At 42.2% G+C, this 65,886-nt stretch overlaps 4 protein-coding genes across 9 annotated transcripts; 2 read left to right on the top strand and 2 right to left on the bottom strand.

Moving 5' to 3' along the window:
• Positions 1-8,176: 8,176 nt before the first annotated feature.
• ccdc125 (coiled-coil domain containing 125) lies at positions 8,177-15,901 on the bottom strand. Its single transcript, XM_055161450.1, has 6 exons — positions 15,591-15,901; positions 15,343-15,404; positions 14,773-14,859; positions 10,557-10,634; positions 10,364-10,449; positions 8,177-8,252 (listed from the first exon to the last, which is right to left on the bottom strand). Exons 1-6 carry the CDS (start codon positions 15,823-15,825, stop codon positions 8,177-8,179), a joined length of 624 nt encoding a protein of 207 aa, XP_055017425.1. The 5' UTR covers positions 15,826-15,901.
• A 760-nt stretch (positions 15,902-16,661) lies between these two features.
• rad17 (RAD17 checkpoint clamp loader component) lies at positions 16,662-33,164 on the bottom strand. Of its 4 annotated transcripts, none has more exons than XM_020938309.2 (17): positions 32,987-33,164; positions 31,019-31,061; positions 29,973-30,188; positions 29,490-29,564; positions 28,769-28,901; positions 27,764-27,906; positions 25,702-25,754; positions 25,440-25,565; positions 25,221-25,290; positions 25,009-25,120; positions 24,052-24,246; positions 22,428-22,534; positions 20,393-20,539; positions 20,001-20,144; positions 19,787-19,907; positions 19,056-19,113; positions 16,662-17,478 (listed from the first exon to the last, which is right to left on the bottom strand). In XM_020938309.2, exons 2-17 carry the CDS (start codon positions 31,058-31,060, stop codon positions 17,283-17,285), a joined length of 1,938 nt encoding a protein of 645 aa, XP_020793968.1. In that variant the 5' UTR covers position 31,061; positions 32,987-33,164; the 3' UTR covers positions 16,662-17,282. The 4 variants fall into 4 exon arrangements, with proteins under 4 accessions (XP_020793968.1, XP_020793969.1, XP_020793970.1 ...); XM_020938310.2 differs by having other exon boundaries at positions 19,068-19,113; XM_020938311.2 differs by having other exon boundaries at positions 20,001-20,129.
• A 766-nt stretch (positions 33,165-33,930) lies between these two features.
• ak6 (adenylate kinase 6) lies at positions 33,931-45,877 on the top strand. 3 transcript variants are annotated; one of them, XM_020938369.2, is made up of 7 exons: positions 33,931-34,000; positions 34,130-34,222; positions 34,514-34,564; positions 37,861-37,953; positions 39,468-39,526; positions 41,148-41,293; positions 44,473-45,877. In XM_020938369.2, exons 2-7 carry the CDS (start codon positions 34,186-34,188, stop codon positions 44,660-44,662), a joined length of 576 nt encoding a protein of 191 aa, XP_020794028.1. In that variant the 5' UTR covers positions 33,931-34,000; positions 34,130-34,185; the 3' UTR covers positions 44,663-45,877. The 3 variants fall into 3 exon arrangements, with proteins under 3 accessions (XP_020794028.1, XP_055017736.1, XP_020794029.1); XM_055161761.1 differs by having other exon boundaries at positions 34,514-34,597; XM_020938370.2 differs by lacking the exon at positions 34,514-34,564.
• Positions 45,878-57,834: 11,957 nt separating this feature from the next.
• On the top strand, positions 57,835-59,109 carry LOC110172515 (C-C motif chemokine 19-like). The gene is made up of 3 exons (XM_020938401.2): positions 57,835-58,114; positions 58,269-58,386; positions 58,905-59,109. The coding sequence occupies exons 1-3, from the start codon at positions 58,060-58,062 to the stop codon at positions 59,005-59,007; spliced, it is 276 nt and encodes a 91-aa protein (XP_020794060.1). The 5' UTR covers positions 57,835-58,059; the 3' UTR covers positions 59,008-59,109.
• Positions 59,110-65,886: the final 6,777 nt, after the last annotated feature.

The following is a 65,886-nucleotide window of genomic DNA, read 5'->3' as shown; positions in this document are numbered from 1 at the left end:
GAGAAATTAAAATATTGTTGAGAAGGGAGAGAATGACTGGGCTGAAGGCTTTGGCAGTGGTGTTATTAGCCTGATTTCCAGTGTCCTGGTTCAGTATTCATGGGATAGCATTTATCAGGAGGCAGCGTTTCCGTGCTGAGGAACAGCGTTCAGTGAAACAGTCTCCAGACCATGTGGTGGTCGTGGGGACGGTCTCCAGATGGGTGGTGGTCGTGGGGACAGTGTCCAGATGGGGTGGTGGTCGTGGGGACAGGCTCCAGACGGGGTAGTGGTCGTGGGGACAGTGTCCAGACGGGGTAGTGTTCGTGGGGACAGTGTCCAGACAGGTGGTGGTCGTGGGGACAGTGTCCAGACGGGGTAGTGGTCATTGGGACAGTGTCCAGACGGGGTGGTGGTCGTGGGGACAGTGTCCAGATGGGGTGGTGGTCGTGGGGACAGTGTCCAGACGGGGTGGTGGTCGTTGGGACAGTGTCCAGACGGGGTGGTGGTCGTGGGGACAGTGTCCAGACGGGGTGGTGGTCGTGGGGACAGGCTCTAGATGGGGTGGTGGTCAGGGTGGATGAGCCTTGTCCTCTGGCGGGGGGCCGGGGTCAGGGTCCTGCACAGAGAGAACATGCATTAGAATGTAGTTCTGGAAACACATTTCATTTTGACTTAACCTTTTGGTTGGACATTAACTGCTAACATATTTAGATCAGCATGTTATGTTTAACCTTTTCTAAAATGCCATATTTGCCGAAAACACTCTATTAAACTGTTATTAATTCATCAGTTTTATTTTACTTAAACTGAAGTGGACTGAGGGAGAATGGCGTCACCCACAGTGTTTAGCTCAAAATGAAACTCATCGAGATCGGCACTTACAGTTGCTGCTCTGGAGCAAATTTCCAGATTTGAAAATCTGAGCACATGTATCATAGCAACCAAAGAGCCAATCAGTAGCGAGGCTGTTGAAGGTAACACCCCTTCCTGCCTGCACTGCTAGTTTAACAGGGAGCGGGCGCTTAGCAACACTGTCAATCAAACCTATTGCTAAGGCTAGAGGGAGTGTCCTTGGGGACAGAAGGTGACTGTTATTAATATTCATATCTTGATTTAGGAACAAAATCGTGAAATAAAAACATAATTTAGAACAGGCTGACAAGCCTGTCACCAACAGTTGCAGAAACAGGGAGATGCTTTTTCTATAAAAAATTAATTGGAGCCAGATTTGATGGAACCAGAAGCACACCCATGTTCACTTTCTATTTGGAACGGTTTGTTTGTTTTTGACTCTCTGGAGATGAAAGTCCGCTCACAATAAGCTCACGGCCAGTTGAACCACAGACACAGAGCGAGTGAAACACAGATGGACCCTGTGAATCCTGTGAGAGAGATTGTCTGACAGTCCCAAGATGCCGGCGGTGGCGGTCAGGTGCAGGTGAGGCCAGCCCTGCTCACTTGGGTGGAATCATTTGATGGACTGACTCTCTCCAGCTCCTATTGATTTATTAATCATTCTCCCAATGAACTAACAGTTAGCGACCTTTCCCCGCTCCCCGCGCTCGCCCGGTCGATGCCCAAATGGAACATCACGGCCACACACCCCATTTGTCAGCGTTTTGTCATGCATGCTCCTCTGCTCTGATTGGTTGATTGCGCATGCACCCGCTCTCTCATTGGTCAATAGATTGACCCTGCTTTGGTAGTGTGTAAACAAAGAGAGACTGGCCTAAATGGCATTGTTAACCCTAGTTAGCACACAAGACCTACTTAGAGATGAGGGCTGAGGACAGCGGGAGGGAGGACATCCAGCCAACAGACAAAACACGTCCACCGTAGTGTAGTAACTAGGACTGTCAAAAGTATCAACACTAGACACTCACTTGAGCAGGTATCAATACTAAAATGTCCCACTGACAGGACAGAAATTAACCTTTCCTGAATGACTTTAGAATGATCTGAAGTGTCAGAGCACATAGACTAGTATACACACATGGACCAACATGAACCTACTGCACCACTGACGATCACACACATATAAGACATATGGTAATAGAAAAGAAAGTTCTATGATTTAATGTTGAAAATCACATTCTATTGTCTAAAGAGTGTTTATTATCATCGTGCAGTCAGAATTGGTATTGAGTCTATTCCTCAGTATCGAAATATTAGTATATTTGTGCCAACAGAGTGTACATGTGTCTAAACAGGACACACAGCTCTGAAGGATGTTTGTGTGCGTGTGTGTGCGTGTGTGTGCGTGTGTGTGTGTGTGTGTGTGCGTGTGTGTCCTTCAAACCTGTCATTAATTAGTGCACTGTGGAACGGCCAAAAAGATAAAGTAAACATGCATCAGCTGATCGATCAGAAGAGAGAAGAGACAGAAAGAGAAGAGGAGGGGAGAAGGGGAGGAGGGGAGAGCCAAAAGAGGGAGAGAGAGACAGAGAGGAGAGGGAGGATGGGGGGTAGGGAAAAGAGAGTGAAGAGAGAGAAAATGTGAAAAAGGGAAAAACAGAGAGAAACAGACAGGCAAAGAGAAAGAAAGTGTAGAAAGTGAGAGAAAAAGTGCAGAGAGAGAAAGTGGAGAGAATGAGAAAGTGTATGTGTGTGTGTGGGGGGGCAGAGACAGACAGGCAGAGAGAGAGAGAAAGTGGGGAGAGAGAGTGCAGAGCGAGGGAACAGAGGCAGTGTGTCAGTCACAGCTCTAATGGCAGTGGCACATAATGCACTCAGAGCAGGTCTGGCTAATGGGCCGGAGCAGAGAGCTGTCAGAGCACAGCGGTGCGGCGGGCTAATGCACATGCCCCCCCTCCTCCTCCTGCTCTATACCCCTCTATCACCCCCCCCCCACCCCCCACCCCACTCACTCACTCATGCATGCACACACACACACACACACACACACACAAACACACACACACTGCAGCCAAAATAGAAAGCTCTTTCTTTTCAAATGAATCACAGCCACGCACACAGCCGCTTCAATCAATGGAGCTGCACTGAGTCAATATTATCTGCACACACAAAGTGAGAGAGCCCCGGGCTTGGAACGCCCCAAATACAGGGCTCGGGGGCCATGATGGGGGGGGGGGCAGACATCAGCTCTTAACAACAAACATGGACTATTTAAAAGCAGTGTGTAAGTGTTCATTAACAAGAAGTGATTGAATGGAGAATTTGGACTCCAGTTTGTGGCATTTCCATTCAAATGGAAATCGAAAAGTACACCGTACAGTGTTATCTATAACACCATCTAACACCAGAACACTATACTACTACACTATAACACAATAACACTACAGGTGTCATTCTGCACATAAAGATTTTAAGTTTTTGAACACAAATTATAATGCATTGGCTGTATGTATCTGTTGCTTCCTGTAGATAATAGTCACACTGCTGAAAGGAATTTAACTTATTTAAGTTAAATTTAAGTTATTAGGGAATCCACGTTTTCACCAAGTCACTGTCCTATACAGAATATCTGAGAAAAATTTATATTTGTAATATGTGCAAATTAAAAATGAGATATTAGGCTGCATTGAATTAAAATTGAAAATTTAATAGCCAAAATGAATCGTCATGTGTCCTCATGAGGTCTTATTCTGTATAAAGGCTTAGCTACTGTGATCTGTTGAGAACATTCTGTGGTGTGCTGCTGGTTAAATGGGATGTTTCTTTCAATAAACACTAGTAGATTTTACCAGCATAATCATCACAGCTCCCGAAAAATGTTGGCCTAAATCTGATCATCTGGTGGCCATTGTACTGTTACATAATAAGAAACATCAGACTGTGCATGGACAGGAGCAGGGCCCACCAAACAGTGTGTGTCTGCGTGTGTGTACGTGTGTGTACGTGTGTGTACGTGTGTGTACGTGTGTGTACGTGTGTGTACGTGTGTGTACGTGTGTGTGTCTGCATGAGTGTGCGTGTGTGTGTCTGCATGTGTGTGCGTGTGTGTGTCTGCATGTGTGTGCGTGTGTGTGTCTGCATGTGTCTGCATGTGTGTGCGTGTGTGTGTGTGCGTGTGTGTGTCTGCATGTGTGTGCGTGTGTGGGGAGTGTTTGCTGGTGTTGCGCAGCTAACTGGAGCTAATGAGGCATAGACACATGAAGCTCGGCCCTCCACACTGGACACTATTGACCACATCTACAAGCCTGATGGAGACTGCAGCCCAAGGACACTCAGCAGCACATCCACATGCACCTCACAGGGTCTGCTGGGGCTGGACATGTTCCTCACCTCACAGGGACACGTCCCTTCCCTGTTTTAACATGGTAGAAAGCTCAAAAAAAGTTTATTTTGCATAATATGCCCTCTTTACACCATTGTCTGGCCCCAACTCATGTCTAACTCTCACAAGACTGATAGGTTGTGAGTTAGACTCCTGATATGAGTGTGTGTGTCCTCCCTGTGTTACTGTGGCAGAGGGGTTATCCTCTCTCCTGGTTGTGGGTTAGACTCCAGACTCCGCGCAGGGTTTGTGGGAGCAGTGTGTGCTACCTTGGCATAGCAGCTGGTCCACATTGATTTGAGCTTGGGTTTCCTTGGTAACAGAAGCAGAGGCGCCCCGGAGTCAGGAGACAGACGCTGATCCATTTACAAGACCCAGGGGCCACACAACAGCACTGTCACTCTAGGAAATGCACAATAACAGCCACTAGAGGTCACTGTGCATATAAATCAGGAGCTAGAATGACAGTATATATTTGACAGTATGTCAAATATTTCATGAACAAATGTGAACCAAATCTCAGTAATGTATAGATAAAAGTTCAAACATTATGAGACATTCTGGGCCAACTATGACCTGTAAATAGTGTTACTACATCAAAGTATACTGTCCAACCAGAGTATCAGCTGAACCGATATTTGATCCGACACAAATTTTTTGTATCCACGTCGATATTTTATACCAGTATAGAATCTCTAAAAGTACAGCCCAATTCCAGCTTTTCTTTTTCTATTATTGATGTGCACAAAATTAACAAATAACTGCAATTTCCAAGTGTCCTGTATGCTTGTATCACACTTCCACACGTCCCAGAGCGGAGACGACAGAGCTCTGGTGCCCACTGCTGGGCAAACACAACACTACACTCCTGACACGGGTCTAACCCCGAAGTCACACCAGGAGCTACAGCAGCACATAATGTGCATGTAAATTTAAAAGTTTCAATTCACAACAGAGACAATCCTGCTACGCCAGCCTGCACATCTTCTTGCATTTTTCAGACATCGCATTTTGTACGTGCTTTTTGTTCTTAACATGCGCATGTACAAATGTGTTTTGTTTTTTGTTTTTTTTTAATGTTAAGGTGTATTAAGTTAGAATGTGTGTATTGTGCAGAACTGCAACGCATTTAAGCTGGTTATGGCTGATTTTATTGTAAAAGAGAGAGAGACAACCCCGAGCCCATCGAGCAGGGTGTCCAAAAAGTGCGATGGTGATACGGCTGCACTTCCCTCCATGTGGCACGGAGCTCTGCACCCGTCCTTACACCCTCAGTCACTCAACAGTCTACACGGGTGGACCTCCAAGCCCATCCCGACAGTGAGTCCTGGTTCAGGTCTGGTTTAGTCCTGGTTTAGTCCTGGTTCAGGTCTGGTTCAATCCTGGTTCAGTCCTGGTTCAGTCCGTGGCGTGTTTCTTCTACTCATTAAACAATGCCTGTGAAGTGATGACAGTCAAGTCGTGGTTGAGTCATTGTAGAATTGATGTCTGACATTGTAAATTACGTTATATTTCTCCACTTCGAGGATTAACTTTTTGTCGTCCATTATTGACGTTTCCTTGGATGCAGTGCGTGTTGTTTACGTCATTGTCTTGACTTTCGTTAACTTATTTTGAAAGGGCATCAGAAGTTTATTTTGACACCACATGTTTATTTCCTGTCTTTCCCCTGCTGAAAACCTTGGAGACGCTCCGTTGACGCTGCAAACTTAGAATTCCAACCTATCTTGAGCAGCGCTCACATGAGGGGCCTAAGGAAGATACATCCTACATCCACTGTTTCTAATGGGGCCTTTGAATGATAGGAATATTACACACTATGTTCTAAAACTGTTATTTAAGATCTTTAAATTAGATTTGATAGTTTTCCACAATCCTCATATACTGTAGTGTATCTTACTGTCCCTTACTGTCCTTTCACATGCCCTGCGCTTGCATTGAATCATTAAGGACTGGGTATGCTCTAAAAATAGGCATATTCTATCTTTTGAATGAATCAAGCCCCACAATCTGAAGCGTCCACAAATTAATGTTTCACCTTTGTAAAAATACTAACAAACCTCAGCCAAACCACACCCACTGAATCATGCTTTGAGCTTTTCCCATCTAAGAGCCACTCCAATAACCAGTGTCCATGCTAAAAGTCCCTAGTGTCTGCGTACACTGGTGTATGAATGTGTGTGTGTGAATGGGTGAATGGTTCCTTGTTGTAAAGCACTTTGAGTGCCTTGAAGGTAGAAAAAGTGCTATATAAAAATGTGACCATTTACCATATTCCACTTTCAAGTAAGACATGAGGTTCTCTCTGACTGACCTGGCGTCCGCTGTGGTCTTCCTCCCTCCCCTCAGGAGCTTTCGGCACTGGGTAAATGCTCTGAGGACTGACCCCGGACAGAAGCTCCACACACTGCTGACTGAGAGCTGCACACACCACACACGCAACACACATTAGATGGGCCAGTGTCCAGGTGTGAGGGAGATGAAGCAGTGTGATAAGGTGGGAGGCTTTGTATTCATTCCATTGCTGGGAATGACATCTTTATATGCATTGTTTTATTTTTGTATTCTATGTTTGTATGTCTCATGCTCCCTGTAAAATAAACAACTAAATAAACTAAACTAAACTAACTATACACACTCACTTCATGCAGAGTAGTGAAAGATGAGGAGGGTGAGGCAGGTGAGGCAGGTGAGGCAGGTGAGGCAGGTGAGGCAGGTGAGGCAGGTGAGGCAGGTGGAGCAGGTGAGGCAGGTAGAGCAGGTGAGGGGTGAGGCAGGTGGAGCAGGTGAGGGGTGAGGCAGGTGGAGCAGGTGAGGCAGGTGAGGTGAGGCAGGTGAGGCAGGTGGAGCAGGTGAGGCAGGTGGGCAGGTGGAGAGCAGGTGAGGGGTGAGGCAGGTGGAGCAGGTGTGAGGGGGGTGAGGCAGGTGGAGGCAGGTGAGGGGGGGGCAGGTGAGGGGTGAGGCAGGTGGAGCAGGTGGGCAGGTGGAGCAGGTGAGGGGTGAGGCAGGTGGGGCAGGGGGAGCAGGTGAGGGTTGAGGCAGGTGGAGCAGGTGAGGCAGGCAGGTGAGGGGTTGAGGCAGGTGAGAGCAGGTGAGGGGTGAGGCAGGTGTGGGTGAGGAGCAGGTGAGGGTGAGGCAGGGGGAGCAGGTGTGGGTTGAGGCAGGGGGAGCAGGTGAGGGTTGAGGCAGGGGGGTGAGGCAGGTGAGGGTTGAGGCAGGTGAGGCAGGTGAGGGTTGAGGCAGGTGGAGGCAGGTGAGGGTGAGGGTTGAGGCAGGGGGAGCAGGTGAGGGTTGAGGCAGGGGGAGCAGGTGAGGGTTGAGGCAGGGGGAGGTGCAGGTGAGGTGAGGGTTGAGGCAGGGGGAGCAGGTGAGGGTTGAGGCAGGTGGGAGCAGGTGAGGGTTGAGGCAGGGAGCAGGTGAGGCAGGTGAGGGGTGAGGCAGGTGAGGGTGAGGCAGGTGGAGGTGAGGCAGGGGAGCAGGTGAGGGTTGAGGCAGGTGGAGGCAGGTGAGGGTTGAGGCAGGTGAGGGTTGAGGCAGGGGGAGCAGGTGAGGGTTGAGGCAGGTGAGTGAGGCAGGGGGAGCAGGTGAGGGTTGAGGCAGGTGAGGGTTGAGGCAGGTGAGGGCAGGTTGAGGCAGGGAGGGAGGCAGGTGAGGGTTGAGGCAGGTGGGAGGCAGGTGAGGGTTGAGGCAGGTGGGCAGGTGAGGGTTGAGGCAGGTGGAGGGGTGAGGCAGGTGAGGGTGAGGGTGAGGCAGGGGGTGAGGGTGAGGGTGGAGCAGGTGAGGGTGAGGGGTTGAGGCAGGTGAGCAGGTGAGGAGGCAGGGGGAGGCAGGTGAGGGGTTGAGGCAGGTGGGAGGCAGGTGAGGGGTGAGGCAGGGGGTGAGGAGGCAGGTGGAGGGTGAGGGTGAGGCAGGTGGAGCAGGTGAGGCAGGTGAGGGTTGAGGCAGGTCAGGTGCAGGTTAGCTGAGGAGCTGCTTCTTCTCCAGCTCAGTCTGCTTCAGGGCTTCACTCAGACTGTTCCTCTCACTCAGCATCCTGTCACACACGGAGCAGCAGTCAGACACACACAACAGGGAGGGGGGGGACTTTGGGACAGATTTGGTTTTGTTTTAGCATAAACTATGAAGCAGAGGCCTCTTTGTATTAGGTGGGTGGAAAGCATAGACTGTATATACAGTACACTGCTCAAAAAATTAAAGGACCACTTTGAAAAGACATCAAATCAAAGTCAAAAACACTGATGTTGTATATCTATACAAATATGGAAAGGGCAATGGCTTAGGAATAAAAGGATCCTCTTTTAATGGTAATGGAAATTGGGATAAAATCCTTGAACCCACTGTCAGATCCTACAGTCGTGCAGTAGGTCCTGGGTTCCTCCTGATGCACGACAATGTCTGGCCACATGAGGTAAGAGTCAGAACCTGGAGGATGAAGGGATTGATACAACTGAATGGTGCTCACAATCATCTGACTTAAACCCGACAGAACACCTCTGGGACATTGTTTGGGTCCATCATACGCCACCAAGTTGCTCCTCAGATTCTACAGGAGCTCAGTGATGCCTTTACACAGATCTGGGAGGACATCCCACAAGACTCCATCTGTCATCTCATTAGGAGCGAGCCACAATCTTATCAGACATGCACAGAAGCACGGGCCACACAAGATACTGAGAAGCATTTTGATTTGCAAAAATTACATTTTGGCAAAAGGGACTAGTCTGCACATCATTATTTCACTTGAGTTTCAGGGTGTCTATAAAATGAAACCCTCTTGTAGGCTGAACATTTAATTTCCATTAAAAGAGGTGGCACCATTTTTTACATTGAGATCTGATGTCTTTTCAAAATGTTCCTGTAATTTATCGGAGCAGTATACGAATGGACATATCTGACACTATTTTGTCATTTTGTCCATAAAAGCAAAATCATATTCATAATATAGATCCTGGCTCCAAATTTGCTCATGTAAGTGCTAGCATCACTGAGCTTCCTTTGAGTGGCCCTAAACGCTATGGGTGACGTCTTTATACAGACTATGATGGAGAGTCAATGATGACTCTACCCAGGAGTGTAGTAGCAGTAACACCTGACCCAACAACAGTGTTCCACAGGTTCACTCTTCACATTATGAACAATGTGCAAAATCTTAAACATTTAACTTTATCTCCTAATAGTGCACTTAATGGCAAAACCATAATGTCCTTCTATTACAATTATTCTACAAAAATGTACAGTATATACTCCTGACAAATATCCTGCGTCATAATCCGGAGATGGATCCCTGGGCCCACTGCTCCTGACAGGGTGCCCAGGTGTAATGGCTAAAGGCTGGCTCAAATGCAGATTACACATTTTCTCATTGATTGTTTTTATTCAAAATATACCTCTCTTTTATCTGTTAATATAAGTAACTTCAAAAGTGCCCAGGGTCACCAAATATAGAGCAAGTTCACAACAGTAACACAATATAGATAAGTGTAATGCTACACTGTGGACCATTTCAGGCAAAGCAAATTTCCATGGGGACAAACAGTTTTAAATCATTCTTACCTTTGAGTTGATGACAAACATTATGCACACCAGTTAAACGTTTTAGAACACCCTCATTTTTCCAGTTATTTATTGCAATTCAAGTGATGCAAGTCCAATGAAGAGCTTGAAATGGTACAAAGGTAAGAACTGATCAGACAGAGGTTAAAAAATATAAAAAAAACAAAACACAAGTCTAAGCTCTGCCAAAACTACCTCAGGAAAAAAGATGGTGAGCTTGAAAACCTGGAGTGTGGAGTGTGTGAGTGTGAAGCACTGGTTTGGGATGAAATGGACAGAAGAGTGAAGCAACTGACCAACTTCTGCAACAGACTTGGGAAGAACTTTCTGAAGAATATTTCTATTGTAAAAAGAATGTCACGTGTGTGTTCAGCTGTTATATCTGCCAAAGGTGGAAACACTGGTGAATCAAAAGTTAAGAATTAGTTTTGGTCAACAGTAAACAGTAAAACCTGGAAAAAGTGTGGTTTTCTAAAACTTTTGACCATTAGTGCACATGAAATGAATTGTGCCTGCAGTGTCTAGTTCCTTTAATCCTATTCTGTTTTGGACTTTCTCCTCCCTAACAATTTCTTGTTTTTGTACACTCACCTGTAGAAGTTCTTCTCAAAGGCCTGCTCTGAATTGCGCAGGCGCAGCTGGCTCAGGCTCAGCTCCCACTGCAATGTGTTCACCTCCTGCACATTAGAGGGCAGCACTGGCAGAGGGCTCACTAGTGACAGACGGTACCTTCTCCAGAGCAGCACTCAAAGGGCTCACTGGCATGTGTGGTGTCAAATGTTACCTTCTCCAGAGCTTTGGCACGCTCCTCACTCTTCTGCAGCAGGTTCTTGGTGTGACTGGTGGCCCTCTCCAGGATGGCCTGAGACAGAACAGAAATAAATCATTCAGCACACATGTCATACACATGCACACTGTCCTCATTCCCATAGTGGGTGCATCGAGGAGGGAAGCAGTTGAGATGAGGCTAAAAACAATAGCTTTAAACCAAGATGCCTCCTGTGAAAGTGGAGTAGCTGTAGAATTATGAAGCACTTTCTGAGCTGTTCAAATAGTCCCATATGATCATGAATATACCAGTGTCTAACTCTCAAAATACAGACCATCTCAAAGAAAATGAGAATATCATGAAAACTATTTTTTGACACGTATTTCAGAAAGTCAGACCCATAGATTATATAGACTCGTAACACACAGAGTGAAGCTTTCAAGCCTGTATTTTTTGACATTTTGATGGTTATGGCTTACAGATAATGAAAACCCCAAATTCTGTGTTTCAGAATATTGTGAAAAAGTTCAATACTGGAAAGTCATGGTGTCAGACCCTAATCAGCTAATTTGCTCAAAACACCTCCAAAGGTTTCCTGACATTTTAAATGGACTTTTGGTCTCTCAGTCTGGGTCAGCGGGCTTCACAATCAAGGGGAAAGCTGCTACTGCTCACTGACACCATCCACAAGGAGAAAACCACAAAAGGTCATTGCTGAAGAAGGTGGTTGTTCACACAGAGTTGTATCCAAGCATATTCAGAGAAACTTAAAAGCCAAAGGAATGACCGCAAGCTTGAGAGGATTCACTCAAGATTCATTAGGAGTGGACTAAAGCTGGAGTCAGTGCTTCAAGAACCACTACGCACAGATGAAGCCCCTATGGAACATGAGAGGATTTGAGAAGACTCTTACCTGGGCTGTGGAGAAAAAGAACTGGACTATTGCTCAGTGGTCCCAGAGTCTGGAGGAAGAGTGGGGAGGCACAGAATCTACATTGCTTGAAGTCCAATGTGAAGTTTCCAGAGTCAGTGATGATTTCTGTTGATCCACTGTGTATTCTGAAGTCCATAGTCAATGCAGCCATCTACCAGGACATTTTAGAGCACTTCCTTGCTTCCTTTTCCTGACACGCTTTATAGAGGCACTGATTTCATTTTCTAGCAGGACTTGGTACCTGGTCACACAGCCAAAGGTACCAAAAGATGAGTCAGTGACTATGGTGTTACTCAGCTTGACTGGCTGAAGATGAAGAGACAGCAGACTCAGCAATGCAGATGACCTGAAGGCCGCTATCAAAGCAACTTGGGCTTCCATAACACATGAGCAGTGCCACAGGGCGGGTGCCTCCATGGCACGACACATCGATGCAGTAATTAATGCCAAAGGAGGCCCAACCAAGTACAGAGTGCATAGAAATGAACAGGCTTTTCACAAGCCTGACATTTCTGTTTAAAATATCTTTTTTATTGTAATTGTAATATGTAAATTTCCTGAGACACAGAATTTTGCATTTTCATTATCTGTAAGCCATAATTACCAAAATGTCAAGAAATAGTGTTGAAAGCTTCACTCTATGTGTCATGAGTCTGTTTAATATATGGCTTTAACTTTCTGAAAAAATATTTAACTCTTTCATTATTTTTTTAAAATGGTCTTTGGTGTTACAGTCGTGGACAAAATAGTCGGTCCCCTCTGGCAATGAAAGAAAAATCGACAATCATCACTGAAATAACTTGAAACTGAGAAAAGCAATAATAAATAAAAAAATTACTGAAAATTGTCCAGTGAAAATCAAACATTGCTTTTCACCTGTGGTTCAACAGAATTATTAGAAAAAAAACAAAATTATGAAACTGGCCTGGACAAAAATTATGATAATCTTAACGTAATATTTTGTTGCACAAGTTTTGAGGCAAACTCTGAAAACAAATGATTTCTGTAACTGTCAATGAGACTTCTGCTCTGGTCAACTGGTATTTTGACCCATTTCTCATGAACAAACTGCTCTAGTTGTCTCAGGTTTGAAGGGTTCCTTCTCCAGACGCATGTTTCAGCTCATTTCACAGATGTTCAGTAGAACTGAGATCTGGGCTCACAGAAGAACACTCCAGAACAGTCCAATGTTTTGTTCTTAGACATTCTTTTGTGTTTTTAGCTGTGTGTTTAGGGTCATTTTCCTGTTGGAAATTTATTTCAAGTTTCCTCTTGCGGCAAAGTCCAGGGAGGCTGGCTACAGTCCTCTGGACCTTAAACTTCAGAAGAACATGTGTAACTGCTTGGAGGAACATCAAGCTGCTTGGAGATGGTCTTATTGTCTTTATATTTAACCTGCTTGTCTATTATTTTCTTTCTGGTCTCCTGACACAGTTCTCTTCTTCTCTTTCTCTGGTCCATGTTCAGTGTTGTGTCCATCATGTCTCCAAACAGCACAATGACACATGTCTCCCTTTAAACAGACAGACTGACTGAGGACAAGTTTGAAGAACATGTGATGCAGATTAGAGACACACCGAAGTTTAACATGTCCCTATTGTTCAGTTACTTACAATCTTTTCTAGGGGAACCATCATTTTTGTCCAGGCCATTTCATTAGTTTTTTTTAATAATTCTGTTGAACAGAATTGAATTTCAGTGAAAATTGTTGATTTTTCTTTCATTACCAGAGTAGTATCAACAATTTTTGTCCACGACTGTATAAATATATTCAGCACCAATAGTTTTTCTGTGCTACCATTCTCTGTGTGGCCATGAGTCAGTCTCAGATTGTCCTGTAATGTGTGTAATCCCTCAGTCCAGGAAGGATCCAGAACAAAAGAAAAATTTTATTCTATCAACTGGAAAAAAAGTTGTTTTTTTTGTGAAAACATTTGGCAGCTCATCCAAGCATTTTGTTTTGTTTATTTTTTCAGTACTGCCTGGACAACTGGAGGATTACACAGCCTTCTTCAGTTCTGGTCAGATTGCTGGTGGACACTGCCTTATATCTGTATGGACGGAGGCGCTAACTACACTGACACTAACACACCTACTTGTTTACAGTTTGTTTGTCATCCAGGTCTATTGAACTGAACAAATGCTGTGCCTGTCATATTAGCATTACCATATGGAGTGATACATAAGAGATAGATGATACCTAAGCCCTCCAGTCCTGTTGAGCTGTCTTTCAGACAAACATGTACCTAGTTATTACATATCACAGATAAACACATTTTATTATTATTTTTTGTGAAAAGTTCATTTGTGATCTTTATTTCAGCTTAAGATATGTCTGTGAGCCTTGCTATGGATTTTACAAGTGAAATATCAATACTGGCAAATGTTGGTTATCAGCCACAGCAACAGGCCAAATATCGAATCAAAAAATATAGGCCCAACCTTAATTACAATTTAGTGTTGGCAGTAATCATGTTAATAGTAATTTCAAATCCTTTATTTTGGAAAAAGGATCCAAATCTGTCCAGAACATCTAGGCCAGGGGTGTCAAACTCAAATTCACAGAGGCCAAAATTCAAAACTGGGACTAAGTTGTGGGCCAAAATAAATATTTATTGAAAAATTTCAACAACATCTGCATGTTTTCTCTTCTTTCAAGATCTGTAATGTTAAATCTTTTTTTATTAAAATAAATGTTTAATAATAGTTTTGCTTAAACATTGAATCTCAGCATAATATAAAATAATAACATTTTAAATAAATAATGTCTCTACAGTCTATCTGTAGCCAGCAGCAGCTCTAATACAGATTTGATATGATCTCACGGGCCAAATATAATTATATAGTGGGCCAAATTTGGACCCCGGGCTTGTGTTTGACATGTCTGATCCGGGCTGTTGGTTGCTCTGAAGTTCAGAAAATGGGTATTTGATATTAAGGGAAATAGCACTGCTATATCCACCTGCTAATGCTTTGTTATCATGAGGTTATAATACTCCCTGCATCAGAAGCATAGCCAGACATGAATGGACAGAGCCAGTGTGTTGAGTGTTCATGTCTCTGGCTCCTGTACTGATGGGAAATAAACCGTGCTAGACATGAGATTCTCCTTACATTTTAATTCTTCTACTAAATTCTACAGTAGGTTAATCCTTCATGTAGGTACTGCTGACCAAGATCCTGGCTCATGATGGATCTCTGGGCCCACTGCACCCTGTCGGGTGCGAAGAGGTAATGGCTGAAGGATGGCTTAAATGCAAAGGACTGATTTTCCCATTGGGACTATATATAGAGTACCTGTCCCTGGAGGACTTTGAGAGCGGCGTACTTTCCCTCCAGGTATCTGTGAGCCACCTCCAGCTCAGTCTGCAGCAGCTCGATGGTCTACACAGGGACACGGACTGTCAGCACCAAATGATGGGAGTATCAACAAAGAGCAAGACTTACTATATTTATCTGTCTGTCTTTTTGTATCTCAACTCAAAGCATTTGTTATGTTCTAGTTGGAATGGTTGAAGTCTAGAAAGGCCCGAGCAAACCTGATCCTCAGACACGGGCCTTTCTGTGTGGAGTTTGCATGTTTGTTCCTGTGTCTGGATGGGTTTCCTCTTGGCACTATCAACCAAAAACATGCTACAAAGGTCTCCAGGAAGAAAAGCTATTGGAGGTTATTTAAATTAAATTAAATACAATCAGTTGATTAAAATACTGTCCCACTAAGTGTAACTGTATACTTTTAACTGTATGTTTTACTTAAGTTTTGTTGTAAAGCAACCTTGAGTGTCCAGAAAGGTGCCTGATGTTAATAATAATGATGATGATTATTATTTAGTTGTTTTTTTTTTGTATCAAAGAGACCACTCTCACCTCCATTGCCTTCCGAAGTCCATCTCTGAGCTCCTCTTTGGACAGCTCGTCAATGCAGCCCGCTGAGGACAAAAAGCAGTCTTTACAAAGTTTGAATTCAGTTCCATTTCTTTATTATTCCAATTAATCAAGTCATTTTTCTTCCTTAACTGTATATTTTAAAATAATGAACATGAAGATGTACTGGAATAAAGAGAGTAGCTCAGTACAGGACAACAGCATAATAAAGAATTTCATAAACCACATACACCTGGAAATGCTGTGCAACTGTGAGTAGCTCCATGGAACCTTTGGACTCCAGCCAACCTCAGACGCCCTGTGGTTCCCCTCCTGTGAGCTGAGTCCGGAGCAGCTGGGGCTCCTCTGGATCATAGACTCAGTCCTGGGTTTGGTTCTTGTGCCATTCCCCAGGTCCCCGTCTGCCATGTCTTCGTCTACACCACCAGAACCTGCAGGAGCCCCTGCACCTCCAGCTCTTTGCATCTGATCCCACTGGCAGAGAACCACAACACCACAGCGATGAGGAGCAGGGAAGAATTCCTGAAGACAAACAAAAAGACATTACACAAACAGCAAATAGCACACACTTTTTCTGAAGCTAGAATTCTTAACTGCTTAAAGCCATAGTACGCGTTTCTTCATTATCTCAGTGTTTTTCATTACACTGAAACACTCGCGTATTTATTCATGCGTATTTATTCATGCGTATTTAGCGTGAGCGGGCTTAAGTGCCGCGCTCAAACCAAACAGCTGCTACTGTGGCCGAATGCGCACAGCACTGCCATAGTCCCAGTTCCATGAAAAGCAGCTTCTGTTTCCTCTTGGTGAACAGGGGACGGTGTAGTAAAGTCGTGACTCACCTTTGTGACACTCTGAGGTCAGTGATCTCCAGCGGCCCCACAGCTGTTAAGACCGAAAGGACGCGCTCTGGGCTGCGGAGCCCCAACCTCAACTCCGCCTCCTCTTCTTCCTCCGCCTCCTCCTCCTCCTCCTCCTCACCGCCTCCGCGCTCTCGGCACCTGTCCTGGTTGATTCTTTCCAAAGGTTCCTAGCCCCGGGCCTTGCTCCTCTTGCTGCTGCGGACAGGGCGCCCTGATTGGATGGTTCTCGCGGAAAGTAAAACGAACCTAACGTGAGCTAATGTGTTGATGACGTAAGGTTAGAATAACGTGGTTAAAATGCTCTTCAGCTTTTTTTAATTCTTAAATTGTATTACTCGAGTATGAGCAACAAGAAGCTGTGCAAAATAGTATACAGCATAATCCCGCATGATGGAGGAAAAGGAGGCAAACAAAGACAAGCTCGAAAAATCAAAGAACTCAAACAAAAACAATAATATATTTTAATAATGACAAAAGGACAGAAGCTTCACTCAGCTGACAACAGGCAGCTCCAACAGGGCAAATATTGACACAAGGTGTGTGGAGGAACAAAAAACCTGCCCACGTCACATAACATCCATAGAGCCTCCTCCAACAATACACAAAAACACACCGGCCTCACATTATACAGCAGATTAAGAATGTGTCCAAATAAATAGCCAACCACAAACTGAGTGGAGAGAACTAAAGTAGACCAGCGATACCCAAAGTGTGGTCCATGGCTTCATATGGTGGTAGTTAAGTTTATTTTCATTAGTTAAATTTGTATTCATGTTTATGGCTACTTCAAATGGAGAACCTGTACTAAGAAGCTACTTTGGATATCACCAGGGTCAGGGTTAACCCCAAAGTCTTTTATAGTTTCAGGTTTTAATTTTAATGAGTTTATTGATGTTTTAGTGCTACATCAAGGTTTGGTTTAGTCTTTATTCATCTAAGCTTCGGTCTGATTTGTCCTCCTTTAGACCTGGTTTAGTCTGGTGGTACACTGAAAGCCTGACCATGAGGCGGTAGGTGAACCATCTCATGTGTAGTCCCGTGGGTGTCGGGGTGTGTGGGTCAGTCACTGTCGTACTCCTCGATGAGCAGCTCCTCTGGCTGCAGCAGGGCCTGTACTGTGCCAGGCTGGGTCTGGCTGTCCGGTAGGCTCTCCTGGCTGCCTGTAAGGTCTTCTTCACTCTTCCCCGCCTCTTCTCCTTCACTATCCTCTGGGAGCTGGCCCAGTTCTTTATCAGCTACAGTCTCCAGTTTTATCCTGAATAATGGGGAAATACAAGTTTGCAATCAACTGCCATAAAACCATTTGTATTATTAAAGTTTATTTAACATAAACTTTATTTAGACCACCATAACATATTTAGATCACCATGTAACCTTTTATTGTTTCAAAAATGCTATATTCCATAACTTGTTTTATTAGTTTCGGTTTCATTTTGACACTATGCGCTTCTCTCTTTGCTCCCCACACAGTCACCCCTGCAGAGCACTATAATACAATTGGCGTTCATTTCAATGAAACTACTGCATCTCATCAACTTTGTGAATTTGCAGTGTATATTTATGGAAAATGTCCATGGCGGTGCATTAGTGACGTAGGCTTGTGGGCTGAGCATTGAACAGAAACTTTCTGCTAAACGTAAGGAAGGTTTGAATAAAAAAACATGCCTGAAAACCTCTTCAGGCATGTTATTGATGAGATAAAGCTATAACATTGTAGAAAACTCAAAAAAGTTAATTTTGTGTGATACCACCACTTTAAATTGTGGGCGTAAACAGCGTGATGAAATATGATGTTTTGTGAAATCCAGTTTAAGCAGATAATTGTGGGAAAGACAGTAAGATTCCATAACCTATCGTCCTGCAATGTTGAATTGAGATGAGACCTGGAAAAGAGACTTCTCAAACTATTTCTTTGCCTGAATGTTCCACAGTATGGCATTAAACTTGTCCATCTCCATAAGACAAGGAAGTGACGACAACAGGCCAAGTTACAAGTCAGATTTGTGGAGCGGAGATAGCATGATATATTGCCAGATATATAACAATAAACAATAATACAATTATACAATGACATAACTCATTTATGTCACTGACTCAACAATGACGCAGGATGAGTGATATTTTAAGTAGACAGCATCATTAAAAGGCATGAGCCTCAACAATCAAATAGCCAAATTAACTGATAATAATTACCCCTACAAGTTACTTATTCAACTCTCTAAAACTCAAATCCTATCATATTACAACTAAAATCCCAAAACCTACCACTAGTGCAAAGAAAATGTACAGATGATAAATATGTTGTTGGACGTATCTTAACGGTCCCTTGTCTGCAGACTCTACACATATGATTGCTTTTTTTTAATCAGCTATGTTAAAGTGAAGGTAAAAACTGAAGGAGCTTCTATGTTTTTACTGTGTTAATCTGATAAATTGTGATATTTTATGAATAAAGTCATTCTTGGCATGTCTGAAAATCAATGTTCTTGTAACTTGTTTCTTCATTTTTTCAAATTTAAATATAAAAAAAATAGTATAAATGCAAGATGGATAAGCTTAATGACAAACTGTAGAACATCCTAAGTGAGGACATCTGTTTAGTATTTTTTTACTTTTTCAGTATGAGCCACATACATAGTCCCCCATGTGCAGTGCTTTTTTTGACATGCAGTTAATCTGTGTATGTAACCATAAGATGGAGATGTGGTGGAGATGTGGTGGAGATGTGGTGGAGATGTGGTGGAGATGTGGTGGAGATGTGGGTGGAGATGTGGGGGGAGATGTGGGGGGAGATGTGGGGGAGGATGTGGGGGAGATGTGCGGTGGGAGAACCTGTTGGGCCACCTCCTCAGAGACAGCTGCCCCACGTCCTGGATCAGGTCAATCTGAGCTGCAACACAATCACAGGTCATACATATACTGTCATGCTGGAATCTCAACACCTTCTGAGGTGAAACAGCATGTTTTCATTTTAATCTAAAAAGTGACATACTGTTGTTTAACCAGTTAAAGTTAAAAGATGTCAAATTGGGCTTCTGGAGAGGGGATAACTATACACACTAACTATATATATATATAAAAATACTGCAAAATAATAGGGATGAGACGAGACAGAGTTGCCACAAGATGAGATGAGTTACGAGACTGGGTCCACGAGAGCGGGACAGGAGTTTGACATTATAATAGAGAATTTATTAGTTCAGTTCATAATGTTGGTCTCAAATTTTGATTGACAGATATATTTGTTTTTTGTATTATGGTTAAAGGTTATTAAATTTCATAAATGTGACCGATCTGTATTCCTAGATATCAGGTAAACATGTTCAAATCAAATACAACTTTTACTGATAGCAACTGTAATGCAGATGTTTGATTTAAAGGTTTAATTTGTATTTTATGATTATCCAATCAGAAAGCCTAATGAGTCTCTCTCATTTGCAACTCAGTTATGGAATTCTGGAGGTTCTGCGCTTTCCCATGAGGCATGGCATGTTCATATACTGAGATAATTATGACCTTGTAATTTACTGCCTTTAATATAAGTGCCAGTGACAGATCGGTACCTTGGTTCCTCATGGGGCTGGAGAGCTTGGCCAGGTACGGCAGTAGCTCGGTCTGGAGGGCCACTGGAGTAAGGCAGAAGCTCTTGAAAAGGGTCTGGGCAGCCCGGCAGTTCCCCCGATACTGCACAATCACCGCGGCGGCAACAACAACAACAACAACAGGGAGTCAGACACTACAGAAGCCTCATCTCCTCACACAGCTCCTAGACCTTACGTTCTTCAGGACGTGTAGCCAGTGAGGTTTGTGCAGAGGCCTGAAGCCCACTGTGGCCTGCTGGGAGTTGCAGTGGAGGAGCCCCCTGGTGGCCACTGAGGAGCTGTAGTCAGACAGGACACTGCGGGTCTGAAACAAAAATACCTATAATATATTTTAAAAAACAGCCCACACTTCAGAAGCAAGCAACTGTTTAGACATTTTGGGAATTATTTTTAAATAAACAAATCTAGCAGAAAAAAATTTACTTCTAAGGGAGCATTCTAACAGGTGTCCAACAATGTTGCCAGTCGAAGCCAAAGCTAATCATGGCAATGTACAGTACAATTCCTATCCATTTAAGCTGGTCTTTTTAGCCCCAAACAGATTATATTGTGTATTGTTAGGCGTACCGTCCAGTTGGCTGAGAGCAGGTCAGCGTCTGATAGGTACTCGCTGGCCCTCTCCACACTTTCCATCTCACAGAAGAAATCCAAGTAGTTCTGGTGCAAGTATAGACTGAATATGTCTGAGGACATGTGAGAGCGTTCCACCACCATCTGCACATAGACACATGGGACAACAAACACCAAATCATTTCTTTATATTGCAGTTCACTGCACATACTGTATACTTCATTTTTAGATCAGTTCAAACTATTCAAACGTCTCTGCATTATTGTGTAGCGGCCCGGGCCTGTGCTGCTGGACTGGCAGACTGAGGTGGTGGTCCCTCTGTATAAGAAAGGGGACCGGAGGGTGTGTTCCAACTACAGGGGAATTACACTCCTCAGCCTCCCCGGTAAGGTCTATTACAGAGACTGAAGAGAAGAATTCGACCAACAGTCAACCTTCAGATTCAGGAGAAGCAGTGTGGTTTTTGCCCCGATCGTAGAACACTGGACCAGCTCTACACTCTCCATCAGGTCCTCGAGGGTCCATGGGAAGTTTGCCCAACCAGTCTACAAGAGCTTTGTGGATCTAGAGAAGGCAATGGACTGTTATTCGTCCCTTGTGGTGTCCTGTGGGGGGTGTGCAAGGGATATGGGGTTTAGGGCCCTTTGCTAAGGGCTGTCCGATCCCTGTACGACTGGAGCAGGAGCTGTGTTTGCATTGCCAGCACTACATCAGACCTGTTCTCAGTGCACGTTGGACTCCACCAGGTCTGTAAACTGCATTTATGGACAGAATTTCTAGGTGTAGTCAGGGGCCAGACAGGGTCTGGTTTGCGCAACACAGGATCTCATCTCTGTTGTTTACAGATAATGCTGTTCTGATTGCTCGGAGACTACAGGTTGAAACTAGATTTAGTTAAATCTGGTGTAATGCTTCTTTTATGAGATTAATGTGTTTACATATGGTCCCTGTTAAAATAAACCAGTAAACTAAACTATGCTCCATTGAACCAGGAGCTGCAGCATTCAGCATGCAGTTTGAGCCTGGTATGAAGCAGCTGGGTTGAAAATCAGCTCCTCTAAATCAGAGGCCATGGTTCTTGAGCGGAAAAAGGAGAGTCCCTGCCTCAAGTAAAGGAGTTCAAGTATCTCAGGGTCTTGTCCACTGGTGGGGGAAGAAGTGAGATTGACAATGTCTGCAGTGATGCAGTATATGACTCCACATACTCTGAGGTAAATGTTTAAATCAGACATTTTTTTTATCACTGCATTTATATAGCACCTTCAAGACACACACCGCGCTTTACAGTTCATTATTCATTCACTCCACTTTCAAGCCACTATTGTAGCCACAGCTGCCCTGGGGCTGCCAATCTGCACCATCGGCACTGGCGATCATCACCAACATTTACACACACTCCACTTTCATGCTAGGCAATGTAGGTGAAGTGTCTTGCCTAAGCAACAACAGTTTTGGTGACTGGAGCCCCACTGTGGCACCTGGAATTCCCAGTGGTCTCCCATCCAAGTACCAGGCCTGGCCCTGATTAGCTTCTGAGATCTTACGAGATCAGGGTTTGACAATCTGGTATGGCAACCATAGTCATTCATTGATATTAACGTTTAGTCACAATTACAAAAATCTTTGTACATGATATAAACATTGTTTGTCAACAAAGCTGAGCCAGTTATGCAATAAGAAGCAGAATGAGATTCAGAGTTACACATAAAACCAGACTGCAACGAACAAACATGCAAACATTTAAAGCTGTTCAGAAGTTCCGAATCGGAACACAAACATCAAGTGAAGTTGAAGGGCATTGATTTGCAGCTTAGTGATGGAGTTTCTTTCATGTTAACAGTTCCAGTAATGACATCCTCTTCCTCTTAGACTATGGACTCTATAGTCCTATATAGTCCATAGTCTAACTATATTAGACTATTATAGACTGTATATTCTAGAGACTATTCCTCTACACTGTGAATCCACCATAAAAACACTGCACTGACTGTGCTGTTTCAGTCAAGGGCTCAGTGTAAAGAGTACCACCCACCTCGGGGTCTTCCAGCAAGGGCTCTCTGTGGTGCTGGGACAGGTGAGGAGGCAGACTGCCCTCCTGCTGTGCTGCCATCACAGCTTTTGAGCCTTCAGGTATACCTCCTGTTACCAGTGACAACACAACACAACAACGTTAGCCATTCTTAACTGGGGGATTTATTTTATGCATTAAAAATAATTTTCAATTTCAATGAAACACACTAGATGGTATTTTGTAGGGCTGTGCACTTATTTACATTGTAATTGTGATAATATCACAAAAATCAAGTTACAAAAATTTAGCAACCTCTAATCACTAATCTGAAATGACAAGAATAAAGCATATTCATCTTTTATTTATTTGACCTTTATTTAACCAGGATAGTCCCACTGAGATCAAGAATCTCTTTCAGGGGAGTACACATACATTGTGTATACAAGTAGGCCTGTCACAACAACACATTTTGAAGTGTGATATATTGCTACAGAAAAACATCTTGATAAACGATAATGCTGAAATTACTTTACATCCCTGACACAATTCACTAAAAGCAGGATAATGCCAGTAAACCTTTTTAATCAAAGTGAATCTTCTTTTTATTTAAATGTGGTCAGCAATGCATAAATGGTACAATTAACATCTATGAGACTTTATAAACCAATGTGACTTATTATTTGACCCACTACAGCTCAAATATCATCATATAGGCTTAAAAAGTAAAAAAGTGCACTCGTCGCTTTCACTGTTGTTTCTGTCTGTTTCAGAGGGTCCACAGTTGCTTGTTTCTATGAAGATGAGATTGCTTGTTCCACAGCATTTAACTTGGCACTCACTGCCACTTGAGCTCTAGAAAGTTAAATGTCTTGGCACCTTTAAAGCCAACTTAAAAATATTTTTATTCCAGCAGTTCGGCAATTGTTGAACTGATCGGTTCATTGTATTTACAGTTAAAACTATTATGTGCATTATTACTTTGTCTTTTCTGTCTTATTATGGGGAGGTCTGTATATCTTTGGAACTGTAAAGCAGTTTGTAACAGTTGTTTTGAAAAGTGCCATAAAAAAAAAAAAAAAAAAAATTATTATTATATTATCTCCAATTAGATAAGCAATTTACAAGTCAGATCTGTGGAGAGGTGACACCACTCACATCAAGAATATTCTTGAATAATGCAAGTTAACTTTAATGAAAATCATCTCCATGGAGACAAAGCTCAAAAGTTAGAATTATACTAATAAACAAAAAAGACTGAGATCTCTCTGTATTATTGATTGATATCATCGTGGTCCCCACACCCTTTACATTACCGTGCAATCAGATTTGTTAATTTCCTCATTGGTCAGCTATCATTTACAAAAAAATTTAAATTTCTCTCACCTCAGATTAACAGAATTTAGCGCTTTGGAAAGTATTGAAAATGTGTGTATTCTGGATCCCAGGCAAGTATTTTTGTACTTTTCTTCTCAACTTTTTTCCCCACAAACTATCACTTCACCTATGTACCCATATGCATATGAATATTTAGCACAGGAACTATCCCATCAAACCAAGTAATAACTAGAAAAACATGTCATGCACATTGAGCATATGACCTGCCTTGAATGTCTCTGTGTGCATTAGTGTTAAATGTGTGGCTCACGTTTGCAGTGCAAGATCTTGCCCAGGGCTCTGAACAGGAAGAGTGAGGCGTCCTTCCCTCCGATGGCCTGCTCCTCTTCTTCTGCTCTTCGCCTGCTCTTTTTAGCGCGGTTTGGTTTGGATCGGCCTCTTCCAGAGGACATCCCAGAGGATTTCTCTTTAAAAGTTTTCAGGAGACTCTTTTCCAAAGATGTGTCTGATGTCAAAACAACAGAAAGCAAATTGTCTGAAATCAATGAGTTTCTAATGTTGAGGTCCAAAAGGCAGTGGGGTTAAATCAGGTTTATAAGATACAAGGAACAATTATTTCACAATCTTACAAGTTTAATAGCATAAATCAAGTTCAAAGAAAAGATGTCTGTTGGTCCTAGATAAGAAAACTAAACTTCATTTTATGGAATAAAATTGATGAAATGTACCCACATGTAAATGTACACACCAGCAAGTCTCTGCAGTCACATACAACCCCATATAAAGTAATGTTGCTCTGGTGTGACTTGGTTTAGAAGAGTCAGGGTTAGAAATGTATTTATTTATTTCAAACAAGGACAGTGCACAGAAGACATTCATCTCAGAGAAAAGATGCTCTGTGCCAGATTTAGCTACAAATTACTATCGATCTGGACCTTTGGGACTGCACCGAATATCAGCTAAGCTAATACTGTGTTGGAGTCTAGAAACTGATAATACTCTATACTGGCCCTGAACATCTCATATTAATTAAATTTGTAATCATTTTTGTGTAGACATTTCTGTAGATATGTAGACATGTGTGAATGAAACAAAAAGCTACTTCAGGTATGTTTTTGAGGAGGTAAGAACATTATAACATGGTTTAAAACTCACAAGAGTCAATTTTGTGTAATATAAAAGACCTTTAAAAAGACTCAAGCAGATCACTGACAAACACAAATGATTGAATCTGGATCTTGATTCAAAATGACGTGCAGAGAGATACCTGGGATACAGGAGAACTGCAGGCTGTTGATGGCACTGCGGATGTCCCCGGAGCAGCCCGTACACAGGCGCTCCAACAGGGCCCGGTCTGGGGAGGTGAGGCGGCCACAGCTCTGCTCAAACACACAGGACACACACACATGAAAACACACACACTGTTGGCACACGTGAGGCTAGACATGCCTGGCACAAGTCCACCCGTCCTCAGCCCACCTTGTCCACCTCCAGCGCTGAAACACGACTCAACACTTTCATCATGGTGGTTGGAGCCACGGGGTTAAAACTAGAACAGACAGAACAGTTAATACCAACAAACTGCTGATAATACAGGTCTTCTGTTATGCAAACATTGTCAAGAGGAACTATGGTGAATATTATGGTCAAGTATTGTAAAGATAAAACCACAAAAGATCCTGAGATGTAGTGCTGCACCTGATATGAGCAATGTGCAGCTCCTCCTGCAGCTCTCGGGGAAACAGGTGTCTGCTGCTGCTGTCTGCACTCACACTGTCTGACACAATGAAGACCAGAGGAACTCGACTGGTCTTCACAAAGCGCCTGGAACACAGTGCACGTCACAGCGAAACGTTCTCTCTGTACATGTACCAACACAGCACACCTCACAGCCACACAGCCCCTCTGTACATGTGCATACACCTCCAGCACAGCACACCTGTATACAAAAGGACCTTACCTCAGGGTGTCATGGAGGCTGCTGGGCTGTCTGTAGAACTGGTTGGGGAAATCCTACAACACATGTCATCACATACTTGAGATTACAGGTGCTGTCATCATGAGGTGGTCAATGTTTCCGGGTTTGACATTGATCGTAAGCACCGTTATTTATTGATTCATGGATATGATCCTATTTTACGTCAAATTAACTCTTGTGAGCTTTAAGCCATGTTACAATGTTCAATCCTGAAAAATATACATGGAGTTGTTTTGTTTTATTCACACATGTTTGAGTAACTTTTTATTATTTCTGTAAGATGCTCCAAAGCTCAAAAATACTCTCTTCTACCTTATGATGTCATGAAGAAATGCTATATTTTTTTTAAGTTATCAATTACCTTTTACCTTTTGTTCAGTAGAGAATAGCAATTCCAGAACTAAAATGATAGAAATCATTTTAATAAAAGGTATGTGGGGTTTATCAACACAGTGGAGCACTTCCTGTATTACCACATGGCATCATAACAGTTTTTCTGTTTGAGAAAAGACTTGAAGCCTAAATATGGAGGGTTTGTATATTATATATACATGCGTGAATGAAACTATGTATCTTCTGATAAGGAAACAATATTTTAACATAAATGAGAAAATAGCCTAATATGGACCCTTTAAAAACACTGGGTTTCATTCAAGATTTTTTTTAGATCATTCAGAAAAGGAGTGACTGGAATGATCTTGTGTGTATCAGTTAAAAACACAAATCAGTACAATTAATCACATGAATTAATAACTGATCATTATTTCTAACAATTACAACAATGAAATTACCAGAATTTTAACATTAATTCTGTAGTTCAGTCACATTTTTGTAAAGTTGCAGCAAGTTGGGGCCTTTTTAAAATGCGTTTTGTCCCACAACAGCTATATTGTATAAACAGCTCTTGAGCTCAAAATAAGTCCACTGTTTACAATCAGGAAGTGTGTGTTAGCAGGCTAGTTAATGCTTTGCTGTGAAGCATGCTTATAAACTCACTGCAGTGCATAATTAGGATGCTCGGAATGCAAGGTAAGTGAGGAATCATTTCAGACCAGCAATCATAGTCCATTCCTAGTTTTCTTCTTAATAGGTCCTACTGTACAAAACTGACTCTTGTGAGCTTTAAGCCCTGTTAGAGTGCTGTTACCTCATCAAAAACATACTCGGAGTTGTGTTTTGGTTCATTCACACATGTTTGAATAACCCTGCTGACATTTCCAAAGCTCAAAATGCTCTGTTCCACTTTATGATATCATGATTATAGATAGTTTAAGTTAGCAGCATCTACCCTTTACCTTTAGTTCAGTAGCATAAAGCAATTTCAGGGCTGAAATGATCCAAATGAGTATAAAGAAGGTGTAAGGGGTTTAAAAACACAGTGGAGCACTTCTTGTATCACCACATGATATCACAAGATTGAGGAGTTTGAGTGTTTTCTGTATGAGAGAAGAACTAAATATGCAAAATCTGTGTGCTAAACATGTGTGAATGAAACAAAACACAACTCAAAATTATAACAAATCAGAAAATAGCATAATACTGACCCTTTAATGGTCATACTGGGAAGCCCAATCATGTCACATCTCAGAAGCTCAGCAGGGCTGGGCCTGGTTAGTACTTGGATGGGATAACCACTGGGAATATCGGGTGCCACCGGGGGGTGCCAGTCATTAAAAAATAACTGTTGCTGTGTCCTAAGGCAAGGCACCTCACCCTCATTGCCTAGTATGAAAATGGTGTGTGTGTGAGTGATGGTGGTGGTTGGAGGGACTGAAGGGGCAGATAGGTAGCCTTGCTTCCATCTGTCTGCCCCAGGGCAGCTGTGGCTACAATAGTATCTTACCACCACTGGGTATGGAGTGAAGGAATAATGATCTGTAAAGCGTCTTTGAGTGTCCAGAAAAGCGCGGTATAAAACTGATGCATCATCCATTAAAATGCATCATTTTACAAGACAATGCGATGCACCTTCAGGTGAGTTTGCATGAGGGTAAATCTGTATGTAATATGTATGTAATAATGATTGTGATGATGACATAAGTACCTCGACCAGGATGACCTTCTTGAGAGAGGCTGCCCCTTCCCCACTCATCTGCAGACAGCTGTATTTGTTGGCCCTGAATAGAAAGTCCTGGAACTGCTGTAACTGAGAGCCCTGGAAGCCCGACAGACCATTCAGTTGCCAGTCTGCATCAGAACATACAAAGGATTATAGTGTGTGTACTCCAAGTCATATATCAACCAACTTCCATTTAGTTTTTCATCTAAGTATTTGATATTTTAAAACAGACCTATTCTGCGTATATTTTAGCCATGTTAAAGTTGTTTCCCTTCTCCTTCACCCTTTCAGAGTTGTATTTAAAGTGATTAGTGCATGTTTGAGTAATCTTTATTCTCCTGTATTCAAGACGTCTTGATCTGATCTACCCCTCTTTTCACTGTCACACCATATGCCCACACTCCATATTTACATTGCTCTCAATTGTATTTTCTTAATTGATGATGCACGTAGGATTTTTCAGTGTGCTGCTTAGTAATTTTCGTACATTATGTTTAAGAAAATTATTGTCATTTAAAATGTTCAAATTATAAGAGAATGATCTATGGGAGTCACTGACTGTATAAACAGGCCTCATGTGAAAGTTCAGAACCTCTACAATACCCTGCCTGAGCTGCAGAGGCTGCATTAGTACTGACTCATGTTTGGTGCAGGTGCTGGGGATTAGATCATTTTGATCAGAGGCATTTGAGGTTTGAACCAACTGGATTTCAGCATTGAACCAAAATGGGAGTCTCATGAGGTTCGTTCCATTTTCTGATCGTTATAATTTTTGTGTTGTTTTTTTTTCTTTGATGATTATCCAAACAACTTGGCCATTATGTGCAGTGTTTTTGAGCTAAGAATAAATCAGCATTACAATTGTTATCACTAAAAACTATATTTGATTTTCACATCTTTATGTGGGGGACACAGTTAGGTCAGGTTTGTGACATTTTAAATCAAAATCTTATATACAGTTCTTTTAAAGACAGACAGTTAAGAGCGCACCCTGCTGGCTGCTGTGCTCCATGTTCACTGGGTTGCTCCACTCCTGGATGCGGGCTCCTAGCTCTCTGGACAGGACCTGCACTGTGGCTGTTTTCCCACAGCCTGATGGACCAGTAACCAGTAGCACACCTCCCTGTGGACAGGACACTGCTATTAGGAGTAGTGAAGGGTGAGAGAAAGCATTTGGTTAAAAAATGAGTTGTTGAGTTGTTGTGGTGTGAGCTAGCCTGGCAGTCAGACTGGTTCCTATGCGTTTCATGCACCTCAAGCTCCACTTTACAGTTAGTGAAGGTCTGCATTTACACCCATATAAAGTGCTTTAATCGCTTTAATCCATATCTAAACTATGGCCTGGGGAGGCAAAGGTGGTCCTAAGACTTCTGGCTTCTAAGTGAACTGTCCCATACTACTTTAAGCAGTATTTCTTACTGCATGTTTCTAACAGTCTACCTTGATGAAACAAATATCCAATATTAGTGTGTCCTATGGTGGGTCTAAGCATGAACAAAGGTCTGGTGGCTCAGTCTGACCTGTTACAACTGAACATATTGACTTTGATCAGTCCTCTGCTTTGTCTGTGTTTAAATTTACAATTCTTGGTGAAAAAGTTTGGATACCCTACTGCTGAATCATTTAGCAATTTTACAAATATTAAAATATGAATGTAAAAATTGCATACATAAGTGAGGAGAGCACAGCGAGCAAAGCCGGACAAACATACCCTGGATGAGCTGAGATGCTCTGTCAGCCATTTCTCCACCTCTTCAATCTTCTTTTTGTGAACAGCCAACTCTGACTACAAGCAAAGGAGTTTATTTTAGGGATTCTTTAAACATTTACAATCAGAAAAAACAAACACACATTTTCAATTTCATTTTTCAAGTTGATTAAGGCCAGAATGTCCGAACCTTTCTCCTCTCAGGAGAGATTTGTAGTGGTGGGGGAAACCAGTGCACACAGAGTGAGAACATGCAAACGTCTATACTATACCTTGTTTTAATGCACACCATTATTTTTATTTGATCATAATTAGTATATTATTATAGTATAGCATATACAGTATTGTATATTATTCTTTGTTTCGTGTTGCACTGTAATGTCAAAGCAAGTTCCTAGGTTGTGAATTTTGTTCAGTGACAATGATAATAAAACTGATTTAAAAAGGTGAAAAAAAATCAACAACAGTGCACAGAAGACAGTAAACCTGTGTGTGGGGAGCATGGCAGTCCACCCAGGGCTCATCTTGGCACAGCACTGCCCCTTTGTCCTTCAGTCCCTTGTCCAGGCATGGAGCTGGGACAGCTCTCCTCCAGTCTGGCCTCTTGCTCTCCGCTCTGGAGCTCAGGGGGTGGAGCTTCTTGGGCTCACACACGGGGTCAGAGGTGAGGTCACAGAAGGAGGGGTCCACCCAGCGTGTCAGCTGTAAACACAAGACTAGAGCATGGAACATGTCTCTTGAGGAACATTATGACTTCTCTACACAGAAAGCTTTAAAAAACGACATAACATGATTTTGTCTGTCAACTACACTACCACACATACTAAAAAGAAACTCAAAATGACTCCTTTACATTTAACTGCTTTAACATTTTTTTTAAAATAGGCTTTTATCACTGATTTTGAACCTGATAAGTCTCAGCTGTGAAGTGAAAATGGTTTCAGACTTTTGACTGGTAGTGCAGTTATAATCTGTGACACCAATGCATTATTATTTTATATTTTGGACAATTTAATCGCAAAGTTAATCTAAAACCACTCAATAATAGAAACAAGTCAGCTGACTTCTGAAACGGCAGCAAAAGTCATTACAACCAAGAGCCACTCTGCTGGACCATGCAGACAGCGACACCTATGGATGCAGATGACAGAGAGCAACGGATGGGAAGCAACGGCGCCTTGAATACAAGAGAACAAAGATGACTAAAAGATGCAAAAATGACTTTAAGTACAACCTCAGAGGGTCAAAGAGAAGGGAAATGATTACAACATGAAAGCTCTGAAAAAAAGATAGTAGTGTAGTGTAGTGTGCAGCTTTTCTGGTGGAGGATCCAGCTGCTGCGTGTCTCCATGGAGATATTATTGTTTTCCTGAAAACATTCCACTGTATCGCATTAAGCTCATCTATCTTTCATGTATTCCCTCCACAGATCTGACTTGTAACTTGGCCTAATAACATGGTCTACTTCTCTTTCCCTCCCCCTCCACCAGAAAAGTGACATAGTGCAGCTTTAAACTGCAGCTGTGACAGACCTTAGTGGGAGCAGTGGTGGATCCTGTGCACTGCCTTTTCATCCTGGAACAAACAGATCAGAGCGGTACTGTCTTTGTTCAAATGCATCCAGACAATACAATACATGCCATTTGAGCAAAGTATTTTTTGGAGATAAACCTACTTCAGGGTTCTTGTGTCATTGGTATATATTTTCAGTATCAAGTTAGGTATGCACCGATCCAGATTTTTCTGTTCCGATATCAATGCTTACACTTTGTATACTATCTGCCGATAGCCGATATATATCAATTGATACTAGGGTTGAGACAGAAAATATGTTTGGGCCTACACTGTCCAGTAAATCATCTTAACTGACTGGATATTGGTTCAGTCAAAATGGGATTGACTGAATTGATATCCAATCAAAATGTTCAATATCGACACAGATATCAGTATCCAATATGAGTATCATATGAGTGCCTCCCTAGTTATTGTTTATCATTTATATTTTCTTCAGCAATACTGTAGATCTTCAAAACATGTTATGGTGACAGGACTAATGTGCAGTACTGTTTTTTATTTTGGACCTGGTTTAGACTTTGTTATTTTAGTCCAGTTCCTATTAGGTCCAGATGAAGACCAAGGAGCTCTGCAGTCTCAGTTTAAAGGTGTGATGTCGCACAGTGGGGCAAATAGGAGTGCAGCTGTTTTGAGTGGCCTACGTTGGACTACACTAGAGATGTACCTGCGGCCCTGGACCACGGCCTAAAATAGTCCCGTTATAAACCTGGCTTATATCCGATGGCTATTTTTTTGTGTTGCGCAGTGTCTTCCATGCACAGCATACTCCTATATTATGTAAATGTACTTCAAGCTTTAAACCATGTTCAGATTTTATTACATTATCATTGGAATGTGTTTTGTTTGATTCACACATGTTTGAGTAACACTTTATTATCAGTCTATCTACATCATGGAGTGGTAGTTTTCAAGTGAACAGCTCTTTTAACCTTTAGTTCAGTACAGACTGGCAAATCCAGGCCTGAAATCATCCCTAACCCAGATGATTTTAGTGAAGGTGTGTGGGGACTTGCACTTGTATTTATTTGTATTTTATTTGTATTTATTTTGACCTCCATTTGGTGTGCTGTTCTTCCTGGAGTCATTGACTTCTGCTGCATGTTTTTTGGCGTTGAGGGAAACCAGAGCACCAGGAGAACATGCAAACCACAAAAAAAGGCCTTAAAGATATCAGGAGGCAGGACCGAGCATAGGAGCAGTGAAATACACCTTCGTGTCCTCAGAATGTTCATAAGTCCAGAATGGAGACAACTGGAGGCAAAGTGAAGTAAACATAACACATGTCCAATAATGACTTCAGATCGAAACGGTAACGTCTTGAAGTCTTCTGCAACAATTGTGAATTTTGAGGGTTTTCATGTCAGTTTTTGCTTTTTTAATTCCACTGAATGGACAAATACCATTTGGGACCTAAAGAGTTTTCATTCCTCACATGTGTCCCTCACATACTGTACTGTTAAAAGCTCAAATACACATCTACATTCTGAGGGATGTTGGAACTGTCCAGTGCTGTCCACACGAGGACACTTCAGGCTCATATTTAGTCTTAGTGTTGGTGTAAGTTTAGTTTAGTCCAGAACTTGACCTGGTTTAGTCCTGGTTTAGACCTGGTTTAGACCTGGTTTAGACCTGGTTTAGACCTGGTTTAGACCTGGTATAGACCTGGTTTAGTCCTGGTATAGACCTGGTTTAGTCCTGGTATAGACCTGGTATAGACCTGGTTTAGTCCTGGTTTAGTCCTGGTATAGACCTGGTTTAGTCCTGGTTTAGTCCTGGTATAGACCTGGTATAGACCTGGTTTAGTCCTGGTTTAGTCCTGGTTTAGTCCTGGTATAGACCTGGTTTAGACCTGGTTTAGTCCTGGTTTAGTCCTGGTATAGTTTGGCAAACCTTCTAAACTAAAGTGGCTCCATAAAACGCCTTACCTCGCAGTCCACTCTTTTCTTCAAATTCCCAGGTAGGGATGTGGGCTTATAACAGCAGTGACTCGGTTAGTTACACCATGGACATTTTTAGATGAATTTTTTGCTCTACAAATGTGAAAAATGTTGTGGCGCAGCGTCAAAATCGAACTACAACTTTTAAACAGCCTCCTCTCTTCTTTACGGCAACAACCCACACATTTTACGGTCATAACCCACGCTTTACGGCTGCTCAGGCAGCTTCTCCACACGACTGTGGCAGAGCACGTCTTTGCATAGCTCAATAGCGCCACTATCCGGAAGCAACTGAAACCAGTTTATAAGCGACACTTAAAAGATTTTTCAGTACTTTTGGGATTAATAATTGCTATGGCAACAGTGGTAAAAATACTGTTATCACTCAGGGGATTGCTCAAAGGGTCCGTGCATGTCTGCTACGAACAGCATAAAAAGGTTTAGATAGTTTCCCTTCAGAATTATATCCAAAATATTATAGTATAATAATATTATTTATTCCATTCCATTTTCTTCTGCTTAATCCAAGGCCAGGTCGCAGAGATAGTCTAACTCTAACTTTCCAGAACAGATGCCCGAGTCACCTCACCTGGCTCTCATCAGCGTGGACGAGCAGCAGCTCTACTCCGAGCTCTTCCTGTGTGACAGAGCTCCTCACTCTTTGCCACCCTGTGGAGAAAACTAAATTTCAGCTGCTCGTATCCAAAATTTTCTTTTTTCAATCATTACCCGAAGCTGCTGAAAGATGACTGTAGAACTCTTCTGTATTTATTTATTTTTATTTATCACATTCATTAAAGTAGGCTATCTGATTTCAGCACAGCCTACCCTCTTTGGCCTATTTGCATGATGATGTATTGAATATGTGTTAAAAATAAAGAAATAAATAAAAGAGCCTCCATAGATAAAGTGCATTCTAGTCTTTACCAATAGGGGGCGGTGAAATCACGCTGCCCTGGTTTGTTTTGGTTAGCAGTTAGCTGTTAGCACACGTGCTCCGGGGTAAGTGGAGTGATCTAGTGTCTCTGCAGACTGATCTCTGTGTGCAGGGGTGTGTGTGCAGGGGTCTGTGTGTGTGTCTGTCCGGTGCGTGCTCGGACACTCTGGACAAACGTGTCTTTTGTTTTACAGTTCCACTTTGATTCTTCACACGTGTTAGCTGAGTGTTAGCACGAGCACAGGAACAGATGATCATGAGGAAGAAACCCAACATACTCCTGACAGGTGAGGCTCTCAACAACTACTCATCATATCTGACTTTAAAGATATTTGTTATTGTGAAGCTGTTGAGTCTGAACCCGGATTAAACAAGTGTTAAACAAGTAAACCAGGTCCGAAAAGAAACCTCGAGCCATTCAGGTCTAAACCAGGACTAAACCAGGTCTAAACCAGGACTATGCCAGGTCTATGCCAGGTCTATGCCAGGTCTATGCTAAGACTATGCTAAGACTAAATACATACACAATACAATAACAATGAAAAGTACTTTAAACTGCACATCATTGTCTATTACAGTGGTTCTCAAGCTGTGGAGTGCACACTGCAGGGAGAGGACACGTGTATGGGGTTTGTTTTGCCTCATTAGGGTGATCTACTATGGCAAGCCAAACTGTTCACATTTACACCTTTAACACCTTATTTGTTGCGTCAAATCATTATACATTATGATAATGATCTCCTCCCACTGTTTTTCCCAGTCAGTGAATTTAAAGTGCTTTCAACCAATCACTGACCAAGACAAAGAGTCCAGAACAGTCCAAGCCCCAGCAAGCTGAGTTTGTGTGTTTCATATTTTTTTCCTATGACAATTGTATACAGACAATTAAATAATCAGTTGCTTAATGAGCAACATACTGAAAAGATAAATACGTTGAGGTGCATGACAACGTTTTAAATTTGATAGATTACAATTTACACAGTGTAAGGTTTATTTTTTAAGAGTAAAGATTGTGTATAGGGACATCGGTGTTGGACTGTTCTGGACTCTTTGTCTTGGTCAGTGATTGGCTGAAAGCACTTTAAATTCATTGACTGGGAAAACAGTGGGAGGAGATCACCATTGAGACATTATGTTTGGGTGCATCAGACGCCTCCAGGTTGCTCCTCAGACTCTACAGGAGCTCAGTGATGCCCTTACGCAGATCTGGGAGGACATCCCACAAGACTCCATCCGTCGTCTCATTAGGAGCGAGACACAACGTTGTCAAACATGCACAGAAGCACATGGGTTCACACAAGTTCTTGAGAAGCAGTTTGAGTTGCAGAAATGAAATATAAGCAAAATGAACCTGCAAAATGAGCCTGCAGATCATTATTTCACTTTGAGTTTCAGGGTGAAATGAAGCCCTCTGTAGGCTGAACATTTTATTTCCATTGCCCTGTTTATATTTGCATAGATATCCAGCATTTTTTTTTTTTCACATTGAGGTTTGATGTGTTTTCAAAGTGTTGCTTTACTATTTTTGGAGCAGTGACTGTAAATTATAATAAAGCTTTGTTGCAGCCTTCAGCGGTCTAATATCATAGTAAATCATACTCAAAGCAATGCCATTAAACAGATTATTGTAATAATAATAAGAAGGTAAATGAATATAGACAAGACATACTTGAAATAAAACTCAACCCTCCAGTGCCATGAAATAAACTAAAATGCCAAATGTGGAGTTGTGAATGAAAAAACCCTCTATCCAACCCTCCTTATGTACAGTACTTATAGTAGTGTGACCCTTATATGGAGTAAGAAAGCTGTCAAAAATATTTGTGCGCATAAAATAGAAATCCGTGCGTATTTGGGAAATCCGTGCATATTTGGCTGTAGTTGCACATAAAATAAATATTTGTAAACTCTCAAATGAAAATTTACGATTACGCTTTCATCAGTACGAATACGAATTCACAGACGGACCTTTACTGTCAAAAATACGTCATCACTTCACAGACATTATGCATCGAGCAGAAGAAACATCGATCAAGATCAAGACTGCGCATGCTCAAGTGTGTACTAGAGGGTAAAAAGAGTAATAGCACAAGAAGCTACAACAGCGACCGACAAGTGGGTTAATTAAAATCTATTGTAAAAATGTCTTGAATTCGGGAACCGAACGCTGCTGTATAATATTGTGTAGAAACACCTCCTTTGAACGGGAAATTGCACCTATATGTTAGATAACATAGTGGTAGCCAATTGGCTAACATCCGACGTAACGTTATCCCAGGGCTAATTAACAAATATCAGGTTCTCTGTAGGTTTAGATTAAAACATTCACGGCTCCAGCCACAGCGAGCATCAGCCAGTCTTCACTTCAGCTGCATTTCAGACATTGGGTTATACATGAGTTATAATGGGTCATAATTAGCAAATCCATCCACGTCACGGTGACGTTATACTTACCGGTAAATAATGTATATATACCAAGGTGTTGCCTGTAAACACGAACATTAATTGATGCTGGAAGCTGCATTAAACTGTAATGTGTAACATTTCATTGGCTGTGATGTCTGTAACCAGGACAGTTTGGTAATGTTTGGTGTAAACTGGGACATTTCAGCGTCCTGAGGAACTTTTGGTGGCATTTCATGCGAGAAATGCAGCTGATGCTCGCTGTTGCTGGAGCCGTGAATGTTTTAATCTAAACCAGGCATGTCCAAACTATGGCCCGGGGGCCAAATGCGGCCCTCAGACAAATTTTTCTTGGCCCTCAGACTTCCCGGTGAATTGGCCCAAATTACCTTGCATCAATGAAAAATGGACTTTTTACTGCAAGTTTTTTGAAAATCTACCTTGATAAAGCCAATCTTTAATATTTAGTGTGTAGTTTTAAGGATCTTAGCATGAATAAAGACTGATGGTTCATTCTAACGTGTTTAAACATGCACATAATACAGTTATTCGCTGTACTGCGCTCCAGTCTACGGCCCTCGATCGGCCCTCTGCTTCATTTGGGTTTCGATATGTGGCCCTTGATGAAAAAAGTTTGGACACCCCTGATCTAAACATACAGAGAACCTGATATTTGCTAATTAGCCCTGCTACAAACTTGAGCATGCGCAGTCTTGATCTTGATCGATGTTTCTTCTGCTCGATGGATAATGTCTGTGAAGTAATGACGTATTTTTGACAGTAAAGTTCCGTCTGTGAATTCGTATTCGTACTGATGAAAGCGTAATCGTAAATTTTCATTTCGTGATTGTAATTCATGACGTCGTAATTTTTCAATTCGTATTCTGATGGATAAAATACACACAATATATTTTATGTACGACTGGACTCATTTGAGAGTTTACAAATATTTATTTTATGCGCAACTACAGCCAAATATGCACGGATTTCCCAAATACGCACGGATTTCTATTTTATGCGCACAAATATTTTTGACAGCTTTCTTACTCCATACCCTTATACCATATTTTCCAGAATATTGTATATGTCCGGCTACTGAAGTTTGAGACGTTTCTTCTCGTCATTTACGCATACGGGCAAGACGTATCCCCCTCACTAATGTTCATTTAGTATCATAACTTACTTTATCGCTGTGTGAAAAATATTTGAGTGCACTGACAATATCGCTAGCTATTGTAGCACAAACAGCAGCGCTTTCTGCATTCAGGCTGCACGTATCCGCTGTGTTGCCAAACCATCGACCATAAATATGAATGGACAATGCGCCAAACAAAGAATCCGTCCATATATTCGCCGCAACGTTTTATTAGCCACAGGGTTCAAAGTGTGAGAAAAAATTAGCAGTTTATATTTCGGGAGTTACTCCTCAGCAGATTGTTCATCATATACACTGTGTACTCATTGTACTGTGTCTCTTATACTCATCTGCAGGTACTTCATCACATATACTGTGTACTTGCAGGTACTCCAGGAGTGGGGAAGACGACCCTGGGGAAGGAGCTGGCTCAAAGGACAGGCCTCACATATGTCAACATCGGCGAGCTGGCACAGGAAGGTTATCTCGGTTCCATCTTCTTTTCAGTTGAAGGGTTTCTAGTCAGTTTACTGGTCTGTGTGGGTTGTAACATTACTTCTAAAGAAAGATACTTGGTTTGATCCAGTACTTTTAAATGTAATGCTTGTCCTGAGATGATTTGTAGTTGTTCCATTCCATTCCATTTTCTTCCACTTTATCTGGGGCCGGGTCGTGAAGGCAGCAGTCTAAGCAGGGACTTCCCTTTCCACACACACTTCCTCCAGCTCTTTTGGGGGGACCCCGAGGCATTCCCAGGCCCCCAGGCCAGCCGAGAGACATAGTCCCTCCAGCATGTCCTGCCGGGGCCTCCTCCCGGTGGGACATGCCCAGGAGGCATCCGGAACAGTTGCCTGGCCACCTCAACTGGCTCCTCTCAGCATGAAGGAGCAGCAGCTCTACTCCAACCTCCTCCCGTGTGACTGAGCTCCTCACCCTATCTCTAAGGGAGCGCCCAGCCACCCTGCAAAGGAAACTCATTTCAGCTGCTTGTATCCGCCATCTTGTCCTTTTGTTCATTACTCAGAGCTCATGACCATAGGTGAAGGGAGGAACGAAGACTGACTGGTAAATTGAGAGTTTTGCCTTTCGGCTCAGCTCCCTCTTCACCACAAAGGGTAAATACAGCAACCGCATCACTGCAGATGCTGCATCGATCCGCCTGTCAATCTCACGCTCCATCCTCCCCTCACTCATGAACAAGACCCCGAGATACTTGAACTCCTCCACTTGAGGCAGGGACTCTCCACCCACCAGGAGAGGACAAGACACCTTTTTCCTGTCGAGAACCATGGCCTCGGACTTAGAAGAGCTGATTTTCATCCCAGCCACTTTACACTTGGCTGCAAACCACTGAAGTGCATGTTGTAGGTCCTGGTTTTATGAAGCCATCAGGACAACAACATCTGCAAACAGCAGAGATGAGATCCTGTGGTCCCCAAACCGGACCCCCTTCGGCCCCTGACTGCGCCTAGAAATTCTGCCCGTAAATACAATGAACAGAACCGGTGACAAAGGGCAGCCCTGGTGGAGTCCAACATGCACCAGTAACAGGTCTGACTTACTGCCAGCAATGAACACAGCTCCTGCTCCGGACGTACAGGGACCGGACAGCCCTTAGCAAAGGGCCCCGGACCCCATACTCCCAGAGCACCCCCCACAGGACACCACGAGGGACACGGTCGAATGCCTTCTCCAGATCCACAAAGCATATGTGAACTGGTTGGGCAAACTCCCATGATCCCTCGAGCACCCGATGGAGAGTGTAGAGCTGGTCCAGTGTTCCACGGCCAGGACCAAAACTACACAGCTCCTCCTGGATCCGGGGTTCGACTATTAGCCGGATTCTCCTCTTCAGTACACTGGCATAGACCTGATTTGTAGTTATGTTATTTTGAAATATGACGAGTATTATTAAATAGTGGTTCTGACTATACTTAGCATTTAGCTCATGCTTTCATGTGGACTTAAGATGGCCTCTGCTCTTGTTTGTCCAGGACAGCTGTATGATGGGTTTGATGAGGAGTACAACTGCCCTATTCTGGATGAAGACAAGGTGAGTTCGAGCAGAGGCACCAGCTCCATCTGAGTTTCACTGAACAAAACCCTGCTTTCTTGTGTTTGGAGATTTCTTTGGGAAAAGATGTTGATTTAAAATTAATTGTTCCCACTAGTTCAAATGTGTATGAAATCACTTAACTGGCACAAAACTGGAATTTCCTGAATTGTATTTTATCTACATCAGGACTTGGGCCCCATCCACACTAGTCCGTATTTGAATCATTTTCCTTGTGGATGCAGTGTTCGTTCACACTAATCCAATTGAAAACGGCTCCAGAGACGGAACGATCTGGTGCTGCCAACTCCCACGAATTCATCTGAGTACGGATCTGATCCAGCACTGTGTGGATGCCTGAAAACACTGATATGCTGATGTAGTTCTGTGCAAAGTAGTTAATTCAGCACCAAAACGCTAAGAGGCTAGAATATATGTCCATTCATATAAACGGCCTATGCTTATGATCATACGTATATGCACTGTATAATCTCTGAGAAATTTAACATGAACCATCTCCAACATAATAGAAGCACAGAACAGACTCACCAACAGCAGAACACCCCTCTGTCACAGAAAGAACACATATAATCCACTGAGTCGTGTCCTTTAGTCTGACAAAAGATGAACTGCATCCGCGCACAATAGAGAGCTGTTTTTTTAGCACTTAGTTTATGCAAATTAAACATGTGGTTTTAAGTTTCATTTCTGTAAAACGTAAACAAATATGCTCAAATGTGTCTGGAGAGGGAAGGCTTGCGGACAAAAAACAAGTCAGTCCTCAACTCTGAGCCACCATGCTCATCTTAAAATCCAGTGTTACGCTAAGTAACAACTGAACCTCGTCGTCAGACGAAAAGACTGTTTTTACACTTGCTTTCTCTCTCGGCTCAAAATCAGCTGCTGCAACTTCAGACTTCCTTGTTTTTACTGCGCTAACATCTATTGTATTGGTGCTTTTCAGGTTGTAGAATGTGATGATGTCATGCTATCAGAAGGGGGAAAGATGGAGAACTTTGCCATGGAATATCCAAAAAAATTCACAAATGTTGAATCTATTAATTTCTAGTTCTGCTGTATTAAATAAAAACCTGCATTTTAACAATATTACCTTTACCTGCCTCCATCTGTATTAAATATTACAGGCCATTAGAATGTTGTGATGTCACCTGTCACATCAACATATTAAAGGCACAACTATAAATTTGTGTTAAAAAGGTGTTTTATTAAATTATTTGTATAAAAATCTGTGTTGAGTATCAAGCCTTTTCCCTCAAATAAATACTGAATTCCAGTCTTGTGCCAACACGAATATGTTTATTCCTGTAAATGACCACAGGGACAAAGACTGACCACAGGGATGAGGTGTAATGTGTGCTGTGTGCTACAGTCATGTCTGTTGTGTGTTGTGTGCTACAGTCATGTCTGTTGTGTACTATGTGCTACAGTCATGTCTGTTGTGTGTTGTGTGCTACAGTCATGTCTGTTGTGTACTATGTGCTACAGTCATGTCTGTTGTGTGCTGTGTGCTACAGTCGTGCTGTTGTGTGTTGTGTGTTATAGTCATGTCTGTGTGCTCTGTGGTAAAGTCATGTGTGATGTGTGGTCTTCGGTGGCGCAGGTGGTGGACGAGTTGGAGGACAAGATGGCGGAGGGCGGGGTCATCGTGGATTATCACGGCTGTGACCTGTTCCCTGAGCGCTGGTTTCACATCGTGTTCGTCCTGCGCACAGACAACACCAAACTGTACACTCGTCTAGAGAGCAGGTGAGTACCTGAGTGGTTAGCACTGGGTTCTACTTCTGGGTTCAATCCCCAGGTTGCCTGGGACTTTCTGTGCAGAGTTTGTGTGGATGGGGTTCCTTCTGGCACTCCAGTTTCCCCCATCAATCCAAAACATGCATCATAGGTACAATCCTCCAACTAAGGTAGACCTGACTGAGCCACTGCACCTGAGGAGATGTCAGATGAGATGTCAGATGAGGAGATGTCAGATGAGGAGATGTCAGATGAGGAGATGTCAGATGAGGAGATGTCAGATGACTAAGATTAACTTAACCTTAACCTTAACCTACAATGTAATGAATAGATAAAACTGTGTCTTGCCCCATCTGAGATTGTTATTGCCCGGATGCTGGTGTTGTTTGTTTGCTGCTTCTCCATCCGTCTTTCTGTTTTTCTGTTCTGTCATAGGGATGTTGGTGGGAGTTACTTTATTATTTCATATACTTTCTAATGACAGTAAAGTGGGCATGCTTTATTCTGTCTTGTATTTGTTTTGGAACTAGGGCCCGACTGATATATCGGTTGGCTGATATCGGCCGATATGGGCACCTGGAAACATATTGGTGATTGGCCGATCTTGCTGAAAATCTTGCCGATATTTCCCGTGGGCATGTTATACGTCGTTATAAATCTTAGACTCTCTACATTATGTTAATTTAATCCAATTTACAGACAGATAAATGTCCTAATATGTGGCTCCACATCAGTATTTATCTGTGGAGTTATTTGTCTGTGTCTGTGTCTGTGTCCGTACTGTCCCAACTCACGTCACGTGTTTGTTTACAGACACAGACCCAAACACTGAGATTATATTCTTTTTATGGACAATCAGTTTGAGTCTGGATTAAAAGGACATTTACTAGTGCAGACTTGAGATGTGAGGAGGAGCCTGTGTGAGCGCTGTGTGTTGGAAATATGTTGATTTTGAAGCTAGTTTTGGTTATTTGTCATTGGTTAGTGATTAGCTGCTGTAGCTCCCACACATAAACAGGCTGTTTTCTATTGGTCTATTGTAAAGTGACTATATTGGCCGTATATTTGTTACTGAACCTGCTTTGATATGTAAATGAGCTGTGAATAGACGTGTGAATTATGACATTTACACATATAATTAATTACCGCTCCGCGCAGCATTTACGGCTAAAGGCTAATAGCGGTATTTTCTTTATTAGCTTGTAGTGATGGAAATGGCTCTTAGAAGCGAACGACAGGAGCTTGCTCCTTATTGGGAGCTGTGTTTTCTCTTTCTCTCACTTTTTTTCTCTTCTCAGACTCAGGAGTTTGACAGCGGCAGTGGCTGAAAATGAAACTTTCAGAAATCTGCGTGTGCATAGGATAGAAAAAATTTGCATATTTGGCTGTAGTTTAGCATAAAATAAATAAATAACGACTAATCTTGGGCTCGAGAGACGGAGAGAGATAGAGACCGAGTCCCGACACTCAGTCCTGGTTCAGTTCTGGTTTAGTCCTGTTTTACACATAGTTTACATCTGTTTTAGTCCTGGTTTAGTCCTTTTTCAGTCCTGGTTTAGACCTGGTTCAGTTCTGGTTTAGTCCTGCTTGCACAAAACAATCTGAAGAGCCGCTTGGGAGCCGAAAGCTGCTTTTACTGAGCCGAGCCAAAAGAACTGGAATACCCATCACTAGTAGCTAGAATGTGATGCAAAAATACCATTAGTCCAACCTACTGTCTGTAAATATGACATAAAGAGGCAGAATAACAATAAATGTTTCCTAAATAAACCCAATTTAAAATCCACTAGAGCCAAACCTAAGTTTTTTTAAACAATTCAAGATTTACAGTGAATTTTTACATCACTAAATATATCGGTGATTATATTCGCTATCAGCAGCTCCAACTCCCATTTTATCGGTTTCATATCGGCCACAACAAAATCCATATCAGTCGGGCCCTATTTGGAACATTTGTTTTATTTGATGAAACAGATGGTAAGCCAGACACTGGCTTACCATGTGTAAACACAGGAATTGAAAAAAGCTAATGAATTTATTCAACAAAAACAGGAAAAAAAAAAAAAGCTAATTCAAAACACATAAAATAATGCCTATAATTGCAAACCAGAGCCATGTAATCAGAGTTGTAATCAGAGCAGTACAGCAAAATGCTCCTGCTGTTTTTCATAAGGGAACAATGTTCACCATGATCAAAAGCTCAGAAAATGTAGTACAAACATACCGTATTCATTTAAAATGAATATGTTTGTAATAAATGGAGAGGCGTGGAGTCTTCTCCAGTTTTTCCCTTTTAATCAAACTCTAGCATTCTCCAGTTGGTGGCTTTCGACATTCTAGATCACGGGTGTCAAACATACGGCCCGGGGGCCAGATTCAGCCCTCCAAGACCTTTAATCTGGCCTTCGTCTGATTTTCTACTAAAATATTTAAATTATATTTTCTATAAAAATATTGTTAATTATCTGCGGTGCTTATCATAGCAGCGTCTCCAGCGTCTCTGTGCGTGGCCCCTCCCACCAGAGCAGCACAAATGAAGACTTGTCTCTTTCCAAACGCTCTTAACGGACGATTGTTTTGACTGTTGACCATGACACCCTCATCAACAAAATGTACAAAATGAGAAAAATGGAGCCGAGTGCAGGATTTTCCAAGAAAAATTGACTTATTTCTGTTTGCATACAAGTTCATGTTAAAACATTGTGTTGAAATTACATTTTTCTTAAAGTTTCAGGTTGTTCATAATATTATAATATTTTGTAAAAGAAAGAGTTCATCAATTAAAAAAGATTTCTGTAATAGATTTGTGTTTCTCTGCACAAATATTTGAACTTATTGTTATTTTTGGGGTTTACATGCCATGAGTTTTCTGATCCGGCCCCTTTGGGATCAAAGTAGGTTGGATACGGCCCCCGGACCAAAATGAGTTTGACACCCCTGCTCTAGATGATAATCATATGTTTTCCTCATTGATTACATTGTACTTTGCCATGAAATATCCAAAAGGTAACTTTGCAAATCATTTCTATTAGTGACTAGAGGCCACAACTTACTGTATCACACATATCTGCATTTGAACAATATTCCTTTGAGCTGCCCCATTTGTATTAAATATGACTGGCCAGTAGAATGTTGTGATTCCACCTGAAACTCAGCAGTATAGTGCACTGACTCTCTTGTGAACACAGGGGCTACAGTGGGAAGAAGCTGCAGGACAATGTGCAGTGTGAGATCTTTCAGACCATCTTGGAGGAGGCTCTGGAGGCCTACCAGGAGGAGATCGTGCACCAGCTGCCCAGCAACACACCTGAAGACCTAGAGCAGAACACAGAGCAGATCGTGCAGTGGACTGAGCAGTGGATCAAGGACCACAACTAGAGTTTATCATGTTATAGAACTGTATGTATGGGGATAAGGTGATATGAGTGAATATGGATTCTAGTACACGGGGAACACTTGTTTCGTCTCCTTGAGGGAAGAGATGGTCATTGCCTGTTAAATACCAGACTGATATCCCTGTTATTTATACAGAGGGAATCAGGTCCCCACGTCCTCTGACACATCTCCACTCAACCAAACATGATGGTACAGACATATTTGTATTTCAGTGTAGACGGCTCACAATAATTACAATTATAAATTACTGTTCAATAAATGAATGAAAGAAAAATAATTTTTGTGCTCAGTATTTATCATGGGTACAATTTCTTTGCAAAAATGTGTGATTATTTTTGTTAATTCCTTGTTCATTCTGTTATTCATTTGTTGCAGCTTATGCTTTTTAATGATACTTTGTATGGTGGTTTACCGTGAGATCATCCTTCTTATTCAGTCATTTGGATTAAGTAGTTTGGGTATTATCATCCCCTCCTGGGCATGTCCTACCGGGAGGAGGCCCCGGGGAAGACCCAGGACACGCTGGAGGGACTATGTGTCAGGGCTGGCCTGCGAACCTCTCGGGGTCCCCCCAGAGGAGCTGGAGGAATTGTCTGGGGTGAATTAATTCTGGGAGTCCCTGCTTAGACTGCTGCCCCCATAACCCAGCCCCAGATAAGTGGAAGAAAATGGATAGATGGATGGCATTCATCCCAGTATCTATCGTGTTATTGTGGCAGGAGCTCATTGGTCATCAGTAATCAGACATGTTTTTCAGTCTCTTGTTTTGTTTTGTTTTTTTGTTTTTTCTTTGTAAGCAGCCATGTTTGTTTTGATATCGACAAACAGCATGTTCCAGATTGGCTAATCCACCTGTCACTCACAGCTTTTGAAGTGATTCACCGATGCAATGACTAGACTCCCAGTTTCATAAAGTACTGGAAGAGTGTATTCCCCTCAGGTTAACAGGGCAGAGCCTGTACACAAACCTAATAAACCTAATGAACTGAACTTTTCCAGTGGAGGATGGACTCATCGAGCACTTCCTGTTTCAATTGTGTCAATACTGATGACAAATGGGCTTATACATGAGTGGAAACAAGGTCATAGTTCCCTTTGCCTTGTATATGTGAGTATAGTGTTAGGATTCTCTATAATTGTCTTTGTATTATGAGATGGGACTGGGCTGTATTGGCTTCTATAAATACAGTGCAACAACTTTATGGCTTCAGTGTGATTGTTTTTGTTTGTTTTTCTGACACAGTTTTTATGACGACTAAACGATTGACAGTTACCTACAGGAGGTTACTTCAGAGTCCTGGTTGAAGGGGCAACTGGATCAGTCCACATCAGTTCACCCAATGAGTTAAACCCTACTTTGTCAAATTTTGGTGAAACTTGGTAAATCATAGCTAGAAAAGCCAAAATTTCTAAATTTTGTTTGATTGGAGTAACATTTCAGAGATATAGCAGTTTAATTTTTTTGACTTTTTATCGTGGTTGTCGAATTTCAAATTGCATTTACTCAGCAACTACTGGTGTGATATCAAATTCCAAGGTATCTCTGGAAAGGGGAAATTGTAAGGAATCCAAATCTGCATTTGAGTACTTTTGAGATGAATGAGCTTTTGAGCTATATTTTGACCTTGAAATTGACAATAAAGGACACGCCCGACCTCAATGACACGAATAGAAACTAGAAAAGCACTCAGAGAGCGCAGACCTCCACCAAGGACTACCCCCATTTTTTATATATATAAATTGCGATAAAATCAGTCTTCTGGATCAGATCCGGATCAGCCTTTGGAATATGAAAGAGGATCCCATTGTCCATCCCTGGGTCAAATTTCATGGGGTTTGGTTAATAATTAACCGAGATATTGAGAAACCAAATTTTTTGCCCCATTTACCACAATGTTAACTAAAATTTCAAAGTGATCCAGAATCCAGGATTTCTTCCAGATCACCCCCAAAATGAAATCAGTTCTTCCTTTTCACATTTCCAACAAATCCTGAAAATTTCAGCAAAATCGGTCCATAACTTTTTGAGTTATGTTGCTAACAGACAAACAAACAAACAAACAAATAGACAAATGCCTGCAAAAACATAACCTCCTTGGCGGAGGTAAAAATGTAGCCCTATATATCTACTACAACATATATAACATCTGCAGGGGTTTTCTTTTTTATTTTCACACAATTTTACCTAGAAGTTGACTTACCCCATCTTAAGACATGACAAATATCTATTCACTGTATTTGGGTATACATTTACACACACAGAGTCACACAGTACCAAAAGTCACTGAGAAGTTCACAGCTGGCTTCGTTTCATGAAATCAGGATATTTCCCGGTACTCCTTATCTGCAGGCCAGTTCACTTCAAATAGTGTTTAGAAATTCTGATAGGTCATTTATCCAAAATGTTGTAGTTTCTTGTCAAAGATTATTTCAAGAAAGGAGTGTTTATCACACAGTGTATGGCTGAATCAGGTATCCAACAAGAATCATATTTGGATGGCCAGTAGAAGGTCTGCTTTGTGCTTTGTGCAATGCTTTGAGCACAAACAGCTTTTGAAATGAGGCTTCAGAACTGAAAAAGAGCCTTGGATGACCTGCGAAATGTATTAAAAATGTATTAAAAAAAAAAAAAAAAAAAAAGTTAAGTTGCCAGAACTGAATTTCTCTTCTGCTATGGATCCTACTTGATGACAGAGGGAACATTAAAATCAAACTCTTACATACAGTTCCTTTGAGTTTGAAGTGATAGGTTAGGCTACATATTTCATTAAAACATAGTCAACATAATCAAATTTACTATATATTTAACATTTTTATTTTTCAAGACATAAAATAATGCGTACATTTAGAAAACACTTGAGATGAGAGCTGTGTTGGAGCGCCCTCTGCTGACAGCATTAAGCATAACCCCACACACTTGGAATGAAACCAATTTCAGCACAAAGAAGCTCAGTTTGCTGATTATTAATAGAACTAAGAACTGACTAATGGAGTATTTTTTGTTACAAATCTATCTGAAATGAAATGAAGTGATTTGTGAGTGCTCAGAGCTAGTGCTTAGAAAGAAATGTGAAAGCAGCAAAATACAACTCCATAAGTTTTGGAGAAGAACATGTCACTTTCAAATCATTTTATGATTTTTACTGTACTTTTTTACTGTGAACAAGGCTTGTCTAATGTACACATAATTTGACAAAAATACATATGACAAATTTATAACACCTATTATTTTCTTAAATGAATGTTTAATTAATTGTCAAAAAATCCCTGTCCCTGCATTTTGGATGGTATTTTTTGTATTCATGACAGAGATAGAGGGATTCTCAGAACTCAGTTCCATTTCCAGTAATTTCTTCACAAACTGCCACTAGAATGACAAAGGTAAATATGAGCCACAGGTATAATCCCAACGCATCTTTAATTGTGTGCAACAGCACCTCTTTCACGCCTGAATGAAGTAAACGTGAGCGGGCTCTGTGCTGGGAAGTCCGAGGAGTGCCAGGCTGCATGCCAACAGCAATTTCCACACAAAAACTGGTATACTTTTCATTTTTAAATGAAGCTATTCATTTAACAGGGCAATCTCACATAATACCTGGTGCCAGCTTTTAGTTTCCGTCTGCAGTTATTTTAAAAAGGCAGGTGGGGCTGTGGCTGCAGTGCATTATTCACAGTAAAATAATACCCGTGGTGGAACGTAATGAAGTAAAAGTAAACTACTGTAGGTATCTGTGTTTTACTTAAGTTCTACTTTCACTTCAGTACATTTGAGAGATGTACTGTGTCTGTACTTTCTTCTCCACTACATTTTTGAACAGGACTGAAGAGTAAAAGTATTTTTTGTCCTAGTTTGAGACTTGATGAAAAGTTTTTAACATGTTCATAGTTTGAGCAAACAAAACAGTAAAAAATGATTCAGCTGCTGACCAAAGCTCAAATCTTAATCAGAATCATTCTATTCAAAGACTTATAAGACCTCAAAATCTGCACAAATTGACTTAGTACTTCCTTACTCTTTAGTTACATTTCCAAATGGATACTTTAATACTTTTACTTAAGTAGATTTTGTCAAGTGATACTTTTACTTATTACTTTTATTTTTTGCTCTAGTATCTGTACTTTTACTTAAGTGACAAAATTGAAAGCTTCTTTCACCATTGTTTTATTCACAGAGCATTAGTGTCACTCATGCAGGTCATAACACACTGTCATTTACACACACACGCAGGCACACGCACACATACACACACACACACACACAGTACTTCAGTGCAGTTGTAGCCGCAGCTTCATGTTATCTTTACTGTATTTATTTATCCTGCCTGTTACTCAGATTAGACCTTAATCTGATCTTTGTTTTAACACAGTCTGACTAGAAAGAAGGGACTTGGTAGGAACTCAAACAGGTATTTTTCTCTTGAGTTTTCAGATTATCATAAATCTTTTGATCAACCAGTGTTTGCTGATGTTACCATGGTAACTGCTTAACATTTCACCATAGGCAAACAGGCAGAACATTCCCAGTGTGATGTTACAGCAAAGTATCAATAAAATATCTAGTTTAGGGGCTCTCAAACTTTTCACACCATGTACCACCAAAGAAAGTCCAAGTCCCTCTGAGCCCCAAGTCCATCTGAGCCCCAAGTCCATCTGAGCCCCAAGTCCATCTCAGCCCCAAGTCCATCTGAGCCCCAAGTCCATCCCAGCCCCAAGTCCATCTGAGCCCCAAGTCCCTCTGAGCCCCAAGTCCATCCCAGCCCCAAGTCCATCTGAGCCCCAAGTCCATCTGAGCCCCAAGTCCATCCCAGCCCCAAGTCCATCTGAGCCTCAAGTCCATCTGAGCCTCAAGTCCATCTGAGCCTCAAGTCCATCTGAGCCTCAAGTCCATCTGAGCACCAGGTCCATCACGAGCTTCTGTGCCACCAGCAGAACATGAACCACAGTTTGAGTAGCAGAGCTTTAAGCCATGTTAGATTGGTGTTACCTCCTCAAAAACAGACCTGGAGTTGTTTTGTTTCATTCCTACATGTTTGAAGTAACCCTTTACTATTAGTGTCTACATCTCCAAAACTCAAAATGCTTTGTTCCACCTCGTGATGTCATGCAGTGGTAGTTTTAGAAGTTAACAGCTCATTTTACCTTTTGTTCAGTAAAGATGGGAAATTACAGAGCTGAGATTATCCAAATTATTCAAGTGAAGGTGTATGGAGTTTAAAAACACAGTGGAGCACTTCCTGTATGACCACGTGACATCACAAGGTGGGGTGTTTTCCATTTGAGAAAAGAAACCTAAAACTGCAGGGTTTGTGTTTGTGTGTTAAACATGTGAATGAAACAAAACGCAACTCCGGGACTATTTGTGATGAGGAAACATAATAACAACACTCAAGTACAAGTATAAATAGTGAGCCAAGAAATTACTCTAGAAAGTACCAATAAAAAAAATACTACTACTCAAGTAAAGGTAGGTTTGTTTGTTTTTTTCCCCTAGTGGAGAGGCGACCTCGCTCACAGTCAGAATGTCTGTTTTTCTAGATATTTTTGAGCTATAAACCCACCTGTAACTGAATAAATGTAAAGTAGAGCTGTTTAATGTCACACTGTGGGACTTTGCAGGCAGAGGAAAGACATCTCCATAGAAACAAGACAGTGACAGACCCCAACCTTAGTAAAAGTAGCTTAATTTAATTTAAGTGAAGTTACAGTTAATATTAAATAAGTCACAAAATCTGGTGTTTTAAGGAGAGACACAAAAATGAGACAAACTAAATCAGATCTGAAGGAGCCGAAACACAAACGTTCAAATCATTTCATATTGTCACATGAAGCTTTTGTCACTTGTAGATTTTCTCACAGTGAGAAGAGGAAACACAACTTTTACTCAAGTAAGAGTACTGTTATTTCAATAAAAAAAATATTACACAAGTAGGGCTAAAAAAGTGTCACTTAAAAAGTTACTCAAGTAAATCGCCAGCCTTGTCATTTTTTGGCCAAACTGAGTTGAGTTCATTCTTCTCTCCAGACCCCGCTGCATCTGTCTGTGTCATTGGCTCTGTCCTTGGCCAATCAGAAAGACTTTTACAGCCAAACAAACACAAACTGCCCAAATCATCTTGCACTATATTTTTATTTGAGTATTTTCTATGTTCGTGCCAAGAGGTTAATGATAACCGACTGAAGGTAACTGAGTCAATGTATCTGAGTTAATACTAAAGCCAGACTGTGAATGATTTAAACCACTCAGACTCAGGAGAAAGAGAAACATCAGTCAGCTATTTATATGCAGTGTTGGGGAGTAACAGATTACATGTACTGGAGTTATGTAATCAGAGTACAAATTCTGAGTAACTGTATTCGGGTACAGTTACCGTTTCAATGAGTGGTAATTGGATTACAGTTACTTTGTTGAAATGAATGGATTACATGGCGGTATGTTCCTGTTTTCACATTTTGGGCTAAACCAGGACTAAACCAGAACTAAACTAGGTCCAAACTAGGACTAAACCAAGTTTAATCAGGTCTAAACCAGGACTAAACTAGGACTAAACCAGGTCTAAACCAGGACTAAACCAGGACTAAACCAGGACTAAACCAGGTCTAAACAATATGACACTAACAGTAGGGTGGGCATAATTTAAGGCAGCAGTGATCTCATATAGAAATCATTTCTCTATCAGTAATATTTTTAATATGGTTAAGGAAAGATCAGGCTTTTTGTCGTCTTTTAGCAGATAAAACATCTTCATCTTTGTTTCTCTACAGTAAAACAAAAGTCTGTTCATGGAGACTTGCGCTCAACAGCCAATCTGAAGAGAACAAACATGAATTTTCAGGATGTGGTTGTTACATTCATGTCGTTTTAGAAAGCATGACAATATCAAGTAATCCAAAGTATTTAGATTACATTACTCACTTTAAGTAATTTAATGGATTCCGTTACAAACTACATTTTAGGGTATGTAATCTGTAATCTGTAGGGGAATACATTTTAAAAGTAACCTTCTCAACACTGTTTATATGTAGGGCCTATGTAGTGTATGTCGGTGATGTTTGGGATTTTAACTTTGGACAACTGCAAACTGTTTTAAAGTGTTTACAGCTAACTGCATTTCATCAGCTGAAATTCAGATATAAAAAATTCAAAGTGAGAAATTCAGTGACATTTGAATTATATTAGGCTATTTTCTGATAATGGAGTTTCTTCATGACACATGTTTCATTCTCACATGTTTAACACATAAACCCTGCAGGTTTACTTCTTCTCTCAAATAGAAAACACTCTGTTCAGAAAGTGCTTCACTATGTTTTTAACTCCATACACCTTCACTACACATTATTTGGATGATTTCAGGCCTGGAATTGCCAATCTCTACTGAACAAAAGGTAAAACTGAGCTGTTAAAATGAAAAATACTGCTTCATGACATCACAAGGTGGAACAGAGCATTTTGAGCTTTGGAGATGTAGACACATTAATATTAAAATGTTACTCAAACATGTGTGAATGAGACAAAACACAACTCCAGGTCTGTTTTTGAGGAGTAACACCATTCTGACATGGCTTAACCCTCACAGGAGTCAGTTTAGTGTAATATTGAACCATTCAAAATCAAAATCTGATTAAACAAATGATCTTGCATACAGGGCTCTGCGCTGGTGGAGTGTAGCTCCTCTCAGCTCTGTCAGAATTTTCTTTCATGTAAACCATGGACAGAAGTCAGCTGTAGTGTGGAGTATTTATAGGAACTCCTGCTCCTCCCCCCTGACTCTTTGATGCTATCGTCATTAGAGGAGCTGGAATACACAAGAAAAGTATTCAAGCGAGAATAATGTTACTTCAAAATCATATTACTCAAGTAGAAGTACAAAGTAGTGGTCTATGAAAGGTAAGTAAGAATAAAAAGGTATTTAGACAAACTACTGCAGTAAGAGCGGAGAAGTACTACATTTAGTTAATATTATGTGAAGGACAAAACATGAAATAATGCACAAAATAAAAAAGATAGACACAAAAACAAGATAAACTAAATTATCTGAAGGAGCACTGCAAGAAATTTAAATGTTCAGATCATTTCATATTGTCACATAAAGTTGACTCACAGTTACTCACAGTAACTGTGAGTCAAGAGAGAGTCAAGTACAAGAGTACTGTCACTTCGATAAAATATTACTCAAGAAGGAGTAAAAGTATGTTGCTAGGAAAATGCCATGAAAGTACTCTGAAAAGTACAGTTTCTCATATATTTTACACAAGGAAATGTAACTAAGTACACCTCTGGTCATTCGGAAATCCAGTAAGCCTGTAATCCTTGTTGTTTAGTAGTTGAAGTCATCGCTGGACTTGCTGGGTTTATACAGAAAGGGGAAGTGACTGAGTGAGTTGAAGATTTGGTATTATTTGGTATTTCTATGTAAAAAGTCAAATTATGTTTCACAATTGGAATCTGTCTTTACATAAACACACAGTTTCCACGTACTGTTGCCACGTCCCCTTTTTAGTTGACCAGTCGATGGGCTGGACATGTCACGAAAGGCCATGGCTTTTTACCATAGGCTAATGGATGTATACGCTGTTTTGGTATAATATTCTTTTTCCCACCCACTGTTCACCCACTGTTAAACTAAATCTTTGTAAGAGGAAACTGGGTATAAAATGAACAGCCTAAATAACAACATAAAGAATTTTAAGAGACATTGATTTTTATTCAAACTCAGAGTTCTGTCACATTAGGTGTGATCATGTGACATGTTGCCTGTTCCACGTGCGCTCCAGGAGCTGTGAGCGTTAGCTTAGCATTAGCTTAGCTTTTCTCCCCCCCAAACTGACACCTTATTGTGGTGGGGGAGTTTTCATACCTGAATGATCCTAGGAGATATGTTGCCCGGGGCATCATGCCCCTGGTTGGGTCTCCCATGGCAAACAAGTCCTAGGTGACAGGGCAGACTAAGAGCAGTTCACAGCACCCTTATGAACTTGGAAATATCGAGGACCATTACATTGCCCGGTATGGCGCAGCCGGGGCCCCACCCTGGAGCCAGGCCTGGGGTTGGGGCTCGAATGTGAGCACCTGGCGACCAGGCCTTTGCCCACGGGGACCGGCCGAGCTCAGCCCAAAAGGATGACGTGGGTCCACCCTTCTTTGGGCTCACCACCCGCAGAGGGGTTCATAAGGGTCAGGTGTCTAGAGGATTTGGCACCGGTTGGGGACGGGTGTCTCGACGGCCTGGTCCGCACACACAGCATCTGGCTGTGACGATGTGGAACGTCACCACACTGGGGGTGAAGGAGCCCGAGCTTGTGCAGGAGGTTGAGAGACACCGCCTAGATATAGTCAGGCTCATTTCTACGCACAGCTTAGGCTCTGATACCCAACTCCTTGAAGGGGGTTGAATCCTCTATTTCTCTGGCATTGCCCATGGGGAGTGGCGGCGAGCTGGTGTGGGCTTGCCTATAGCCCGACAGCTCAGCTGCCACGTGCTGGAGTTCACCCCGGTGAACGAGAGGGTCGTGTCCCTGCGCCTTCTGGTCGGGGACAGGTCTCTCACTGATACTAGACAGTGTCGTCGAGTCATCTGACCTCCGGCCGTGTGTCTTGGACACTCGGGTGAAGAGAGGGGCAGAGCTGTCAACCGATCACCACCTGGTTGTGAGTTGAGTCCACTGGCCTAGGAGGAAGCCGGAAAGACCTGGCAGGCCCAAGCTTATTGTGAGGGTCTGTTGGGAACGTCTGGCAGAGCCCTCTGTCAGAGGGATCTTCAACTCACACCTGCGGGAGAGCTTCTTCCAGATTCCGGGAGAGGTTGGGAATATGGAGTCTGAGTGGGCTTCGTTCTCAGCCTCTATTGTCGATGCGGCCGCTTGTAGCTGTGATTGTAAGGTCAGTGGTGCCTGTCCTGGCAGCAATCCCCGAACCTGGTGGTGGATACCGGAAGTAAGGGATGCTGTCAGGCAGAAGAAGAAGTCCTATCGGGCCTTGTTGGCTTGTGGGACTCCTGAGGCAGCTGACGGGTACCGGCAGGACAAATGTGCTGCAGCCCGTGCGGTCACAGAGGCAAAAACTCAGAGCTGGGAGGAGTTTGGGCAAGCCATGGAGGAGGACTATTGGACGGCCTCAAAGAAATTCTGGGAAACCGTCCGGCGCCTCAGGAGGGGACACTGACTGGGGACATTGTCGGGCGGTGGAAGGACTACTTAGAGGATCTCCTCAATCCCACCGTCACGTCTTCCGAGGACATCACCCTGGCTGAAGTCACTGAGGTGGTTGGCAAGCTCCTTGGTGGCAAGGCTCTGGGGGTGGATGAGATCTGTCCTGAGTACCTTAAGTCTCTGGATGTTGTGGGGCTGTCTTGGCTGACACGCCTCTTCAACATCGTGTGGCGGGTGGGGACAGTGCCTTTGGACTGGCAAACCGGGTACTGGAGAGGAGAATCCGGCCGATGGTGGAACCTCGGATTCAGGAGGAGCTGTGTGGTTTTTGTCTCAGCCAGGGAACACTGGACCATCTCTACACTCTCCATAGGGTGCTCGAGGATTCATGGGAGTTTGCCCAACCAGTCCACATGTGTTTTGTGGATCTGGAGAAGGCGTTCGACCGTGTCTCTCGTGGTGTCCTGTGGGGGTGCTCTGGGAATATGGGGTCCGGGGCCCTTTGCTAAGGGCTGTCCGATCCCTGTATGACCGAAGCAGGAGATTTGTTTGCATTGCTGGCAGTAAGTCAGAACTGTTCCTGGTGCATGTTGGACTCCACCAGGGCTGCCCCTGTCACCGATTCTGTTCATTGTATTTATGGACAGAATTTCTAGGCACAGTCAGGGGCCGAAGGGGGTCCAGTTTGGGGACCACAGAATTTCATCTCTACTGTTCGCAGATGATGTTGGTCTGTTGGCTTCATCAAACCAGGACCTACAACATGCACTGGGGCAGTTTGCAGCCAAATGTGAAGTGGATGGGATGAGGATCAGCTCTTCCAAGTCCGAGGCTATGGTCTTCGACCGGAAAAAGGTGGCTTGCCCTCTCTGGGTGGGTGGAGAGTCCTTGCCTCAGGAGTTCAAGTATCTCGGGGTCTTGTTCATGAGTGAGGGGAGGATGGAGCGTGAGATTGACAGGCGGATCGGTGCAGCATCTGCAGTGATGCGGTCGCTGTATCGGACCGTTGTGGTGAAGAGGGAGCTGAGCCGAAAGGCAAATCTCTCGATTTACTGGTCAGTCTATGTTCCTACTCTCACCTATGGTCATGAGCTCTGGGTAATGACCTAAAGGACAAGATCACGGATACAAGCGGTCGAAATGAGTTTCCTCCACAGGGTGGATGGGCACTCCCTTAGAGATAGGGTGAGGAGCTCAGTCACACAGGAGGAGCTCGGAGTAGAGCAGCTGCTCCTCCACGTTGAGAGGAACCAGTTGAGGTGGCTCGGGCATCTGTTCCGGACGCCTCCTGGACGCCTCTCTCGGGAGGTGTTCCGGGCATGTCCCACCGGGAAGAGGCCCTGGGGAAAACCCAGGACACTCTGGAGGGACTATGTCTCTTGGCTAGCCTGGGAACATCTCAGGATCCCCCTAGAAGAGCTGGAGGAAGTGTGTGTGGAGAGGGAAGTCTGGGAGGCCCTTCTTAGACTTTTCTTTTTCTTAGACATTTTCTTAGCTGCTCATTATCCACAGTCAGGGCATTAAACTTATTTATTTAAGTCTAAGGAAACACCTGTTCTGAGGAACAGTGGCACAATGATGCTCAGGCTGCAGGACTCGGAGACACAGAGGATGGTCACTTTTGCTGTTATTCTCTTCACACCGTCCTGACACTGAATCTGATTACTTTACCTGAGACTTTTATTTGAGCTTTTCTATTATATTATTATTGTATTTTACTGTTCAATGTGATTAAACTGGCCCTCGGGACAAATAAAGTCATACCTAGGTGCTGATGGTGTGTCCCAGACCTGTTAACAGAAGACCAACCAAACTTTGGAGTGAGTACTGACATATGGAAAGCGTCTCGTCTCATGCAGAAGCAGAAGATGCAGAAGCTGGTAAGGAAGGCCAGTGACTGGGAGGTGGCTGGACTCTGTCAGCGAGGTGCTGAGGTGCATATCCACAACAGACCAGAGACAGTACCTCCACTCCTCTCTCTGCTGTGGGACTGCAAGATTTCAAATTCCTTTGTCTCCACAGCCATAAGACTCCCACACTCCACCGTCACTCTTAAAGCACTTTTGATAAAACCGAAACCATTATCTGGGTTTAGGAAAATGTTATTGGTGCATGCACACTATGTCACTGGAGGCCACAGTCCAGAGGCATATTTTGCCCGAGGACACGACAACAGTATGCATTGTGCATCAGGTAGGCTTCATACTGCATGATGGTTCAGTTCATGTCCCTGGTCAGTGCTACAGGTTCAATTTAGGGACATGTGCGCTTCATACGTCTAGGCTTTCCCATGTTTCATTGCAGAATGTTGATAGGAAGATAGGAATGTAAAAATGTTCCTGCAGCTGGGATCTCTGGGAAATCGCAGTGATTAGTTGTGTTTGTGTTGATGGGAAAACACTGCCCTCCCTCCTTCTCTTTTTGATGAGGCCAGTCTGGACCTGTCGCTCACGTTTACTATGAAGCACCGCAGCACCCAGCAGAGACATGATGTAACCCCATTCACACAACTGCTCCAGGGCACAGTCTGTCCTACACCTGATCCTGTCTCTCTCATGAAAAACATCATTTATGCATCTGAGTGTCCTAATTACTCTGTTTATAAGTTTATAAGCACTTTTCACAACTCTCTGAGAAAACCAAACTAGAGTGTGTCCATCACGGTAATGCGAACAACCAGCAACAACACACTCTTCCTGATTCTCAGAGCACACAGGGGTCTCATTTCTACCTCAGGGACTGCGTATACAATATATCTGTATGAGGACCCCTACATAACACTGCCCCAATCCAGAGCTCTCAGGCCCCTATTGAACACTGGAGGAAACTGTAGTGCAATTCAAACTAAACTGACGACACAGATTTGGGGCAGCCTGGGGCCAGTTTTAAAGCCATCCTACAGAACATTTTTCCCCACTGAGCCTCTGTTGGGTGAGTGCCAACTGCTCCCATTTCCAGTCAGTGAGCTGCACTTTCACTTTCTCTTTACGTGTATAAAAGAAGTCAGCATCAGCTCAAAGCTCTAGACACCTCCAGACACACTTCACCGCACCTCCATCAGCAAACCACCAGCTCCACTACCAGCAGCCTGCAGCCTGCAACCTCGAGTCACCACAGCAAACTACCACCACCAGCCTGAGACTGCAGCCTGCAGCCCACCTCCTCAGGTCACCTCCACCAGCATTCCCACCACTGCCAGTCAACCTCCTTCATCTACCACCAGCTCTAGCCCCATGGACCTCAGAGTGTGTATGTTGCTTGTGCTGCTGTGTGCTGCTCTCTGCTCAGGTGAGACCTGCACAATACACACTTACCACTCTGACTGACAGCTGGACACCTGAATGCATTAGATGCATAGGCCCATTGGCATTGTGCTCATGTTTAGGCTCCTGCAGTATTATTGCTCAAGTGTCATTCTAAAGGGTCTCTGTGTTCTCTGCAGCTGAGGTCCCTCAGGACTGTTGTCTCAGTGTGGCCCAGCAGCGCCCCCTACCTGCAAGACTTATCCACAGCTACAAATTGCAGGAGGCGGGGAGAGGCTGTGCCATCAACGCCACTGTGTAAGTGTGTGTGTATGTGTGTGCTCTCAAGTGCCAGTCTAATTGTGTGTGTGTTTGCGTGTGTGTGTGTAGGGGTGTGTGTGTGTGTGTAGGGGTGTGTGTGCATGTGTTTGTGTGTGTGTGTGTTGGTGTGTGTGTGCATGTGTTTGCGTGTGTGTGTGTTGGTGTGTGTGTGTGTGCATGTGTTTGTGTTTGCGTGTGCGTGTTTGTGTGTGTGTGCGTGTGTGTGTGTGTGCGTGCGCACGTGTGTGTGTGTGTGTGTGTGTGTGTGTGCATGCATGCGTGTGTGTGTTGGTGTGTGTGTGTGTGCATGTGTTTGTGTTTGCGTGTGCGTGTTGTGTGTGTGTGTGTGTGTGTGCATGCGCACGTGTGTGTGTGTGTGTGTGTGTGTGTGTGTGTGTGTGTGTGTGTGTGTGTGTGTGCATGCGTGCGTGTGTTTGTGCGTGCATGCGTGTGTGTGTGTGTGTGTGTCTGTGTGTGTGCTGTCAGGGGCCAGTCTAACTGTGTGTTTTGTTCAGGGTCCAGATGAAAGCTGGTAGACGCCTGTGCCTGCCCCACCCAGAGGGACACCCATGGGTGCAGAGACTCATGAGGGTGGTGGACCAGAGACAGCAGCCGTAGATGGAGCTGTGCTCAAGTCCAAATGTGTGTGTCGCCTGATTCAAACACACTGAATATAACCACTGTGTTTTTAATAAAAGTTTGTACCTGTGTCCTGTGGAACAGCCTCATGTGTTCTTTGAACTGTAACACTGTGCAGAAGTGTTGTTATTGTTGATAAAGGATAATGTGACACAAATGATCCAACTCTGAATATTCTGAAAAATCAGAGTGAGTGCAGAGTTATGGGAGGGGATAGGGGGTAGGTGAAAAGTGAAATGTTCTGAGCACTCAAGTCTCAACTGCAGGACAATACAGGATTACTCAAACAAGCATGAATCAATAGAAATACAACATGGGTAGAAGTCGGTGATGAAGGAACATTAGAACAGGTTTAAAAGCTCCAAAGAGTCCATTTGACGCTCAACTTAAGTGTACAAAGTACATCAAGTGTGTAGCACACGTGTCTTGGATGTGTTCTGAGTGGGGACATGTCTTCTACAGCCTCTGGAGAGTCATCAGGTCCGGTGCACTATGGGAAAAGCCATGTGCACTATGGGAAAAGCCATGTGCACTATGGGAAAAGTAATGTGCCGTGTGGGAAAAGTCAAGTGCAATGTGAGAAAGGCCTCTGTGTCTTTTTGTCTTTGTCCCCTTCTGGCAGATATGAAACCAGGAACTGAAAATCAGCACAACATCTTATAAAAGATCTAATTAATCAGTGTCTAAATACTTGTTCTCTGGTTTGTCTGGAGTCAAGGCTCCAGACCTCACAGCAGAGTGTCCGTCAGTGCAGGGGCTGTGGAGTTCCAGATATGAAAGGGCCCAGCTGTGGAATCTCTTCAGGCTGACCTCAAACTACACACTGACCCAAACATGCTCAACAGGACTCTGAAAATGTGCTGTCAGTTTGAAGTTGTTTGAAATGTCTGTCTGTCTTATGTCTTCTGTTACTGTTGTGTACAAATGTTAACACTTCTGTAAAACCCCTTAAAAGGGCCTATGGGCATATGGGCCCTATTGTTTTAAACATTTAAAATGATACATCTGGTCTAATCCAGCGTAACTGCTATGTCCATATTCAATAAATAAATCATCTCTGATGTTGGTGAATAGAGAGTCACAGTCTGGAGGATGGAGCTGTTTGTCTTTCCACTTGTGCAGTTTAGACTTTGACCCAGGAGTGTAAAAGCAATGACACTTTTATAGTTTCTTTACAGAACGGGGTAGTTACATTTACTTTCAAAAGAAATTGTACTTTCCAGAGTACTTTTCTTATCACGTACTTTTACTCCTACTTTTAATTATCTTAAGGAACAGTACTTGAGTAAAAATTGTGGTTCCCCGTCACACTGAGTCTAAAATGACAAAAGCTTTAATTATGTTGACAATAGTAAATGATAATGAAAGTAAATGGACCAGTTTCTATTATTAAGGCATTTTACATCTACCAGTATATTGTTGTGCTTTACGTTTAACCAGTGGAAAGAGTCATGGAAATTTGTACTACAGTATTCAAAACTAGATACTCATTTGAGCAGGCATCGATACTAAATGTCCCATTGACAGGTAAGAAATGAACCTTTCCTGAATGGCTTTAGAATGATCTGGAGTTATATCAGAACAAGAAAAGTGACAAAAACTTTGTGTTGACAATATGAAATTATTTGAACTTTTGAATTTCTTGCAGCGCTCCTTCAGATATGATTTGATTTATCTCATTTTGTGTGTCTGTTCTTTGAAAATAACAGATTTTGTGCATTTTTTCATGCTTTGTCCTTCACATTACATTAACTTCAAATTAAAAATCAGATGTTACGTCCCGACTGTTACTCTTTAAGTTACTCTTACTTGAGTAGTAATGTTCTCAAATACTTTTTTACTCTCCACATTACAGTATTGAACAGATTTTAATACAAACTGGGACATCCTCCACAGTGACCCAACACTTCCCCTGTCTTTCCAGAGAAAAGAGCTCTGACCAGCTGTTTCAAAATAACACAGTCTCCCCTCAACCCACGGATGTGAAACCTGCAACTACTGAGGCTACTGTTCATAAGCTCCAGTAAGAACATTTCACTGATGTCATTTTGTGAACTATAACTTCACCCACATAATATATGGCTGCACTGCCATACAGTTATTGCTGTTTCTACCCTGGATTAACTAACAATATATTAAAGAGCCCATATTACATTATTTTAGTTTTAGTTTCCTCATCCAGAACATATCTGGAGTTGTGTTTTACACATGTTTAACATACAAACCCAGCGGATTTAGGCAGAGTTTATCTTAGAAAATGTAATGTTCCACCTTGAGAAGTCATGTCTTAATAAATGAAGTGTTCCACTGTGTCTTTAAACTACAGTACACACACCCTCACTAGAACAATTTGGCTGATTTAGCCCTGGATTTGCTGATCTCTACTGAACAAAAGCTAAAAGGAGCTGTTCACTTGAAAACTACAACTTCATGACATCATAACGTGGAACAAAGCGTTTGCAGCTTTGGAGATATAGACATACTAATTACTCAAATATTTATGAATGAAACAAAGGTCAACTGCAGGTTTTAAGGACGTAGCAGCATGAGAACTGAAACTAAAAGCTGTGACTAAAAGTTCACGAGAGTCAAGAGACACAAGTATTTTATCCAAACACAAAACCCCAGTGACCCAAGAGCACTACATTTCAAATCCTCTGGGTACAACATGAGCTTTCTTAAAGTCATGGAGGTCATCCCCAGAAATACTGCAGCGGGAACAGACTGAAACTGAGTCAAAGTGAAACCTTTTGGATAAAAAATACAAACTCCCCAGGCCTGAATGAAACCTCCTCAGACTGAGTCCTGCTGTGCTGTAAATGTATCAGTGTGAATCTAATGAGCTGCTTTGTATTAACACTGATATTTAAACAGATTTATTCACATTCTTAGTGTAAGTGAGACCATGTAGTACATACAACAGCACAAGAGTAGCCAGCAAGAGTCCTTTATTTTGTTGATTCTCACACTAGTCTGTGGCATGTGTTGTCCTGATGCGTTTTTGGTGTTTTTCCTCACGTCAGTTGCAAACACTCCAGCATGTCCCCTTGGCCTAAATAAAGGAAGTAAGAGTGACTCAAATCTCCTTTTGTTTGTTTTACCTTTTTACTCTTACTTGAGTAATTTTTTTGGACTCCTTTGTACTTCTACTTGAGTAATATTATTTTGAAGTAACATTATTGTTACCTTGACAATTTCTGGCTACTGTTTCTGTTTGTACGGAAATGGCTGGAAAATGCAGTGATAATACACACAATACATCTTACAGTGGTGGCCACAGGTTTAACAAGTTTTTCAGCTGTGAACAAAACCCAGACTAGTGCGCCTGCTTCAGTTTCACAATGACGCGAGCATTTCAGCAGGCTTTACTGAGAAATGAAAGTACATGGACCAGTTTCTATTACTAAGACATTTTACATCTACCAGTGTATTGTGGTGGTTTGCGTTTAACCAGTGGAAAGAGTCATGGAAATTTGTACCAGGATTGTCAAAACTATTGAAAATCAGATACTACGACTATTAAATCTAGTACTGAAAATAGATATTAGTTTGAGCTGGTATCGATACTAAACGTCCCATTGACAGGACAGAAATTAATCTTTCCTGAATGTGTTTAGAATGATCTGGAGCTGTATCAGAACAAGTATCAGAGCACATAGAATAGGCGAGTTTCAGCTGACGTCATTGTTATTAAAAGCTCGCTTTGCATGCTGGGAAATATTTTGGTCGGAGGCAAGAAACACGGTAGCGTCAAACACAGTGCGTAACCTTGCGTATTTCTCCCCGATAATGGTACATTCCTGCTGCATTATCGGATGCACAAATAGAAGCATGGAAGAAGGAAAATGTATTTTTTTCTGAGTGAAAAGAACCACTAACGGCGAATTAAATGTCTTTCAAACATCTGCAGAGCAAACGTAGAAAATCCTAACAAATCACGGACTCCAACAAGTTCAACAACACATCGAGACTCTTGGAGGTTTTCATCTTTTCTGCTGTGAATGGCCCAGGAGTTTCCACCAAGTCATTGTGGATATCACCCAAGTGAACATTTGTCCAGGTAGTTGGCGATTCAGACCAGAAATTTGGTTTGGTCCACCTTTTGTCGGGGTTGAAAAGGGTGATTTGGCGTCCGTCAATGTTTATGACCAGTTTCTGGTCAAATGGTCTTGGGTCCTCTGCCGTTAGAGTAGATAAATAACCGGGATCAATACCCTTTACATGCTTTTTTGCTCCGTCCGTCATGTTGAATTAGTGTTTCTTGCCGCCGACCAAAATAATTCCCAGCATGCAACGCGCGCTTTTGTCAACAATGAAACTTGCCTATAGAATACACACATGGACCACTGTGGAACCTACTGCACCACTGAAGGATTACATAAATATAAGGCCCCAAGGAAATTAAAAAGGATGTACTACCATTAATGTTGAAAATCCCATTCTATTGTCTAAAGATGTTTTTACTATCATTGTGGTTGAATGTCAAAATCGAGTTTGAAATTTTAGTATTGTGATAGCACTAATTTGTGCTTAATTTGTACTTAAGCTGTCAAAATATAAGTTTAAGTGATGTAAGTACTGCTGTCAGAATTGCACTTTAATACATTTTAAAAGTACACATAAAAATACTACTCACAATACTAGCCTATAATTACTACTTATTTTTTAACTCAATTTAGAAACGTTTTTGATGACACTTTTATAGATCAATAATACTTAACCCAAAGGAAATTAATTTTTCAGGCAGCAACAATATTTAATAATAATGACAATAATATCAGTAATTCAAATGATAGTGAAGCGTTATGTAGCCTTATGGCGTATGGAACTAGAATCTTTCAGATGATTTCAGCTCTGGAATTTCCAATCTCTACTGAACTAAAGGTTTGTTGAAAATATGAAAACTACCACCACATGACATCATGAGGTGAAACAGAACATTTGAAGCTTTGGAGATGTAGACAGACTGAAAATAAAGAGTCACTCAAACATGTGTAAACAAAACACAACTCCATCTCTGTTTTTGAGGAGCTAAAATCATTCTAACAAGAATCTCTTTTGTGTAATATTGTTCTTTTACTTAAATTGTTTTATTTATTTTGCTATATTGTCTCTTTTTTGAAGGCTTCCTCACTCTATAAACATGTCAAGAGAAGACAAAATCCATGTTGTAGAAGTGTAAATAAAGTGTGTGTTGGTTGTGTTGGTGTGACCTCTGTGTGCACTCTCCTGACACTGCAGTTTGTTCCCAGGGCGTGCAGGTCAGTGTCGCTCCCACAGCGAGGGGAAATCCACACACTGAAACGAAAGCTCACAGGAGCCTTCTCACAAACTACTGCTCTTCTGGTAAATCCTGCATGTCCACGTGAGGAGACAAAACACCCATGGGTGCTCCGACAGGGGTGCAGCCAAGTACAGACAGTGGGTGTACTGCTCTTAGACAGTCTCAGAGCAGTATTCACAGAGTTTGGCCTTGGGCCATTACAGGGAGTGTGTGTGGTCAGGTATTTCACACATTACGAGGACTTTTTATTTGTATAAAACAAGCCCTGTCACGTAAATCCTGGATTTAAAATTCAGGTCAAGTGATTAAGATCTGATTAAGGCTTAGGATAAAGTAAGTAGTGACTATAAAAAGATGCAAAAAACCCAAGGCATTCACTGGTTAAAATAAAATGCCTTTATTAATTTACGGCATGTCTTAATGGCATGTCATTCCCTGAGGAAAGTTGTAAATTGTCCATTAAGACATGCTGTAAACTAATAAAGGCATTTTATTTTAATCAGTGAGTGCTTTGGGTTTTTTGCATCTTTGTACTGACTTCCCTTCCCAAAGAGCACCACTGAGCTGGATCTACTGTGTATTTTTTAAATTTTCTGTTATTTTATTTATTTATTTGAGACAGGGACAGCGCACAATTTTTGCATTAACCTTAACAGGAGAGATGCATTGTACATCAGGTTGTAGCTTCAGTGCTCATTTCCACCTGTCGTCCCTGGGCAGGTTCACTGATTGATTGTTTTTAATTGACCTTGACTATCAGCTGTTCTTGGAGACCTGGAGCATGTTTTGGGTTGATGGGGGAAACCGGAGCGCCCGGAGGAAACTCATCCAGACACGGAGAGAAACACGCAAACTCCACACAGAAAGGCCAGGAAGAGCTTCTTCTGAAACCTTTTTAAATTGTGACTATTTTATCAGGTTAAAGTCATTTCACCTAAACATGGTAAACATCATTATATTAGACACAGATTTAACCAAACATTATCTGTGGTATTTTCTACTTTTGTCATTGCGGTGTATAATCAGTGTTGGGGAGTAACAGATTACATGTACCGGATTTACGTAATCAGAGTACAAATTATGAGTAACTGTTTTCGGTTACAGTTACTGTTTCAATGAGTGGTAATTGGATTACAGTTACTTTGTTGAAATAAATGGATTACACAGAGGTATTTTCACATTTTGGGCTATATCCCCCCCTTTTTTTTTTTCGGTAATTCACACTAAACATTAAACCAGGTCTAAACCAGGTCTAAACCAGGTCTAAACCAGGTCTAAACCCAGGTCTAAACCAGGTCTAAACTATGTCTCAAACAGGATTTAACAGGACTAAATCATGCTGCGTGGACGTGTCTCCTCCTCTTCTATCAATAATATTTTTAATTTGTTTAAGTAAAGTCTGGGCTTTTTATTTTCTTTTAGCAGACAAAACATCTTATGTTACGATATCCTGGTCTTTGCTTCTCTACAGCAAACCAAGTAATCCAAAATATTCAGATTACGTTACTCACTTTAAGTAATTTAATGGATTACGTTACAAATTACATTTTGGTGTGTGTAATCTGTAATCTGTA

The sequence above is a fragment of the Boleophthalmus pectinirostris genome, unplaced genomic scaffold (genome assembly GCF_026225935.1).
Source record: "Boleophthalmus pectinirostris isolate CB_2022bp ecotype Guang Dong unplaced genomic scaffold, ASM2622593v1 HiC_scaffold_4, whole genome shotgun sequence".
NCBI classification, from domain to species: Eukaryota; Metazoa; Chordata; class Actinopteri; order Gobiiformes; family Gobiidae; genus Boleophthalmus; species Boleophthalmus pectinirostris.
The sequence above is the reverse complement of the archived record's forward strand: the minus strand, read 5'-3'. Positions and strand labels throughout refer to the sequence as shown.

Excerpts from the sequence above, each read along its gene's own strand:
- ccdc125 (XM_055161450.1), bottom strand. The coding sequence starts at position 15,825 with ATGCAAAGAGCTGGAGGTGCAGGGGCTCCTGCAGGTTCTGGTGGTGTA. Across the intron at positions 10,450-10,556 it reads GTGCCAAAGCTCTGGAGAAG|GAGGTGAACACATTGCAGTG; the intron begins GTAACATTTGAC and ends TCTAATGTGCAG. Across the intron at positions 8,253-10,363 it reads TTTGAGAAGAACTTCTACAG|GATGCTGAGTGAGAGGAACA; the intron begins GTGAGTGTACAA and ends CGTGTGTGACAG.
- rad17 (XM_020938309.2), bottom strand. The coding sequence starts at position 31,060 with ATGAAAAGGCAGTGCACAGGATCCACCACTGCTCCCACTAAG. Across the intron at positions 20,540-22,427 it reads CCTTGCTGGAAGACCCCGAG|ATGGTGGTGGAACGCTCTCA; the intron begins GTGGGTGGTACT and ends GTCTATGTGCAG. Across the intron at positions 19,114-19,786 it reads CAGCCCCATGAGGAACCAAG|CTCAGATTGACCTGATCCAG; the intron begins GTACCGATCTGT and ends ATTGTGTTGCAG.
- LOC110172515 (XM_020938401.2), top strand. The coding sequence starts at position 58,060 with ATGGACCTCAGAGTGTGTATGTTGCTTGTGCTGCTGTGTGCTGCTCTC. Across the intron at positions 58,115-58,268 it reads GTGTGCTGCTCTCTGCTCAG|CTGAGGTCCCTCAGGACTGT; the intron begins GTGAGACCTGCA and ends TGTTCTCTGCAG. Across the intron at positions 58,387-58,904 it reads TGTGCCATCAACGCCACTGT|GGTCCAGATGAAAGCTGGTA; the intron begins GTAAGTGTGTGT and ends TGTTTTGTTCAG.
- ak6 (XM_055161761.1), top strand. The coding sequence starts at position 34,186 with ATGATCATGAGGAAGAAACCCAACATACTCCTGACAG. Across the intron at positions 34,223-34,513 it reads ACCCAACATACTCCTGACAG|TGGTTCTCAAGCTGTGGAGT; the intron begins GTGAGGCTCTCA and ends TGTCTATTACAG. Across the intron at positions 39,527-41,147 it reads CTATTCTGGATGAAGACAAG|GTGGTGGACGAGTTGGAGGA; the intron begins GTGAGTTCGAGC and ends TCGGTGGCGCAG.